Source organism: Nesoenas mayeri, assembly GCF_963082525.1.
Source record: "Nesoenas mayeri genome assembly, chromosome: 7".
Classification (NCBI taxonomy): Eukaryota; Metazoa; Chordata; class Aves; order Columbiformes; family Columbidae; genus Nesoenas; species Nesoenas mayeri.
Window position 1 is genome coordinate 29,043,261 of NC_137551.1, and position 60,948 is coordinate 29,104,208.

The 60,948-nt window shown below is 45.8% G+C and overlaps 1 protein-coding gene across 1 annotated transcript; it reads right to left on the minus strand.

Moving 5' to 3' along the window:
• Window positions 1-11,017: 11,017 nt before the first annotated feature.
• Window positions 11,018-42,891, minus strand: XPNPEP1 (X-prolyl aminopeptidase 1). Its single transcript, XM_080347881.1, has 21 exons — window positions 42,840-42,891; window positions 41,617-41,712; window positions 38,816-38,946; window positions 33,176-33,239; window positions 31,364-31,468; window positions 31,016-31,108; window positions 29,960-30,103; window positions 29,557-29,652; window positions 27,250-27,331; window positions 25,875-26,085; window positions 22,229-22,318; window positions 20,751-20,801; window positions 19,596-19,654; window positions 18,838-18,915; window positions 18,254-18,325; window positions 16,401-16,461; window positions 15,487-15,556; window positions 14,163-14,336; window positions 13,206-13,282; window positions 12,432-12,530; window positions 11,018-11,402 (listed from the first exon to the last, which is right to left on the minus strand). Exons 3-21 carry the CDS (start codon window positions 38,930-38,932, stop codon window positions 11,274-11,276), a joined length of 1,872 nt encoding a protein of 623 aa, XP_080204007.1. The 5' UTR covers window positions 38,933-38,946; window positions 41,617-41,712; window positions 42,840-42,891; the 3' UTR covers window positions 11,018-11,273.
• Between the last annotated feature and the right edge of the window lie 18,057 nt (window positions 42,892-60,948).

Sequence of the window (60,948 nt, forward strand, 5' to 3'; positions counted from 1 at the left end):
TCTCTCCAACTCACTGCCCACCACCACCTGTAGGTCTCCCTCCTTGCTGGGTTTTTGCCACCAGGTAGCTGAATGCCGGCCCAAAATCCATCCTGGATCCTTCATTGGTACCAGTATTTTTGCTTCAGACCATGTTCTCTACCCCTGGGCACACAACAGGCTTGCTCTGAGGTGGTGAACCCAGGGAAACCAAGAAACCAAACTCCAGTTCTGCAATGGGTTTATGTGCTTCCATCTAGACTTCGCATTTGCATGTTCTTGAATTAATCACTTTGAATTAATGCCTGCTGATGTCAATAAATGGACCGAATGAAAAACAATATCATCCTTATAGTGGTTATTTCTAGCCCTACAGCAGATTAAAACTAAATTTTGCTGATGTTTCAAAACTGACAAAATCATGTATCTGTGGTACAATTTTTAATGCTAGGCAGACTGTTATTAATGGTGGGGTGGCTTGCATTAAAAATTCTATGATTATGAAATGCACTTTTAAAGACTTGACCGTAGCAGCATAGAGCTCACTTACTTTGTTCTTTAAAGGTGATGGGAACCTGCTCCACTGCAGGGTCATTACCCTGTTAGTTCCAACTCTGCTGCTTTTCTGGTGCCAATCCATATCGTCTCTTGATTCAGCAGCTGGATCTTTTCCAGATTTTTACAAATCTTCCACTACTTTGGGAATCCATCCTCTTCTCCTGTTGTAGGACTAACTGTGTGCCAGATATTTCAACCTACAAAGACTATTGGACCTGTGATCAAATGAGCAATATGAGTCCTCTGTACACAGAGAACTGAATAAATGGAGCCAGAGTGTCTTCTAGAAAGCCTCCTCTGTACTGTTAGCTTAACCTTCTGCCTTTGTAGAAAAGCCTCCCACATATTGAGGTGCTTTGCCATTTATCCAGATGATGCCTGTGATCACACACGTCACAAGATAACTTCGTTATCTTCAGGCCCAGGAAAAGACAGGTGTCCCAGCTCTTCTCAAGGTGGTTCACACCACCCAGAAGGAGGACTACAGGTGAGTGAGCCCACCTTCCATCCCAGGCCAAGAGTGGCAGGACATAGCAGGCCACATTGATATCAGTAGGGTTGTTCCAGAACAAGGCTATTCCCTGGGGAACACCCACACTTTGGCAGTCTCAGTACCTCTTGATAGGGTGTTGGATTCACATAATCTCCATCTTTCAGCCCACATCACATTTAATGTACTGGACAGACATTACACCATCCTCTTTGAGACAGCACCAGAGTACAGTGTGCTCAGCCAATGGTTAAAGCAAGATTCCTCCGATTCTATAGTCAGCCCTCGTAGGATTCAAGGTTTATTTTTACTGAGAGTTGACAATTAAAAGCAACATTAATTTCTGGTTGTCAGCTTTTACTGCCAGTTAGCATTCCTGTTCTCCACCTCTGTCTCAGGGCCCACAGTGTCCCCTCTTTAATGCCCGCACCTCCCTGGTGCTCAGCTGGGATCACTCACAGAATCCAGAGTTGATAAGAATTTATAACCAGTGCTGCAAAGGCAAGAGGCAGCATGCAAAAAAGCTGTCTCTGTTGATATTTCACAATTAAAAATTGAGTCCTGCTAAGCCGCCTTGTAGCTATGCTGAGCCCTTCATATAAAATTTGCAGCTTCTGGTGGAAAGACCCTGTGAGAAAGGGAGCTGCATTTTTCTCCATCAGGCTGCTCACACTATCACAACTAACGATGACTTCAGTAGAGCTTTTTGCAGGAGATGTTACATTTCAGCCTGGCTTTATAAGGGGCTGCTTATCCCAAAATAGCAAGAGTCTTACCTACCGCTTCCTGCCCAGGAAGGAGCTCGTGTTGCTGACTGGCTGCTTGCTGTGGGGCAAACACATGATATTTGCCTTACAGTGTTATGGAAACAACCAACTTTGCTCCTGTGGTAATATTAAAAGCTCCTTTAAGCAGTGCACTCATGGAGAGGGGCTATTTTTTCCAGCAATGGCCCAGGCACCTGCCTCCTGTTGACTCCGCTCCGCAGCAGACACCGGGCAATGCCATCTGACTAGCAAGCAGCGAGGAGCACTTAACGCCACAAGACGTCTCTATCACATCCCGTGCATCACATGGCACACAGGTACCCTTACCCACGGCCTTCAGCGAAGGAAATGCAAAAGCATCAATGCCCAAGGTTATTTGCTTTGCCAAGTGGAAACCCTTGTTCTCATTCCCTTGTGGGAAACCCGAAGACGATAACAGCACCTGACATCTCCGCGCTGGGTGGCGAGCCCTGTTAAACTGTGTTGCCATAATCTAGACAAGAGGTTAGAAGAAACACGTGTTATCAGGGCTCGGCTGTGGGTAGCAGCGGTGGGATGCAGTTTGCTCTCTAGTCTGTACTGGCACACATTGCTGCCTGCCCACAATGTCACAGCTGGTCTCAGCACCAGTGAGGATGACTGAATGGCCACTGGCCAGAATTGTGGCTGCTTCCCCAGCTCAGCCCATGCTTACCATGGCACTTCTCATCCAGCTGTGTTCAAAGTCTGATTGATTCAGAGCTAGCCAGTGCCATCCATTTGGATTTCAAGCAGTTTTTAAATCTGAATAGTTGAGAACTGTAAATAATGTGATCACTTCAGAAGCGATAACACAGAATTGCTCCTGGGGGGAAGTGGGGAAGGTCCTAGGTGGGAAGCGTTGCACAAAGGGAAGAAGAGGTTTGCACATCAATCCTGCATCTTGTCACTTGAACATCGGTTGATTTATTCCACCCAGCTGTAACCATGTGCCTGAGATGCATGAGAAGCCTTGTCTGCTTATCAAGTCAATGGAGAAGACCATAACCCCAAAAAGATGCTTCAGCTCACAAGTATGCAGCATCATTTCTGGGGTTACCTCTCTCGTTCCAGTGAATACAGAAAGCAAACACAGGGTGTTAGCTCTGCTCAATAGGGTGAACACAGAGCTCAATGCATCTTAGCTGCTGCTCCTGTTTCTCAGGAATAGTGCAATCACTGCAGCAGGAATTTTTCAGTAAAATGTTTGACTTCAGGGGTTTTTTATGGTTTTGTGGGGGTTTTTTATCTGAAAAATTCAAGTTCTTCAAAATGCAATCTGCACAGAAGATTAGGTCCAAGTTTCATCAGGTTTATGTCAAAAAATATTTTAATACACTATCAAAAATTGTTAGACTGCCTTGTTCCAACAAGTTCTAAATGGAAAACCTCCAACTTCTACCTTTTTTTTCTTTGAAAATAAATCCAATCTTTTAAGTTTAATTAAAATTGCCAGTATTTACAAAACAGCTTCTAAAACAATGAAAACTAAATAGTTTGATGGATGTCTGGTTTTTGGCTCAATAATTTTTCCAAGCTTTTGGTTACCAAAACTTTTAATGGCCTCATCATCTCACCCCAGAACAGAATAACCCTACAAAATATTTTCAAAAAGCAGAAAAAGTAAAACTTCTCCATTGTCCCTTGTTTTGACCAACTTGAAATTGCAGTGATTGCTGCAGTGTTGAGCACCCACAGACACTCAGGCTCTTGAAAGGAGAAAGGGAATGTTAATTACATGGTTAGCTTTATTTAATTAAATAAAAATAACATTTGGGCAAATGAAATAGAATCCTTCCCAAATCCTACCCGGATCAAGCTGTGTTCAGAAATATGCAATCTGATTATCCTAATTTTAGCAAACTGTCAGGCATTGTGAGCCGGCAGGAAGACGGGCTATTAACAAGTCAGGTATTTATAGAGTTGATGTCAATAATTTGGAGTATTTAAGCACAGTGTACTTCAATCTATCCACAGCTCAGATTAACGAGCTGGCTGTGCCAAGGGTCACAGATGCATGTGGAGCTGGTCTGGGTCTATATAATATCATTAGATACACCCTTGTTCTTGTATTAAAAAAAAATCAGAAATAATGTATCCAACCTCTCATCGAGCCATGCTGGATGATCCCACCTCCAGCCAAGGCCAGATCCTGTACTTGCACTAAGGCTCAGCTCTGTGTGGTCTTAAAGAAGCTGCAGGTAGGGAAGAGGAAGATCTGCTTTTTCTGACTAATGGTATGGCATATATTTTGCTTGCAAAAGGCCTCTCAGATATGAAATTTCACAAATCTTATGAAAAGGCCTTTTCTGAGTGCCCAGAGAAGGTGCACAAGCTAATCCTGTAGCACTGACACGATAAAAGCACATCCTGAAGGAATGAATAATTGAAGCTTGGCCCTAAATATTAATAGCATACAAGGGGAAGAGGACACTTTCCTCAACTTTGCACTTACCGAGCTGCCTGTTTGGATTTGAGCAGAGATTTTCTCACAACCACTCTGAGCTTCTTAATCTCCCTCGTAGAAGCCTGTGGCGCTCCAAAATAGTGCTACCTTGGCCTGAAATTCCCCAGCTCGTTTTCTATTCAAACCTCAAGAGGAACGTGGTGGTGTTTATCAGAAGACATGCTCCAAATGCAAATGGAACGAAAGACGCTTGCCGAGTCCCCTGCCACCACAGAGGGGAGTGCAGCATCTGTGCTGGAGAGGATGCACAGAGGGACAGGGGACAGCAAGCAGGGCCTTGCTCCAGCTCCAGAGATGCCCAGCCAGGGCTGCTCCACATGATGCTGGGATGATGGGGATGGTATGAAAAACTCATGGTAGACTGTCTCCAGTTGGTTAATGCTCCATTTTGGGAGATGTTTACAACACGTTGGCCTCAGACTGGTTTTTAAGCAGGATCAGTCCAACGCAGCTCTGTGCACAGTAGTCGCAGGAACCAGGTTCTGTGCTCTCCTGGCTGCTGGCCCATACAAACTGCCCCGGAGCCTGTTGCAAGAGCTGAGCATGCAGACCAGAAGCCACCCACCTTCAGGCTCTGCATGCAGAAGTCTCCCATGCTGCCAGGAGCCAGAGCAAGCCACTGGCAGGTACATGAAAAAATGGATGGGATTGGATTTGTTTTTCTTTAAATGCCATTTGAGTGTGGAAATTGCTCTGCAGACGGTGCACCGTGGGATCAGGGGAGCATCGTGTGCCTGCACTCCCAGGGGAGCGGGCAATGGGCAGCCCTGAGGAACCAAACTCCCCTGCAGCCTCCACCAGCTCTCAGGACAGTAAAACATAAGCAATTTAAATTAACAAAAAGGAGTTTCTCCGTCTGTTGATATGAGTTAGGCTGCTCTCTGCTGGCTCTGTGTGTTTATGGTCAGGATCACCATCAGTGTTACATGCACTAACGTTCACCCCTGAATCAAGCTCTGGGCTGTGAGTGGGGAGATGTAGGGTCTCAACTTCACCAGGCTGACAGCTTGTTAGAGGAGTTCAGACCTCTGCCTTCACATTTTTCTGACCCCAGTTTCTAAACCCTGCTACCGCCTCTCTTACCCTCTGCCTGCAGCCTTTGCCTGAGCAGCCAGCAGAAGACAGACGATTCCACAGACTTGTCCATCAGCAGGGTTGTTCAGCATGAATCTCACTCAGACCCTTCCACCGGTGTCCCTGTTCCCCCGGCCAAGCCCACTGCAAAGGGCTGTAGCTGGAAAGCTGTTTGTTTCCCATCTGAAGTGCCAGGGTACTACACAGAGGCCACATCACCCTGCCATTTGCTGGGGGCAGAAGCGACCTGGCTGCCCTTCTCCTGGCCAAGCTCCCGAGCCGCTTCCCCTGCAGCCCTCTGCCCTGTAAGAAACACCATCGAGGGGTCCAGACCGTGTAGTGTTCAAATGAGAGGAGGGTAATGGTTCCTGCTGTGCTTAAGCTTCTTCTCCACCAAGCAGTGAGGTTTCATCTACCCTTTCTGCTCAGACTTTTCGTGTGAGCTGAGCTTGGCTTGTCCAAATTCAAAATAGATGTGAGAACATAACATGACATACCAGCCCTGGGGTTGAATTTCTTCCTTTTCTTCCAAAAAGCCAGGTCTCAAGGAATATGATGGCTAAAGCCCATCTCCGTTTGCTAATGAGTCCTCTCATGAGTTCCTCCTGGGGGAAGAAGGATGAGTGGGACCTGGGGTGCAGTGATCCGACAAGTTCAGCTTGTTCAGGCTGCTGAGAGGCAGGACGTACAACTGCTTAGGGTAAACAACTTGAGAGAAAAAGCAATTCAGGCAAATAGTTCTAAAATGGCCTTAACTAACTTCTGGCTATAAATCAGAAGGTTCCAAATCATCACAGCAGCCATGCTCTCTGACCACCTCACCTGATGGGGGCCACCCCATTCCTGCTGCTTAGGATAGAGCAAGACAGGCTCCTGAAGGATGGTGTGACACAGTGATGGGACAGCCAGTGAATAGGCAGGATAATCTGACACATGTGCTGAGACCCCACAGTGGCTGTCCAGGCTGTATGTGCCAGACCAACACACCTCACTATCAGCGTGGAGCTGCCTCACAGCCACCAAACCCCCTCGTCCTCATGGAGTGATGCAGAGAAACTATAAGAAACAGGAGTTTTCCTACAGGGTCAGATAGCATTGTGGTCCCATTTCTTTCCCGTGTTAATCTTCATCAGACAGATGTCACTCCACTGCCTTGCAGAAGAAAACTTGTCCATGGGCATCCATCACATCCCAAATTTAGAACAATTTTTAACAAGCTGGAAGAAGCAAAATAAACAGCACTTGATCTGCAAGCTCCTCGTTCTTGACAGCATCCCCAGAGGTGGTGGAAAGCCAAGGAGATAGCTCCTTGCTTTAATTGGTACATTAAAATTCTTCCAGGCCACTACACAACTGTTAATAGGCAACTTAATTAAGCACTAACCCAGTTCATATTTCTACCCTCCAGAGGCTCTTGTTTCATTTTTTTTTTCTTATTACATCCAAAGCCATAGGGAGTTTTGTCCTAATCATGTAAAACAAGCCAAGGGCAGTGACACCAGGCAACTTACTTAACTCCTTATCTCCAGACCCCTCAGCCAGATGCCCAGGCCTGCAGTTTCTTCCCCAAAAAGAAGTCAGAGGACTCTGGGAATGATGTGTGAGTTGCTACAAGTCAGCAAAAATAAATTACAGTAATACTTAGCATTAGCAGCCAACTCACCCCCACTGAGTGCAAAAAAGGAGACAGTGTTGGGCAAAGACAGGTCCTCTCCAGCCACCAGATGCCAACAAGCAGGTGTTTTTTAGTCAGTTTCCTGAATGACTGAGGAGCCTTATTCGCTCTCTCATGAGCATCTTCCAAAATGCAGGTGTCCTCCGTGCTGTCCGCAGCCACACACCACCCAGAGCAGACCCCTCAGGGCACCACGTGACAGGGGACAGAAGTAGCAAAGGAAAGAAGATCTCATCTCCTCATCCCCAGGAGGGCTTTACTATTTGGCTCCTCCAACTATTTGGCTCTCGCTGTCACTACTTGCTGAAGGAACCACAGGAATAAGCATCTGTGCCCCACAACACACCCCAGCCCCGCATCTTCATGGGGCAACTAATTCACTGTGTGCAGCCTGAACGTCGGACAGGTTCAATGGGTTTGCTGAGAAGATCCTCAGCAACAATGTTCTCAGGAGTTTTCTTTTTCTTTCTAAGGCTGGGCTGGGGTAAATCAAAACCTGCTCCAATAGCTGTCGTGGAAAGTGATGGGTTTAACAGTCATGTGAACAATAATGGGGTTTCCATTATGGGTGAGTTATGAGCCGTTTAAGTTAAAAAACAACTGGATTTTACTGCTGCCAGGCACACTTAAGGTAATACCCACAGACTGAGGAAGGAGGGGTGACTGTGGATAAGCCAAGCAGTCACCTGGCTTATGGAGGGAAGGAGCATTTGTTGCTGGTGATGAATGAATATGAATCCCTCTGCTCAAGGAGAAATGGTCTATTTGCCTCAAAAGCCTTGTACACCAACAGGCACATTGCCAATGCACATGTCATGATTCATGATTGAATGGTAAGGCCAACGTGAATTTTCCTCACTGAAAAATAAAGTCTGTCTCCTACTGTAACATTCTTATTTCAAGGGAAGCAAAGAATTTCATAGCCCCCAAACACAGGAATAGCATAGCTGGAGATTTCTAGCACGAAGATTGACAAACAGCTGGGCAGGGGACGGTGAGGGAAGTGCTCTGGTGACATGAATCAGGGTGGCCACATGGGCCTTGAGTATGGTTTGTATATGCTGAAGTCCTGTCTTATGGGTAGGAAAAGGCTCAGGTGGTGGGGAGGTACAGCTACCTGCCGAGCTCCTGGGTTGGATGAAGTGACAGGAGCGGGCAGGCTCACCCCAGCAGCCACCGCTCTAAGAGAGGCTGTATAAGGAGCCGAAAACTGCTTTGGAGCATCGCCTAAAAAACTGAGACACCTACTGGGTTAAAAATACGACAAAACTGAATGGCTTGAAAATAGACCATTAAACATGTTGTTAGGGGAAGAGCCCTTTGCTTTCCACAAAAAAAAAGCCCCTATGGAAAAAAAAAAATCAAATAAAATTACACTTTTCATTTGAACAGCATAATTTTATGGTCATTTCTTTGGATGGCACTCATATAAAACCCAAACCTGACAGGAATCTAGTTTCCATTCATTATTTTCCTTGCTCCTCTCTTCCTTAACCTTTTCCTTCTACCAGGAGAGGAGAAGGGAGAGACTACCCAGGGAAAGCAGGCACTGATGGAATGAATAAAATCTGGAAGAAGAAAACAAAGAGGGGGGCAAGCTTAATTTCCATTGGAAACCTGAAGCTCAGACAGGAAAGTGTATAGAATGTAGTTGTGCTTTCAAGGAGTGAACAGGGAGAGACAAATGCCTTAGAGCAAGCCAGCCCTCCCCAGGAAGCACCCCATCTCCCTCTGCTGAGGTGCCAAAATCCAAGGAAGGAGTAAAGATGTCCAAGCTGTGACCAAGATGCACTGACAAGTCTCCCTGCAACAAAAGTCCATAGGGTGGAGGTGGAGTGGGGGGTGAGCTGGGGAGTGAAGGGCAGGAAGCACCTGCTGAGGCTCCCTGAGCTGCTGCCTAGAGACCAAGGCAAGTCTGGACTGCCCCACCTCTGTCCCTGTGCACTCAAAGAGATTTTGGGATGGGAAAAAGATGTGCATTTCTGGGATCTGGGAAGGAATGGCCCCAGGTTAGCATCTGACTGTAGAGAGGAATCGAGGTGGAAAAAAGGTCAATAAGGCCATTCAAACAGAGCAAATTGGTTTTGGTAGTGTGTCCCCTCACCCCACTGAGGTACCTGAACCAACCCCAGTGGTTTTGGGTCAAGAGGACAAAAACTTACCTGGCTGTTGTGCTTCACCATTTGCTAGAAATCCTTCTCTTCTGCCTTCCTGTGGGAAATGCCCTCAAGCTTGAGGAGACATCTACCCAGGCTGGGTCTTCGCCAAGACACACAGGACACTGTTGTTGGGAACACCTGTGGTCAGCAGTGCAGCCCCTCATGAGTCTACACCAACCAGCAGAGCCATCTGCTTGAACTTCCACCATCATGCTGGAGAGCAGCTGCTCTTCAGCCCCACTGGTCTCCCACCTGGCCAGGTGAGGCCATGGCATTCAGCTGAGAACTCCCTGATCATTCAGCTTCACTGCACAAAGATCCGTTTTGCTGGTAAAGTCCAAATTTGTCACGGCACAAGCTGTTCAGAGACCCCTGGCTTGTCCTTTGATCCTGTGGCACAGTCAGTAGCTACAGAGGCAACATGCACCTGTAGAAGAAATTTTCTCCCCAATCCCATTTAGTTAACAGCACACACCTGTGAGACACTGTGGATGGTCGATGTGTGAGCTGGGTTTCCCACAGACACAGCTGAAATAAAAGCTTATACTGCCAGGTAGTGCTGGGAATCCACTTGGATATTTAAATATATAGACCTGTCTGCACAGGCTGTGGTGTAAAAATGACCTTTTCAAACACTTGCTGTGCTTTTGTTTCATCACTCTCTTGGATAACGTGGCCAGGCGGCCAGGCAACTTTGTTTGTCTTCCCAGTACGTTTCTGTTTGGCTATCTGACACTGCTTCTGATTTCCAGAACTCTTGAGGGAAATACTAATTTCATGCCATTTAAGAGAAATTAACATTTCTCTCTCAGAATTTCTTGAAGGGAAGGGGGAAGAAAATTACATATACAAACATTCCCATTTGCACAGATAATTTCTTTAAAATATTGGGAATTTGAGTTGCTGTTACCCAATTGCTCTTTTTAGATCTAATATTGAACTTGAGTTTGATAAAAACACTTCCAGTATAAATGTTAGGAATGACTGCTTCTTTTAGCAAAAATACGCCTACCCCATCACATATCATTATGGACAGTGCTTTGATGCACCTGCACACAGTGATTGTCAGAAACCCGCAGAGAAGTCCCCCTCGGTGGTAGGAAGCTCTCCTGCCTCTGTCGAACTTGTAGCTACTCATTTGACCACTAGATGCCTTTGTGCACTGCCCAGCACTCCAGAGCACAGTTCCTGGTCGTTAAGGGCAGGCTGATTTTCAACTGAAGTTGCAGAGGCCCTTCTTTTGTCCATTGTATACATTATTTCTTATTTTTTTAACTTAATAATCGCTTTGTGTCCAGGAAGAGCTGTAATTCCATGATACTGTCCACGCATCGTGCACTGCCAAGGGTTATACAAGTACTCAGTGAGTCATAACAATCGACAGAAGAACTGGCCTGGGTGTTCTGCACACATAAACTTCTGCTGAGTGTCACCACGTCCCTTCCACCATCTGTCATACAGCACAGGCAGCACTGCCTGCTCCTGTCAGACCTTCCCGTAACATCTGCCCAGCGCCTAGCACGAAAAAGCCCTACACATATTTCCTCACTGCCTGAGCTGGAAGCACACACAAAGGTGGAGTTATCTGGTTCTTGCCCTTCTTCTAGCCGTCAAACCCAACACATCATGGACTGCAAGAGAAGGCAGACAAAGCAAACAGCAGATTGGAGTCTTTTATTCAGTCATCAGTCCTGCTGTGTGGGTAGCATCTTAGCAACTGGAACCCAAGTATGCAAAAATACTGAGTTTTCACAGTGAAAAACCAGACAGTATAAAATATTCCAGTATTGTCTCTTAGAACCATTATTTCAAGAAGATCCCTGTTTCAAAAGCAACATGCTTATTTGTTTGCTTTCTATTCTCAACCCCTCCTCCCCCCCAAAACAAAATTCTTCGGACAGTAACCCTCCTTGCCCCCACATCACTCACACATGTTGCGGGGAGAGAAACACTACATGAAATCCCCTCTTGATTTCCAAAGGTTTATTGAAGAACCTTCTCCCAGTGGTGTCAAGGGCCGAGAAGACGTAGATGATGACGACACCGAGCAGTCCTGATGGTCAACACACCACAGACAACTGCGGCACTACTGAACTCTGGCGAGAGGCTCCGTCTCCCGGATGAGCCACCGAAGAGCTTCATGCCGGCCTTGCCTCTCCAGTTCTGCTCCAATTACTTCCCTGCACTTCTGATGGTAGTTGTTCACCCAGTCACACTAGAGAAAAGGAGAGGGTAGGACATTCAGTATAAACGCAGAAAAGTTGGTGCCCTTACAAGCTTTCTACAGCCAAAGGCGTGTAGGCCCTTGTGCTCCTTGGGATTGAGCTGCTAGTCTGGGATGGGATGTCCCAAAAAGACAGACCTCTACTGCATGAAAGTGACTTGTAAATTTGATGAGGGTAGGAACTGAAGCAATTTGCCACTGATTTTCAGAGGAACCAAGGTTTGGTTCAGCTGGCAAGTATTTAAAGCCTCTGCAAATCACTGCTTCCAACATGTCAGAATAGCTACTTTGACACAGTCTAGTAAATCACTTTGCAAACTTGTAACTGAACAACGCAGTCCTGAGACATAAGTTGCCCTATTGCTCTGAACAGCAGACCTCAGTACACTTCACAGTCCTTCTCAGAAAAAGAAAATGCAAATAGGATTATAATTCAGAAAAGAAGGATGGGGTGAGGCAAAATAAAGAGTATGGTAAAAACACAGGATGAAACATGCCATGGTGAAGGAGATCTAAACAGAAAGTCTAGAGTGTGAAGCTATTCAGGAAATAAATGCTGCCCAGCAGGTGTCACTGATGTCTGCTCGGAGTCCGTACGTAGTGCAGAATGTGGTGCGGCTGAATGGGATTGGTCACGAGAAGACACAGACAACAACGTGGGACAATCATCAGTGTAAGTCTCAGGGGAGACAGCATGGGAGTCCGGCAGAAGTGAATTAAGGCAGGAGTAGGAAAAGTGAGATGATAGCAGCAAATATCGTATCAAGGAAACTGCCAAAATAACATAATCAGAGGGGTCCTCACTGCATCATAGAATAATTTAGATTGGAAGGACCTCTGGAGAGCTCATCTAGTCCACCCTCCTATTCAAAGCTGGATCAAGCCTAAAATAAAGTCATATTGCTCCAAGTCTCTCTCTGGATCTAGGAAATGGAACAGAGGCCAGTGGTTCTTGTAAACAAAACAGAACAAGCTGGTTCTAGTGCAAAGAAAGCAATGCAAATCTACTGTTTCACTTACCTCTTTCTGTGTCAGCAAATTAACATCAATCATTTTTGTCTGAATTGGAACCAGGGTTAAGGGTTCAAAAGTCAGGCTCCCTCTGTTTTTGAAATTGTACTACGGCAGAAAGACAGAGTTGTAAATATGAGAAACAGCTCTAGCCATATCACACTCCTCAGTTCATGTCATCACTACAGAACAACCCATGTAACATTCAGATGAAAGTGCAAGAACTTACAATAACAGATTTGTTACAGCTCAAAGAATCTCAATATAAACCTTAGTTACTTATTTCAGTGGTCATTTTTTAAAAGCCATGTCCCAGGTCACAGTTGTACTGGACTCAGCTTGATGACTATACAGTTAGATATTTCAGTTTGGCATGTCTAAAAGCATAACCCCACCAGACTGGCAATTATAATGTCAAAATCTGTCTGTAGCTTTGTTTCTACTGCCACTGAGGACTCTATCAGAGGAGAAAATCCTGACTTGAGAAGATCAACCAACCCTACAGCAATGACTCTTCAGGGGCTGAATACATGCTTCTGGTCTTGACATCCAGACAGAAAACATTTTAAAACAACTCTCACATACACATTTCAACCTATGGAAACTATGCAGAAGCAAAACCCCCATTAGCAAGGGAGACCTAGAATCAGTCTTCACCAAAGTGAGGTTTTGGAGACCAGGAGCCTCAACTGTCTGCAGCATGGTCCCACCTCAAGTTCCAGTCCTTTAAGTTCTACAACCAGTGAGTCATGAAGAAAGGTGCATCTTGAACAGGTCATTCACCTTGGTTTCAGCAGGGATCACGAGGACGACATTTTCTATTCGGATGCCAAAGGACCCATCTTCATAATACCCAGGCTCTGCAGAAACAGACAGTAATTAACTAAGCCACATAGCTGCACTGTGCAAATACTTACTCCCTACGGCGAAACTTCCCCTGCATGGCTTTAGTCCACTGAAGTCACTAAGCAATCTTAACATCCAGCATCCACAGAGGCAAACAAGTTTCTGACTCTACTTAATCTGCACAGAAGCCCCAAGCAAGGTGACAGCAAAAGCTCTCAAAGAGAGGAGAAACAAGACAGACAGCCCTAGAGCTCAGAGAGTCTCTTTGCAAGTCAAGAGCGAGCATAGAGTTTGCGTATTCCAAACACCAGAAACTCTGAAAATATTCATGTCTTTATGAAAGGCAAGTGGGTAACCCCTTCCGCAAAACACTTACTTTAGAGAGTGCTCCTCTGACTCCCTGAGATGATTTTTCAACCCTGAAGGAATGCAAGTCTCTCAGCAAACCCCAGCAAGCTGTTAATTTGCTACTGGAAGAATAAGGCATGTAAAGATTTAACAGCTGCCTCAAATAACCCATAGCAAAGACAGGATTAGCTTCTGAAAGCCTGGTGTCCACCTTGCACTGCAGCCGGCTCTTCCACTGCAGAACGGGAGGCAGCGTGCCAGAACCGGGCTGGTCAGCAGCACAGCTCTGCTGAGGTTTGCGCTGTAGAGAGCAGGAAGCAGACCTGCAGCACCCAACTGCAGAGATGCTTTGTGAAGGCGAAAGAGCTAAAATTAGGGTCTTTACCTAGGGAGCTTAAATGACAATTAAAATAAGAAACTGAGGAGGCAGGACCAGAGCTGATGATCCAACCTTTCCTTTAAACTATTGTCAGATTTATTGCCTCTGCATCTTAAAGAGCTTTGTCCCTTCCCCAATAGCCAGAGAGAATCATCAGTGCCAAATACCATCAGAGACAATCATGCCAGCCTCCAAGGGCTCGTCTGCAAAGGTTTTGTAGCTAATGCCGCAAGGACCCTCATGTACATTTAGGAAAGAGCCAACTCCATGTCCTGTCCCATGCAGGTAATCCAAACCACAGTCCCACAAGGCAGAGCGGGCAAAGGAATCTAGAAGGTGACCTGCAGAAGAAACAGACACCGAGAGAGAATTTGATCAAGTCAGGTTCCCTCAGAGACACTGAAAATCACACTGAAGGCTACAACCTGGAAAACATGCAAAAAAACCCAACCAATGCAACAAAACCCAACTCCACCCGCTCAAAAAAAACCCACCCACCACCAAACCAAAGAAAGCAAGTCATTGGATTGTTAGAAGCTACAGGACAGATTTGGCAAGTCAAGCCCTTTCTCAACTAAAGAACTCCTCTCTCTCTCCTGTTACACAGCTCTTCAGAAGAAGGTCTGTAGCACAAACATTGCACTGCTCCTTGCTCCACTGGGCTTTTCAGGAAAGAATCTAGTGGTTAAACGTCCCACAGAGAATTCAGTACCTTTCTTAAAGCTAGCTACACTAAGTGAACTCAAAGTATAACATCTGCCAATTGTATATGATGAACTAATCAGCCAGACTTCCCTTGCCTAAATGTCCAGACATTTCAGATTGTTTCAACCAGAACACAGAGAATCTCTGTGAACACCAAGCCCATATGTCCAAGTTCAGACACCTTCCAATTTCAGTTGAAGTTTCTCATATCACTACACAGCTGCTTCTCCCTCACCTACCCAAGAACGTGCACTCCAGAAAATTCTAAAAAGAGGCATCTTTGTGAAAGGTATCTGATCAGGAAGAAAATAGCTCTGGAACAAATTCACCAGGTGTGAATGTATGCCACAGCTTTTCCTGCACAAAATCAAAACAGCTCCTTTGTGTGTCATCTTCCCATGCTGCTCACTGATAAAAGAGATTTCACATTAACTGGAAGAGAAATAACAAGTCCTTTTGAAGCTGGAAAGTGACCTCTCGCTTTGACAGGGCCATGAGTAAAGCATAAAGACAACCTCTGAGCACAGAAAGGTCACAGATGTATTAGAACCAGAGCACTTTGAACACCCTTCAGACTTCCTCCCTCAGAATTTTCAGCACTGATTGATCCCAAGAGAGAGGGCATCAGGAACCCAGAATCCAAAATGTTATGATGGAAACAGACACAGTTAGATCAACATCTGCCCAACACATCTGGACCTGTCAACCATAAAGTTGCTTTCAGACCGCTTAATGGTTCTTCAGAGGTTACTGCTGTGGTCAAAACACTCCAACTCACCAACCCACCTTTGGTTCCATTTGGGAAGATGGCTGCACTCACAGCTATATGTCCCTTCAGGACATAGGTGAAGCATTCCTGTCAAAAAAATGTGTGCCATAAATAGACAGGAAGAGGCAAAATTTTGTGTTCCCCAGGAATGGAAAGAAAGACTGCATCTTGTAGCAAATTGCAGAGGATCTGGAAAGACTTGCTCATGCTCTCCTATGGCTGGCAATGCCAAAGGAAACCATGAACAGAAAGAGTTTAAATTACTCTGAAGATCTTCCTCTGCCAATTATGGAGACCGTGTCACAAACTCAAGACTGCAGGCTTAGTGCAGGATTCACCTGACCTACATGACTGATTTTCTTCGTGACTGTAGTCTTACTTCCTGAGCATACCCTACAGCATATTTTCATCACTGAGCAAACCATAATTATGAAATTAGTTTTAATTAAAGAGGAAATTTAAAAGAAACAAAATTACATTGCTGAATTTCCAACATGGACCTTCTCAGATAAGTCTGAGACTCATTTTTGATATGGTACACTAGACACAAACCACTGCTGCAGCCTTGCATTAGACACTGAGCTTTGCACTAAATTAAACCCCCCTAAATCCCATGTTGGACAAGCCAGTAATGTTTCTTCTCAGCCCACTGATTTTATTACTTCTTAGAGGAAACATGTCACTTTGCAGATGAGAAGTGTGCATTTTAAGATAGAAAGGTGTCATTCTCTAAACCACTTAGTTTGTATTTCAGAAGTCTGAAGTCTGACAGCCTTCTTTTCAGCCTTTACCAAAATGCTGTCACATATTATTAAATAAACGACACTTGATAGAGTGCTTTGGCTATATAGCGATAGGGCACATAGTAATTTGTTTAAGCAGCTCTAATTATAAGGGTCAGATTGCAAACCACAGTGAGATGCCAACTCACCTTCTCATAGGCTGATGGTGTGCCAAAATGCATTGTCCTGGTCACATCTGTTGTACCATCTCTTCAGAGGCAAACAAAGATGCAGGAAACAAAGGGATGGGGTAAAAAGAAAGATCAAAGTGAGAATGCACAGAAAACCCAGTCACACTGCAGCAAAACAACCAAACTCCTAAACTGGCAAAGTCATCTGCTCTGTGTTTCACAAGACTGATGATGTAACAGTTCCTAGTCTCAAGCCTTCCTAAACACATGTCCCAGATGTAGCAATAATGATTTACAATTCAAAATGTTATTTTTCATTCATAAGCATCCCAAAGTTCTTTGTAAATTAGAATCTAAACCGCTCATAAAAATGATGCTAATTTGAGGTTTAGCAACTGGTACCTGCCCATTGAGAACAGAACAGAGAAGGCCAAATTTAGACTGTTTGTATGGAAGATGACTCATTAGCAGCTTAAAAATGCATAGTTACGCACAAATGACAGCTACCAGCTCAGGAAACGGAAGGGAGCACAGTGTCTCTTTCATCCTCAGGATGTCTTGTGCTAAGATTTCTAGAAGTTATCCAGCATTTGGATACGGGTTAGTCTGAGATGTCAGAAACTGGCTCTAAGCTCCTTCTACATATATAATTTTGAGCCTGCTGTCAAAAACACAGAGGCTCTTGAAATAATGAGTTCCCTTTGACACACTCACTCCTGTGCCCACACTTTTCCCCAGCACACACAGGCCATGGCCACAAAGAACTTGTGGTTTCACTTCTCAGCAGGGGCAAGCAGAGCGCCCCTGTCACAATGCTGTCTTAAGTGCCACTGCTGTCCAGCTTACATTGTATTCAAAGGGCTGCTTTTCATAGTGGCACTAAGGAAATCGTTAATTAGGCAATCAGAGGGGAAGAAAAAAAGATCTCCTTGTAAAAGTCTTATCAAAGGATGTCTGTATGGGGTTCTTTTCAAAGCTCTTCCTGACTGACATAACAAAAAGGCATAGCTCTAAAGACAGAGCTCAACTCAAAGAAGCAGCCAGGCCTGTCCTGCATCTTTCTGAACAAGCCACTCCTCATCTATTTACACTGGTTAAAACCATCACTTCTTTCATTTTCCATGGAGTCAAGAGTTCCACAGTAAACAGCTGCAGAGACTAAGGCCATTGAATGGCACCATCAAAACAGCAACGAGTGAGTCAACAGACAAGACACCTTCCCAAAAACACACCTGAGACCAAAGTAGCCACTGGGATGAGAAATCCTGCCTCTGAGTCTCTCTCTGAAAAGGCAGAGAACACCAGAGGGCAGGGCTGTCCTGCTCCTTTGCCCCACTTTGCTCTGACCTTAACATCAGTCAAATCTGCCCACAGGACAGATGCTGGCAGGGCAGGTGTCTCATTTGGCTGTGCAGGCTGCTGTGTAGGCAGACCAGGCTAAACCAGGGCAGTCAGGCCTGCTCCCTGTCCCCTGCAGCTGTAATGCGCCAGGTGAGCAGAGCCACAGCAGAAGCATGCACCACCAGCTAGAGCACAGCTACCCTCGCACTGGTAATCGGACTCAGACGGGAACTGCATTTTTAGATCTCGTCCCCCACCACATCCAAGGCTTGTCAGCAGCCTTGATCTGCTGTCCTGAGCCCAGCTCAGGGCCTCCTGTCACAGATCAGTCACCCATTGACTGACGCACCTGACAATATTAAGAATCCCACAAACTCCCTCCAGAGCAGATACAAGGAGCAGACTCTGTGAAACAGCACTGTGCTCAAAACTGCACGTTGCTGTGCCTGTCAGAGGACCTGTGAGCTGACCCTGCAGGTTGTCACTGGGAGCAGAAGACTAAGTGGTTCAGCACCATTCATTGCACTCACTTGTACTGTGCTCCTGAGTCCAGGAGGTAGATCTCGTTGACAGACAGCGTTCTGTTGGTCTCAGGAACTGGCCTGTTCAGTTAAACACAAAGGTTTTTGTTCCATAATTTTAAGGTCTCCAGCCCACGTCTGCCATCCAGAAACCATATTAAGTGCAAGCTTGGATGTGTCGGCTCTGGCAGTGATGGAAAACCCACACACACTGAGCCAGAGATCATACTGAGGAGTGTATTTGTCTACAGTAAATAGCACTATAGTACAGAGAATAGCTTTGTTGCTTCCAGCAAAACCCTCAACATCTGTTCCTGGACATATTTCGGAACAGTCTGCACTTCATACTCATCCTTCCCAGACTTCTGCCCCCAAAATAGCCCTTTTCTATGGCCCCCAGCAGGTCAGCATGCTGCCAGCAGGGAGAGATCTTTCTTTAGTAAGTGTGGACGCTCTAGTGAAATAAAGCAAGATGGCAATCAACAGTGACTGCATCTCCCTGGAGTACTCTGTTGTGACTCCACAAAGAAGCCAGACAGCTCATTCCAACTATGTGTGCAGAAAGATGAAAGGAGAAGCTATGTCTCTCTTACTTGTAGTGAATGATGGCTCCATTTGGACCTGTGCTTGATATGGTAGCAAAACTCAATTCAACAAAGTCTTTCTGTTGACTGAAAGAAAAGATTGTGATCACTACAGTGTGAGGGAGAGGAGCACACCAGGCACCTGGAGTGCCCCATCCTCAGTTTCACATCACCTCAGCCTCCCTCTTAGCCTTGAAAGACATCTGGGCAAGCACACTCAGGTAGAAGAATTGTACAGATCGAAGCCCAATCTTCCCAGCCATGTGGAAACCTGCTTTCCATATCTACCCTTTCCTTACAAGCAGATAATTCACCACCCAGACCACTCACGGAAGAGATGTCCTGAACAACTTCTTTATTACTTATTTACTCCAAGACGTTTTTAGAGGTCCTGTTGATGTACACGTGGGAGTATCTCTCAATACAAACGGTGCTCATTCTCCATCAGAAGAGGAGGAAATCTTACTCTTACATCAACTCCTCTGTGGTAAGAAAACAACTGTCTCATATTTAAGCATCCTAACCTGTGGCACTCCTCATTGCTATCTCAAAAGGAAAGCGGATAGGATCCAGTGGGCTGGGACTTGTATCTCCCAAGAGACCCAATTCTTCCCCAACTCTTTCAAGTGTTCAAAGAAATCCTGTGGTAACGGATTGTCCTCCGGTAAAATATATCTGTGAGTGAGCTGGATTTCTAAAGAATAAAATAAAAACAAAGGATAAAAACACCACCCAGAAAACACCCTTGCAGGGGATTGACTTTTTACCTGCGAAACTCCTCTGCTTTGTCTGCAGCAATTATTTCTGTTACTGTTCCCTTTGGAACCTGGTGGACAAAGATGTAGGTTGAATTAGTACCCCAAGCAAAGAAAATACTCTATGCTTAAGCACTGGGCCTTGTCTGTATATTATGAAACACTCCCAAAGTCACCTCTTTCCATGTTCCTGTCCCCATTCCTCAATAATGACAAACACAATCCCAGCAATATTGTGCATGGTATGTGAGAAGCAGGAAGCAGAGATGGTCACAGCACAATTGCTGAACCCTGACTAGGGAGCAGTTAGTGCAGCATTATCTTCACTGAGATATGTACAGAGGTAACATCTCACAAGGCAACATCTCTCCACAGACAGGTTACACTAAGCTCACACAGTTCTCTCCAACAGACCATGGTATTAGCAGAACTTCTACACTTTTAAATCGGAAATGGAAGCAGTTGCAGGAAAAACAAAGGAAGTTAAATTTTAATTTAGGCATTTGATAAACTGAAACCTGTGACACAACTTCCCCAGTTCTGGACAGCAGGCAAAGAGAAGCAAGAGCCACGTTTCATAACCCCCAAGGCAGACTGAGTGAGGTACTCAGACATGTAAAAAAGTACCTTCTGGAAGTCATCAAGCCACCTCCATAGGTAAAGTCAATGGACTCAGACATGCAATGGCACAGGAGCACAGCTTAATAAGTTGCCGTGGAACACCTGGCACTTGACGCCTTCACAGTGTATATGTATGTGGGCATGAATGCCTCTCTCTGTTCACAAATGCCAAATCTGTCCATACTGCCAGACAACATCGATTATCACGAGAATAATTCCAAAGTATTGCACCAAACTGGATATTATTTCATCATTTACATTAGCACCCCAGCACAAGACAGTACTAACAATACATTAGCCGTGTTCAGGTCGTTTCTCATCTGCTCTGGCTTTGGTCTGTGTAAAATTGGTGGGACAATGTTTTAAAATAAAAATCATTCAGCCTTGGGTGAAGGCATGATTGAAATCCCTCACAAAATACAGATAAAACCCCAAACGTTTCCCCACTTTCAGCAAAGGCCCTATAAAGTCTATCAAAGAGTTTATGTTATTGAAGAATTTTACATAGCAATAAAATCTCCACATTAAAAAAAAATAATACACTACCTCTTTCTCCAGCCAGTTAAAGAGCTCACAGAGGGCAACAGCATCTTTAATCTATGTTAAAATATGCAAAAGAAAAGGGAATTGAGAAGAACAAAGAATTATCAATCCTCAGTACAAACAGTTTTTGATGCAAAAGAATCATTTCATGCAATCATCTTGGTTGGAAGAGACCCTCAAAGATCATCAAATTCGACCTGCATGTTTTCAGTCAAGAGTTCGACTTGCAAATTTCAGAAACGCAAACTAAGAGATGATCTAAGAGGTCTTTCCAGGTTCTGCATCCTGTAATTAATACAAGCACTGGTAATTTATCAGGACAATGAAATAAACGTTAATAAAGGTTTAGGGCTGGGAAGTATCTTACTGTGAAGAATTACCAAGTATTCAGCAAATACCAGCTTTACCCCACACATGTCTTTCAAGTCTCTTTTGCTTGAACACACAAGATCTTGCATTTCAGATTGTGGAAGGTAACCACACGACACATCTGGTGACATGACAGGGGAACATGCCCTGTGGGCACAAGGGCACTAGACACACGCTGTCAAGCAGCTTCTGGCTTCTCTCCTGCCTGATGAACCCCATTTTTCTTCCTTTTTTCAACATGCTTGCAGCACACAGCGGGGCAAGAAGCAGGAGACAAATGTACATGAACAAGCCACAATTTTGTCTTCAGGTGGCAGGTGAGAAAGTGTCTCTGCTCAATACAAGTATTTTTACTTCCCCTTAATTAACAGGGAAAGAAAAGCATTGAAATAGAAAGTAGCAGTTCCCCAGAAGCTAGCAGAAAATATGGGACGAGTCCAGAATTGCCAGTCCTGCTTTTAGTGGCACATTTCTCCTGTTGTGAAAACTGCTGCCTGAAAATTAACAGGAAATAAACAAGAGAAAACTTAAGCCCCACCATGAACCTGTTTCACAGGCAGCTTCTTTGCTTGAAAACACCAGGCTCCCTGGGAAATCAGCCTCATTTCCAGAGTGTCAGGATGATGACACAAAACTAGAGTGCTCTGAGGACACTGGCTGCTTCTGAACATCTTGGCCTGTGTTTTGCACCATGTGTTAAATAATTGCTCTGTGTTCTTTAGGTTGTGTTTATTCAAGTGATATCAATTGGAAGACTCCACTGAGAAAGACAACAGAACTAGCAAGGGGCAATGAACATCCTTTTGAGGGCTCATACTCTAAACAACACTTCTCAAGTCTGCATGGTCTTCCAACAGAGCAAGGTTGGTTTCTCATACTATTACAAATGTTGTTCTTCACTCCAAGAGAATGCTAAACAAGCAAAAAATCCTGCTACAACAGCAGTAGATGTCTGACAAAACAAAAAAACAACACATTTTTATCCTGTCATGCAAATTCTTATTTGCTTTTTAATCTAAAACACTAAAACCGAAAGGAAAATGTAATTTCTTTCCCCATTCGTAAAGCAAACCTCTTGCCATGCACAAGAAGGATCTCAAGGCTTCACTTACATGTGCTCTTCTCATGCCTTCTGTTTCCGATGCATTCTTCACAGCTTTTGCAATACAGATGGGAGTATATGGGGTGAGGTACTGGTAAGCCTGCAGCAGAAGGACAGGGATTACTTGTGGATTAGTCAGACTACATAATCCTACAGGTTTAATAACTCAAGCCTGGCCACGATTTGTACTTCGGCAGTCTCTCTCAACCTTCAGCGCTGAGACACTGGTTGCCAGTAGTCAGCTAAGTGCGCTGGGGAATAAAGAGAAGAAACGGTCCCTAACTGAAGGAAGAACAGCCACAGGGAAATCCAGGGAACAAAAGAGTCAACAGCTTGTCATGAAGCAGGGTGAAGATTTGGATATCCTAAATATCACATATTTCAATGTCTGAGTCCAAATGGTTTTCCTGTTGCTAATGTACACTAAACGCCCAGAAACAGACAATGAGAAACACCAGTCCCAGGGACTAAGGTGGAACTTAGGCTGTGCAAACAGACCTAAAAAGTACCTTGACTTGTTACTTGACTGTCACCCTCAAGCAGCAGGGAGCAAAGGGTACTAGCCCAGGTACTGAGCACTGAAGCTGAACCTGGTGGGACCCTCAAGGCTGTGCCTCCTCCAGCACTGAGCATCACCGCTTCTGATGATCAGCAGCTCTGATAAACACATCAAGATCCCCAAAAATATGAAAGGCCTTTGCAAAGCTGAGCTTTATATGCTCTTCACTTCTGAAAGGAGCTTACATCACCTGTTAGAAGCAAAGTTTTCCTGTGCCTGGACAGGGTGGCCCTGCATTAATAACTAGTAACTGAACCCTTGCAACTATGCACTTCCGCAAGCATCAGATGGTCCTTAGATTAGCCAGAATGCTTGGCTGGTTCTGAGCACATCTTCAGAAATTCACCAACTGACGTGACTTGCCCGAGCATCGTCACACTTGGCATCAGAAGAAGGAACAAAACCAGTCTTTTGCTCTGCAGTCCTCTGCTCTACCTCATTATATATCAGGAGATGGGATGAGCACCTACACAGGCATAACCCAAGGAACGTGTTGCTTCCCTGTTCTCAGTGCACTAGCATACAAATAACCACTCGAATTCATAGGAAATGCCTGGTAGGCTCTCAGCAAAGGCAAATTTCACCCAAATCCTACAGTCTTACAGTTTCCAAATTCTTAAATATAGCAATACAATTACACTACATTATGCAGAAACTAAAGTACTGAAGAAGCCAGAAGAAAGTCAGGAAAGTCCTTTTATCAGTCAGGATAAAACTTCTCAACAGTCAGATTTATAGATAGGCTTGCCTTTTACAGATACTGGTAGGTTCTATTATTCTTCTGTGAAAAGCATATTTACATGCAGCTGTAGGCAAATCTATAAAGGGTTTGCAGATCTGTGTTTAATAATGGACTGGATTTTTGCCAGTGTCAATATTTGGCTTTGAGGGAGACAGACAGTAAATGGACTTCCAGCACTAGGGTTCTTCAAAGCACCCCAGGCCAGTTGCTCAGCTGGTGTAAAGTGGTATAGAGCTGGAGAAAAATGGCCAGTGTGAGGAACTGCAAAACCTTTGGCTCTTTCAGTGATTCTTAAGTGGTTTTTAATAACAACATTTCAGTCCATCCTCTCCTGCTTTCTATTGCACAGAGCTCCTTGAGGCAGGGACTCTCCTGTTGCATACAGAGCAGGTAGCACTGTAGTGACTCAGTATCAGCCAAAACTTCCAATGCTAAAGGGGTAAATAATGTAACTACAATTCATTACGTTCCTTAATCTAGACCAGACCTGCTGTACTACTCCATATGGATGCTCTGTATAATCACCTACAGCAATTTATATAAACTCGGCTTAGTTCACTGACTCCAACTAGAGCAAGGAGTATTTTACTCTGAAGTCAAAGGAGCCACCACAATTTACCCTGAATGCTCCATAGACTCTAGGCTTTCTGCTACCCTGAACAAAAAAGAGTGCAAAAAATGTATTCTGTATCAAGAGGCCATTTGGACATAGAAATGGACTGACAGTGTCAGGAGATTTAACCCTGAGCCTGGGGGGCACTCTCTAGCTTGCTCATGTACATGTCTTGTTGGTTTTTAAAACAAAATAAACCCACACAAGGTAAACTGCACATTTCCCTCAAGTCAGTGCAAAGGCACAGAGACCCACATCCTGTAGTAAAGCGATACGTTTAAACCGACAAAACTTTCCAGCCCTGTTCAGTTTTACCATCTGTCCTGATGCATCAAGTGCAATGAAGCTATTAAGGCGCATAAGTGAATGTCATCACTGCAGAAAAATAACACGTGGTTCCTGCTATTTTGGCCATGAGAGCTGGAGTGTTTAAGCAGAGATTTGTGCTGGTATCAAACTGTGGCAGCCTGGGGATACACAAAAACACCCGGCTCTTGGGATGTTGTCTTTCGGAACACACAAAAGCTGAGACCACTCTTGAAATTCCTGTATACAGAAAAAAGCCTTTAGGCCCCAGAAGTTAGCTCTGTGCTCAGGGGTACAGCTGTATCATATGCACACCTGCAGCACAACCATGCAGTACATGCAACGGGAGATATCTGCTTGCCCAGTGGAGGCAGAAACCTGATGGTGAGTGAATGCAGACTTACAGCCACTTTTTACGATTCACTTCTTCCTTCTGCAACTCCTTCATCTGAGCCCTGCGATTCTCAGGAAGGAAGCCTGGACAGTTTAGTAATCCAGCACAAGGACAAATTCTGTTCAGCAGGTCTGGCCTTCCACAGCAACACCTGGGAACACCCACTGGTCCTTGACTCCCAACCATATTTACTCACTGTATCTGGCAGGTGTTAGATATCTCTGTAAATTGGATGGTATTCCAGAGAACGTGATCTCTAGCTAACGAGAGATGCACAAAAGAGGTCTGTAGTTGCTGCTGTCTCCTTCCCCAAGTATCTCCTTTATGACTATTGGAATAGTAGGTGGACTTCAGGACTCACAGCCAGCCAAGTTCAAGTATGAGAGTAAGATATATCAAGTACAGCTGCACAGAAATTACTCTGATGCTACAGCTGTCCTTCAGCAGATGCACTCACTGCATGGGCAACCAGTGCCTGCAGGTTATCTGTGTCCTCACAAGGTTCCTTGCTGCAACAACTGTGTCACCCTGTCCCTCCTGTCTTTGGTACAAGATGTCACATATTGCCTGACATCCTTGAGCCACTGAAATATCATAAGGGGAACTATCTTCAGACACTCAGATCAAGCCCAATGGCCCCTCCCAAAAGTCCTGCTCAACTTCCCTGCTTCAGTCTCTACAACTTTCCAGCTCCTGCTGCTGGTTCACATAAGGCTGATGCTTCAGCCATGGGCAGAATGACCCAAGTTCACCCTGCTCCCTCTCTCCCTCCCCTCCCCTCTCTCGCTGTACTTGTCTTATCTTAAGCTGACAATTCTTTGGGTAAATCGGCTTAGCGAGTTGGAAGGGCAGTTCCAGCGAGAGCAACCCCAGGATTAACAACCCCTCAATACCTCAGCATTGCTGGATCCCTTCCACACAAGCTCCAGCCTGCATCATGCTTTGCAGAGGGGAAGCTGTTGCCACTTGCCCTCAGTAACACCGTTCCTGACCATGCTGAGCAGAGAGGAGAAAAGTATTTCCCCTTGCAAATGCCACTAACCTTGGGAATGGCCTCGGTCAGAGCATAGCTGGCTTTGTCACTGAGCCATACTTTTTCCTTGGGTGAGAGGTCTGCGCCAACAGCCTGCAGCTCTGACAGAATAGATCCATAGGGCATCACCTGGATTTTAAACTCAGGCTCCAGGTTGGAGTCGAGCTGTAAGTGCTCCCTGACAACTGGATCCATCATCCGGTCACCATCGATGAACAGCCTGAGAAACAGAGCAGATGGGTGAGACCACATCTGACAGTGGTTGGAGTAAAGGATGGAAGGAGAAAGCATTCTGGTGACATTACAGGGAGAAATGAGTTTGTTAATTATGCACTATACTTTGTCCTATATTGCTTTAACCACTGGCCTTCACACAGCTTAAATCCTGCTCTGAAATTAAGATGTATCACCCTGTTGAGAGGAAAGGAGCTGATAGCATTCTTGTTTGTATGACACAGTCAAAATGCCTGCATCCCATCACTGCACTTCAAGCAGGATAGAGTAACAGAAAGATGTGCCAGGGGAGGTTTAGGTTGGACATTAGGTAAAGGTTCTTCACCCAGAGAGTGCTGGAGCACTGGAACAGGCTCCCCAGGGAGGTGTCACGGCTCCAAGCCTGACAGTGTTCAAGAAGAGACTGGACAACACCCTCAGACACATGGTGTGAACTGTGGGGTTGTCATATCCAGAGACAGGAGTTGGACTAGATGATCGTTGTGGGTCCCTTCCAACTCAGGACATTCTATGATTCTATGAAATAATGGCCATTCTTTAATTTTTAAGAGTAACATCTGAAAATGGAAAAGCTACTATTGTTCTAAGTACCACATTGTTCTTTCACTGAATTGGAAAGTTCAGCTCAGCCTCCACATACAGCTTGTACTCACTCAGCCAGGTTCTGCCTCATGGATCTGCTAGAAGCTTGGAGATGGGGCTCATTACACAGGGCAGTCACAGGAAACAAGCCTTCTGTCATAAGCCAGACCTGAAACTTTTCTACACAGTCCCTGCATTTTTGAAGTGACTCATCAATGGCATTAGAGAAAAGTTTTCCAGTGTCCAGGCCAGCACTGGCTCTTACCCACATTTCACTCAGGGGTCCAAGGGCCCTCCATGTAATCTCAGGGTGACAGACAGAGGGGTCAGCCACCGCGCCCAAGGTCATGAAGCGAGTCAGCCAAAGTGCTGCGGAGCACAGCAGAGCTCTCGGCTGCCTCTCTAGCTCTGACCAGAGGAGGAGAGTAATTAATGTTGAAGACAAAAGTGCTCAGAAGGGACATTAAAGCACCCGAGTGTAGGCATTTTGAAAAGACAAATACTTTGCTAGAACAGCTCTCCCACAGAGAAATGCATCTTGGGGGACAGAAGACGGGAAAACAAGCACCTGATTGTGTTCATTCCTATGACGGCGTATGCAAAAAATACAGGATTGTACTCAACATCAGAGCCTCGGAGGTTGAAAAGCCCTGGAAAATAAGAATGCCAAGAATTACAGTCCTAGTTCATCTTCTGTAACAGAGAAAGCCAAAAATAATCTCAGCTAAACACAGTCAAGCAATGAATCATGGCGGGGACAGGCCGCGGGTCCAGCTCCCACCCAGCTGTCCCACGTCCTGCTGCTTTTGCAGCAATCCTAAGTTTTTGTCAGGAGATGGCACCAGAACTGCAGTTTAAACAATCTCATCGGGCAAGGGGCTTAACTTCTGCAGGGGAGCTGGCTGGGAAGAAAGTAGGTGCTGGGAAGAAAGCAGGTACAGGGAAGAAAGTCAAGGACACATATTCAAAAAAAACAGTGTTTGCCCTTTCTGGTCTGTGCAATGCAATAAAAGCTCATTTCTCAATAGCCAGAAGACTTCAAAGTTACATGTTATCACTTCATTTCAATCCTTGTTTTGATACTTGAGGGAAGAAGACACAATTGGCAAGACTAAAATACTCCAAAAAGGCCTCTCATTTGGGTGCCTCCAAAGCTCAGATTCAGACTGCATGGTCTAGGGCTTATTTCACGAAGATTTTACCCCACATAACTCCAGGCAAAGTCGAAAGGGGAAGCAGATGTTCAGCATCTCCAAACTCCTGATTTTAAGGTCAAATAAAAACCCCAGGGTACCCAATTAGCTGAAATGAGTTACTCAAGGCAATAAGGCCAGCCAGCAGGAGAGCTGGGGAAAAAAAACATGTCCTACATCACAACCCAGCACTGTATTCATCAAACTGTGCAAATTCTGCCACAAAAGTAAAAATAGAGTTTGAGTCTCCCCAGGGAAGGAGTAGGTCACTTGAAAGCAGGAAAGAACCACAAAGAACTCTTCACTGCATGGGTACAAACTTCTTCACTCAGCTGACTCCCAATGCAGTAAGGAGGCAACAGCCTCCTCTGTGGCTCTTTTTCTGGCCCCAGAAACTTATCTGGAGTTTAATACAGTGAATTCAATTAGATAAAATTAAACTTATTCCCCCTTCCCCCTTTAGGAACCAGGCACCCAGCAATAAGCTTCTCTCATTACCTCCTCTGGTCCACCTTAAAACCCTGGATTCATAACCGAGCTTGGCTTAGCTGGAGACGTTTAATCTGAAACCACCTCAGGGCACCAATTTATCATTAATTTAATTGGAGATGCGCCTGAAAAGGTGAGCCACACAATCTCTGCTCACGCAGGCCTCCCCAGGGAGGAGTCATATCACCACTCTCTGAAGTTCTTCTTTCATGAGACAAGCTCTTTGCTCAGTGTCCTAGATCCAGGAGAGCCCACAGATCTCAGCAAGCTGGCCTCTCCCAGCGCCAGAGATGCTGCGCTGGCAGTGCTGGAGCTGGGAACGCGCTGCCTGCATTTCTACATCTCCAGAGCAGACACAGGCACAAGCGGCACTCACACTCTGCCAGTGCTGTGTTTCCACTGCACCAGTCTGCACACTGGTGATTTCTGCACAAAGGATACACAGCACTAGTAACAACAGGCCTTGGGGAACCACTGCTGTTTCTGGCTGTTCTCCCTTCCTATGCACTGGGCTGGGAGCCAGGATGTGGTGACCTCGTCATCCTGGGGCCCCAAACATGGAGGGACCCTCTAGTGGGACCCTCGGTTGAAATGATCTGGAAATACAAGTTGAGACCTGATTTACATGTTTTAACCAAAGCATTTGCCAAACACTGGCGAGGTAGAGAGTGACTTGAAATGTCATGACAATTAGGAAGATTACTGTGAATGCCATGTACCCCACCCTTGCCTAATATATACAAAGCCACATGTTGCATTGCTTTGTTTATAGCCCAGCCTCCAGAGCAGAAAACAGTCTCCATCTTCCCACAGGGTGAGGCAACATTGGGATATTTTATAGCCAGAAAATCTCACAGGTCTTTTTTTTTTTTTTTTCCCTTCAAACTGCCTCAGGCTTTACATATAACTTTTCTTTCCCTTTGCCTGGGCTGTTTTTCAAAGGTGGTGATTTGCTGTGCTTCCTGGGCCAAAAATGTATTCAGGAGCTGTACTGTGTAAAAAGGCAGTGGGTAGAAATACAGATTCACTGTTGTGACCTGTTATCGCCACTGCACTTGATACAAGTTTACTGACCTCTAACAAACACACTGGCTGTTAAAAGTGCCTCCCTCCCTGGCAGGGTTCTTCCTTTCCAAGGCAGGAAGGACATTTATTTTGTAGGAAGAACTGAGAAGGGAGATGCAAAGACTTACATGCTACTTCATCCAAGGCTGTTACCACAAACCACAGGACTTTCCTCTCAGCCATTTTTGAACGAAGGGCTACAATTTTGTCTCTCCAGCTGACCCCTGCAAAACACAATATGAAAAGCTACAGTCACCAACTTTGCTGTGTTTGGCTTGTGCTCCTCACTCCTTTCTAATAACTGATATGAACTTTCTCAGACAAGCTGCCCTCCAGACATCCATGGCTCATGGTTATTTGAAGTTTTGAGGACAAACAGGCCATTAGCTGAGGTCCAATCACCCTCTTGACCTATTCACAGTGGATCATATTGCACTGCAGTAGTGCTTTTCTCACCACTTTGTAAGAGGAAAGCAAAGGGGGGTCCAGCAGTAGAAACAGTCCGTTTCTATTGGGAGTTAAGCTTCTCACCTGTGTAACTCAGGTCGAGTGTGATGAGAGGCTTGCAGGGGCGCTGAGGACAGTCTGTCCAGATTGTATCAATCAGGTTTTCTTTGACAGGCACAAGGTCATGGCCAGCACTTCTCAAGGCTTTGGACATCCTCTTCCACTGATCTGCCAAAGGAAAAAAGAGTCAAGAGTGATGGCTTTAAAGAACATGCACTGGTTGAACAACAGCCCTGTTCACAAGCAGTAAACTCAAGAATCTGAGTCTCCTCCTTTCCTTCCAGCCTCTCCTTCTTCCCATTCCTTTAAAAAAAACAAAGCAAAAGCTACTGCAATAGCAGTTCTACAAATGCAGCCACTACAGCCAGGAACAGGTACAGAACCTCACAGTCCTGAAGCCTCATGCTTGACCTAAAGAAGAACTGCTCCAGCTGGGAACAGAAGTCACTGGAGGATGCCACCCCAGTGCAGAACCATGCTAGATCTAAGCCAGATGAGACATGAGATGGGCTTCCATACAGCCACAAGACTGATCAGTAGCCCATCTGAATCAAGGAAATGTCTCCACTTGTCTCCCATGACTTTGGGATTGGACCCCATGTTCTGAAGCATAAGTAGATGGACACTCGTTTATCTGATATAAATGGTAACTCTCCAGGAATGTGCTTCCTACAGGAGAGGCTGCAGAGATGCCAAGACCATCAAACTGCAGTAGCAGCACGAGTTTTGCCTTGGTGTTCTGGCTGAGGCATTCAGCAACTTTGTTCTCAAGTGCCCATGAGAAGACACAGCACAGACAAAAGGAGGTGGATCGGGACTCTGCTTTTCATGTAAGGTCACTGCAAGCCCAGAGAGCAGCTCTCATCCCTTGTGTTTTGGAGTCAATGCGCTACTGTGAAGTTCCCACAATATAAGCCTAAAACCAAAATCCAACTTGTTTCTGCATAACAGTTTAACCCACCACCCCATCTGGGCTGAAACATGGTTAGCTACATACCACCACACAACAGCTTATCCAGAGAAGCAAGGAAGCAAAATCTAGTTGCCCAATCCATAGTCATAAAATAAAGTAAAACCAACCAGCTGGAATAATGAAAGGGTCCACTCCCACCTTCGAGCCTTCTGGGAGGACACTCACTAGCCAATCCTCTTGAGTTGGTGTGTCTTTCAGACCTAAATGGATTAAAAAACAATTCAAAGAAGTCATACTGCACGAAGTCCAGGCTAACACAGATACATCTACTAATGAATGCCTAAACCCATGGGCACAGGACACTAAAGCAGGAGCAGCAGTGCACTCAAGATGGGTCTAAGCCCCTGCATGATGGGGTGTCCCTACAGCCCAAGCTGTAACATTTGCAAAGTGATCAAATAGCCTGTGATTGTTCTCTGTTTATCAGTGCAGCAGTATCCCAGCGTCCTGCATACCCATTTTCATGAGTGTCCAGTTGTTATCCATTTGATGTGCAGCCTGCAGGAAGTAGCGTCCATCTGTCCACATGGCTGCATGCTGCTCAGTCACTATGGCAGTACCTAGGCAGGAAGGCAGAAAGACTTAGAGGAGGACAACCACCATGCAGAGACACAGACAGCAGTGGGAGTGTTTGAAATGTACCCCAATTTCACAAAATGCAGCTCTGCTCACTCTTCAACGGTTAGTCCAGTTTCAGGGGAGATATTCACTGCTTCCCCTGAACTATGACCTTCCAAATCCTATCAGAGACACTATGCACAAGGACGCGGCTTAAAGGATTGCCTCAGATGAATTCAACTTCAGCATATCTCAACTGGTCAGTGGAACAGGGCAAATGGGGCTTTCCAAACCTTCTGTAACAGAGCTTGTGGTCTCCACTTGGCTGTTGTTACAGTAACACATACTGTACATCCCTGGACTCCATCCCATCTGCTTATGGGCAGGGAGCCTGGGCTCTGGCCATGCACAAGAAACAGCAGTTACTAGGCTAGCAGACGTGGGTAGCACTCCCAGCTGTCAGTTGCACCCCTTTTCCAAATGTTACAGCTCTAGCAGAGATGGCTGAACAGGAAATAAGAACATAAACGTCTGCTGGTTCCAGTGTCTGTCCCATTCCACTGAACGCAGATGGAGGGATGCAAGAAGACAGTTGAGGGGCAGTAACATCTCAGCAAGGCACTCTGCCTGCCCTGCCCTTGGTGATTAGAAAAAAAAGCAACACCATGGCTCAAGCAGAAACTGAATTCAAGTCTTTTGAGTCTTGATCATACTCTCTGTCACCAGACACTTGAGCACAGATTAGCAGTGCAGAGCTTCCAAACATTAATTTATTGTCTTCTACCAAAATCCCCCAACACAAACCTAATTTTAAGCTGCTTCAGTCTAAAAAGATGAAGCAAGAAACACAAGGTGAGCCCTTGTGTGAAACGTCATGTATTCACTAAGCGCTACGCTGGGAACACAGGCGTTCCAAGTACATAACAAGGGACCAAAATAGAGAGGAAGGTTATGAAGAGGCCATGCAGAAGGCATGAAATTATTACAGGATTCACATTATCCATTAACAGCAGCCTGCAGCCCTGGATTTATCACCTTCCACATGAGGACCCAGAGTAGTTCATAGGAAATGACGAATGGACTCTCCAAACACATAGGCAGCATTATTTATTAAAACAATCTACAGAAAAGACCTCAATAGACTAAAGTGAATTTCCAACAATCACACAGCCGAGTAAGTTGCAGAGCTTAGGGTACAACTAGGGTAAAAACTAGGTCTCTTGAAACACAGACCTATCCTACAGCCAAGAAAACATCCTGTCTCGGCAAGATAAGCAAACTTTTCCACAGCATTCAGTTTCCAAATGCAGTGTTTCTGGCCCTGGCTCTGTTTAAACAGAACGGCTAGCTGAAGTCCATCTACTATTCACCCTGCCCAAATGGGCAATGTAAAAATCTGTTCGTACTGGCTGCACATCAAAAGAAATGGCTGTAAATTACAAGCACCACATTAAAGAGTTAACAGGATATTACTTTATGAGAGGTTCACTCAGGGGTCAAACGTTTTCTGAAAACTTGTTATTGCGCTGATATTACATAATTCCAGTGGGCAGCCAAGACATAATTCTGCAGATGCTGAAATGGGAAGAAAACAGTCCAAACAAGCTGGATTGGTTTCCTATTCCATCCTGCCTCCATGCTATGAATGAGGCTATTTCTTTACGGTGGAATTATGTACATTAGCAATAAACCAAGTTCTGGAGAGGTACCTGCAGAGCCATCAAATCCAGAGATGAACGCCCGTCTGCAATCACAGGGTGCAATGTACTCACTCTGGAAAACAAAAGAGGCAGCAATTATTTATAGCAGCGGGGGGTGTAAAAAATCAGCTGATGACAAATACTTTCATAAGCTTTTTCTCCTAAAGGACACCACAGAGAGAATGAGTTAAAAAATCCTGAGCTCTACTCCACTGGAACATTTAATCATCTGTGATTATATTGTATTTATGTTCAACTGGGTTTGTTGTTTTGCCTTCTTTTTTTTTTTTTTTAAGCTGCAGCACTTTTCTCCCACAAAAGTCTGTAAACACTGAAGGGCTTCAGAGTTTGCAGATGTTTATTTCACACTCAGTCTCCCCTTTGGGCAACAAACAAATGCTGCCTTTGAAGCTGCAATGTGAAAGGAAGAGAAACCAGAAGTATCCCTTGATCTTGGAGACCAGAGTAATCAGCGCATAATATCTGTAAAATTCACTATCTCCAGTGAAGTCCCCTCACTGGCATTTATAAGAACTCTTTTAAGACTTTCTTTTCCACAACAATGAATTGAAAGAAAATCATCAAGGTGGTAAAACTGTAAAAACTTTAACCCTTAGGACCTTTCATAATTAGATGCTGATCTTCTCACTTCTTCCTTGCCTACTCAAAACCCAAGTACACCGATACCGCCAGACTATGGTTTGGTGGGTGAGAGGGAATCAAGGACTACTAGTCCATCCGCACCCCAAAGTAATCACAACCTGTGTTTGTGGACACATCTGTTGGCAGCTTTACATCAGAGCCTGAGAATACACAGATACCTGACATGCACAGGAGCTGCCAAAATTAAAAGAACAACTGTACCTTGAAATGGCCCACATACCATTTGTATGGAATCCCATTCTGGTAAGTTCTGAGGTCAGAACTGCTGAGCAGGCCTGTTAACTAAGTAGCACAACTCAGCAAATCAGATTAATCCAGGCTGACAGCATCAATGTTTGAGCTGCAAAACCCCTGGATTTGCACCTTACAAACATTGTGAAAACAAAGTCTGCTCCTCTGCCCATAAAGTTTCCCTGCTACCAGCTGTGCTGTGGCAAAAGAAACACTTTGGGGACTGACCTGATAAAGCACAGCCTGATCCTCAGGTGGCTTTAGTTCCTACTGTGACAGATACTACATTTCCCTGTCTCTGGCCATGGCTATTTTTAAATCACCTGACTGTTAGAAAACACTCCCTTCAAATCTTACTCTTCACTGTTCTAAAGAAGGCAGACGGTTCAAAGCACAGGAGTGAGTGAGAAGCACGAAGTGCAGCACCTGGGACCAACGCTGTATTTCTGCTCCAAATCACCCCACGGTCAAAACCCCTCCAGAACAGCCATGTCTCTTCCCTCTTAGGAGATGTCCTAGGCAGCAGCTACCAACCATTCACCACTAAAGTTTTGGAACTGAGCTTTGGGACAGCAAAACCCATGGCTCAAAAGAAGATCTGGCTGAGTAGATTTTGCTCCTGATTGCCATGGAAGATCCCCAGGATACGCTTCCAAGAAATCCTCTGTTTTATCCAACCACTAATGAAAGTTGGCAGAAATGGGACAGGTATGGAGACCACAGGTGCCCTCATCTCTAAGCCAGCCCAGTTCCCTGTCCCCCTTCCTGCCTAGCCCCACAAGCCCCCAAGGGCTGTGACATACACCCAGCAGCTGTGGGGAGAAGAGGGGTCAGGACACTCACCCCGGGAAGGGAAAACTGTCCTCTGCACACCTCCAGCTGACAAGGGTGGATGTGCCCCAGCCCAACACAGCACCCCCATCACTACTAACCCCCGTTACAATAACAATGGAGGCATCAGCAGATAAAGAGGACAAAATCATTCTGGGAACAGAATCAAGTGCTCATTTCCCCATTTTCCTATGTTCCTAAGCTCAAAGATGGGACACCGTCTCCCAGGGTCTGGCACCTAAAGGGGATGCTGGAAATTTCCCATTGTGAATCATATCACTAAGTATATCTCAAACCAGACCAGTGATTTGTCTTCCCTTTCTCTTGACCAGTGCAGCAGAGACTAAAGGCTGGTTTACTTGTGCAAACAATCTCATGATCATAGCAAGAGTTAACATGGAGCTAGCTGCATTAACAGCACAGAGGAGTGAAATTAATTAAAACAATTTTAAAAAAATCTTAAAGGAAAAAAGTCTATTAGTTTTAGATCTGGTAAAAGCTGACCTAAACTAACAAGACCTTGACTGCCTGGGAAATACCTTATGCTGTTCCATTCACAGACAAATCCAGGGAATATTTTAAGAGTTTACAATGAAGCAGATGGGCTTTAAAAGGGAGCATGAAGGATCTGGAGGAGAATATGGTTCATTCATCTTTCAGTCCGAATTCTTGCACACCCACCTGTTTTGTTCCACACAGTAACCCCCACTGTGCAAAGATGAGCTCATGTTTTACACAAGCTAAAATTACAAGGGGAACACCTGCATACGCCACACAAAGTACAGGCCACAGCACAAGGTATTTCCCTGGGGCTTGACTTGCAGCTCCGATGGCCTTCAACCTGGCCCTCCTCAGGCCTGTCACATCTGCTTTCCACCACACCTGTCAGTCCTTGACACGCAGACAAAATGAGGGGCTGCATCACAGAAACCCTCAGCTAAGCCAGGAAGAACCTCAAAAAAATCAGTGGTGCTTATTACCAGAGCCTGCATGGTTGGGTCACTAACATGTTAAATATTATTCTATCTTAATGTCAACCAAGATCAGTAATGAAAACTGCAACTCACTCACCTTAGAGCTATGACACCAATGCCATTGAAGAACAAACAGCACTGTGCACTTGGAGGGAGGTCGATATTCCCTGCCAAAAACCTAACTGCATTGGTAAGATCTGGAACGGGTCAGTGCAACCTGTGCACAAGCCGTCTCTTGCTTTATTACTCCGCTGATTCCTCGGCTCAGAACAAGCGTGTGTCAGAGGAGCCAGACCTGAGCAGAAGACAGCACCTCTGCCAACCCAAACATTGGGCTCTGAGCTGGGCAGGTGCTTCCTTGATGTGGAAGAGCAGCCAGATCTGACCAAATTTGTTTTCACTGAGTCAAGGCCTGGGGGTGGAAACCAGCCCCTGTTAAGCTGTGACTGGCTTCAAATCCAAGCTCTAATCCAAACATCATTCCCTCCCATTAAGAAGAAAGCTTCTCCAATCTCTGAATATTCATTCCCATATGGGCAAACTCCAGATTTAATGCAAACTGAGTGACTCAACATTAAAATGGATCCTACATTTACCACTGCAACAAACCAAAAATTCAGGCAGGCATTTTTAACCGAACCAGAAAGACTTCAGTGCCTCATTCCCAAAAGCACAGTGTTTCACCCCTTCATGATCTTTTGACACCTAAAGCCATAAGACCCACTCAGCACTCATGAAAGGAGGCAGGGCTCTTTGTATGGACTTCAGCTCACTTTTGGCTGGGACTGCCCTCCTTTCTCACCAGCCTTTGGACCACCCATGTCCCCAAGGAAACAATCCATTTCTTCTGATTCTTTATCATCAGCATCAAAAGTTTCAAAAAATCAAAGCAGCCAACACTCAGGGCTGGCTGGAAGAGCCACAAATCCAAGGTATTAACAGCTTTGGTTAAACCAGAGTCAGAGACAGCTGTGTTTGAGAAGCTCTGCAAGTCTTTCAGCTTCTTGCACAACTAAACATGGAAAGCAAAGGATCCAAATGGTGGCGAGCCTCCTGGCAGTATTATAACCTAAGCCTTCTAGCTTTGGCAGGAAAACCAATATTAAAAGCATCAGAAAGCTCAGAGCTCAAACATTCCCAGTGTTACAAAGATAAATTAGTCAGTAAGTTGCAGCATTGGGGTGTATCAGTACCAGTCTAATCCAGGGGTTTCTTTGCAACCTAGAAGGGAATAAAGTTTCCCCCAATCTAAACCCTGTGTCAACATCACAGGAGGGAAAGCCTTCTTTGTTGAGTAGTTCTCTGATGTGGATCCCAGGGCAGCCTCAGGAACAGCTGGGAGAGGCAAGGACAGCAGTAAGCAGCTTGGGCTGCGGGGAGGAAATGGCTCAAGCCACCAAAAGCTCGAGTATCATTAAACCGCAGTCTTCTAAGTCACAGAGAGAGCTGCCTAAGAGCAAAATCTCACTGCAGGGCTGTAAAGTTCTTATTTGCATACAGGAAACAAACCCCTGCTTGGAATGTGGGGAAGCTGCAAATCTCAGCTCATCACAATCTACCTGGAATCAGCAAGCCTGTTCTGGGATCAACAGGTTTCCACCAAGGCCTAAAATTGCACCAATTCCCAAACATCACAGACAAAATCCTGGTCAGGAGGCGCCAGAATCAGAGGCCTTTAGTAATTGTTTCCATTCAGATAGATTCACTCTGCAGAGAAACCTGACCAACTCGCCTGGCAGGAAATAGCAACATGGGGTTCTCTGCTTAACTGCACTCTGTCAAGGAAAAGAAAGCAACAGAAAAACCCAGAAGTCCTGAGGGTCACATTCTTCAACTCACATGACAGCATTTAACATCTAGTGAAATGAAACCAGAGTTATATATGGACAGAGGCAGCCTGAGGCAGGAATGCAGCAGACAATAGCAGCTGCAGAAAACGCCTTCCCTCTACCTGCCCAAGTTTGGATCTCCCTAAGAGGAAACATGATGCTGCACATGTGGTCCCAGGGCACAGGCAAGTCTGGACCCAGCCCACTCCAAAGCTAAGTCAAGGGCAAAGGTTCCGATTCAGTTGCATTTTGCTCTCCTGCACCCTGGGGTAAAAGGGAGCTCTGGGTGTGAGCCAGGAAAGCTTCAGGTCTTTTGTTTCCTGAAAATGGCTGCAGAGGGAAAAACCCTTGGCAGCTCTTGGGTTTCCTAACAGAGCAAACAAAAGACTGAAACTACCATATGAGCAGGCAAGGGAGGTAAAAGGCAGTTCAGCGATTTAAAATTAATGTCACAGGCTACAAAAATCTTAATGATGGAAGCAGCATAGAACACAGTTACTGCCACAGGTTAGCAGCCCGGGCCCAGACTCCCCTGCTGTGTTCAGCACATAGAACAAGCTGATGCAGAGCAGTACTGAAAGAGAAGTGTCATCGTGGCCTGTTCCCTCCCTGCCTCCCCAAAGGCCCCTCTGCATGGGATCTGAAGGGCATTAGCATAAGGCAGCAAATTCCAGCAAGAACTGGATCTAGCAAAGGGAAAGCTCTGCAACTAGTCCTTCACCACCTCGCTTAAGAGTATGTCTTGATCAGGAGGTGCTAATGGGGAAACTAAAGTCCAGATAATGTCTTTTCCTCCCCTAGTAAACTCATTCTTCCCAACAGCCAGGATGGGGATGGGGACAGCAAGTGGGCAAGCTCCCTTTTCTGTAGCATGAGCTGCCTGGAGACAATCTGATGAGAAGCTGCTGGTGGAACATCCACACAGTTTTGTTAAAAGAATATAAACCCCTCGGTCTTCTGAACAAACTTCAGTAACTTTTTCCAACATGATATTTTTCAGGTTAACCAGGCTTTTAAGCTAGAACTATTAAAGAGAGTGAATGAAGGATGATTTTAATTATCCCTGGCTTTTATTTTTTGCAGGGAAGGAAAACACAATTATTCCCATAATCCATCCATACCTGGTGGGCATCTCCAGAGGGCACTATGTAGGCTTGGACAGGTTCCTGGACATACTTAGGACTCTTCATCACCTGCCGCAGTTGCTTCAGCAGCTCTGTTGTAATTTTTGGACTCATCTTCCCACCTGCAACTAAAATAAAGCACAAAACTTCAGAGCTTCTCCAGCCATCTCAGGCCACTTACATGCACAGGCTGGAGACTGTCACCACTGTAAACTCCCTTTGAGGACAAGTGTGCCAACATCATCCCCGTCAGCTCAGAATTTCTCCTGTCTTGTCACTTCACTCATGTTCCTTGAGAATGAGGAATCAGGTTGAGGCCAGAGAGTCAAAGCTGGTCTACCCTGTAAAGGACCTTCCCATCAGGTAGAGGATTGGCACACCCACTGATGATATACACAAGCTTCACACACTTGCCAACCCTTCCTGCATGTGGACAGCACCAGGAACCAGAGCACCTCAGACATGCCCTATGACCATCAGGAAAGGTCTTGGCATGTAATGTTGATGGTCTGAAGTACCCACAGATCAGAAGTAGCCCCACCAGCCATGTGCACAGAGATAAACCTTTAGTCTTCTCCCTCCGGGGGCACAGATACTGTGGCTGATATGCCACAGGAGCACAGACTGCTGGGAGAGCAAGCCATGCATGTTAGGAACTCAGAAATGGACCAGTAAAGAATGCAATTTTTAGAAGTTCACCATAGCCCAGGGTTTCACAGTGGATTGGTGAGGAGATTAACTCAGACAGAAGAAATCTCCTCCCAAGGACATACAGAGGGATGTGTTCACTGGCCATATTTACCTTTGGGATGCAGAGCAAGAACACAACTCTAACAGCAAGAACAGCCTGTTGAGCTCTCACAAGTGACTGCCACAGAGAACCAGGGAGGCTGAAAGGAATCTACTCTGAAGACCTTTGGCAAGTGCTCTGCAGATGTCGGCTGGTGGCAGGCAGGAAGGGGTGGAGGATAGGCTAGATGGAAGACAGCAGATCAGAGGGAAAAAACAAAGGCACAGGCCCTTGCTGTGGTTTTGCGCTGGATGTATCTTTGGCATTGCAGTGAACATGAGCCTCCCAATTTACTACCCAGAAACCACCAACAGCCAGGACCTGCTGTGAGTACCACGCACAGTGATACATCAGGCCATGCTGCTGTGCTGGCGCGAGTGAAGGCTGCAGTGGAAGGTACCAGCTGACTGTGGAGGATGTTCAAGCTAAGGGGGAGGCCTGGCCTGAAAGTCTATGAAAATCAAGTAACCTGAAAGTCTTCAGAGGTTCTCTTCACCTTTTCTTCACCCACGTCTCCAAAGGGTGCCCAAAGTGGGATAATCCCCTTCCCGGTTTCCTGCCCTTCTTTTTCACATTTTTAAGAACGTGCTGACATCTTACAGCTTTAACACTGTCACCTTCCAGGGCAAGGTGGGCAGGGACTCTGTGCTGCTTGAATGCTACGCTGTGCAGTATTTTGTCCTGACCAGTTCATTTCACAGCTCATTTCACAGCCATGTCCACAAACGGATCATAGATGGGAGAAGCAAATAGAATGCAAGTCTCAACCATTTTCTGCTTATCCAGGTGCTTATTCTATTTACACCTCAGTAACTATCAGGAGCCCCAAGAGACATCATGGTCTTATGCCAAAACACAGCAGGGCACAGTCCGTGCCCTGTGGTGGTTGCCATCTAAACGGGAAGCCAGAAATCTGCCTCCATTTCACAAGCAATAGGAAAGCACGATTTGACCAAGGTCACACAGCAGCACCATGATCTGATGCATTCAGGTGTAAAAATCTCAACCCAACAACCACCATTCACACATCTCATCGCAGGAAGTATAGAGCACATCAGACTTGTGTGTGACTGTTTGCTCACAGGTACTCTGTGTTTTAAAACCCAGACCACAAGAAGCAAATCAAGTTCAAAAGGCACCATATACTAAACCTTCAAATTGGTATCTGGACTCCAGTGCCTTCATTGGGATTAGATTACAGCTCAGATTTATTTCCAGGACAAATTCCGTAGTTTTATACAGTGTTTACAAGCTACAGTGAACTTTATTATACTGTGATTGTTTCTGCCTGTCCTCTGTAACGACCTGCTGTAACATTCTATAACACTGCTGCTGATTTATGTTCGGACAGAGGAAAAACACAAAGGAGAGGGAGCAACAACATAGCGACTAGCCAGCAGAAAGGAATCTCTTTCTACAAACTCATAAGGACACAGTTTCCTTTCTTGACCCGTGCTTTGTCTCCAGGAGTCTGAAAATCTCATTTAAAAAGGCAAGAAATGACAAGGCTTTGCCTTTTAATAAAGCTCCTTGCTGACAAGCCACGGTCCTCTTAGCAAGCAAGAGGTTCTCTCAAGGACAAAATAAATATAATTTTAAAAGTACTCTCCGTGTTGAAAGATTTGCTTGCAATATCAAAACCACAACTAAGCTAGATTAGCAACAAAACCCACATTAAGGACAACATCTATTTTATATGACCCCTACAGTATAAGAAATCACTTTGAAAAATTGTCCACAAACTTTCCAGAGAAAGAGAACATATCTTCTCCTAGATCTTGGGTAGTCACTTACTCTGGTCTCCCTATAATTCTTAACAGGTGACCCTTCCTACTGGGCTATAATTATAAGACTGTACAAAGTTAAAACAGCTTTTGTATCATTATTTAATCACTCCAGTCATTAAAACCAAACACAGCTGACATTAAGGTAGTGGATTTAGCAGTACAAGAAACAGTCCCATTTCCTGCCCTAACTTTTTCAAAGGTATCAGACTGACATGCATTACCTGCCTCTGCAGTTCCTCAAGTCTGGACGCCTCTTGCCTCTGCTCACACAAAATACCATGCAGCTCTTTGCTCGGCCTTCATAAGCTCCACTCTGCCTGAGAAAGCAAAGGGCGAAACTGAAACAGCTAACAAACTTCGTCCCCCATAAAATATTCTCATGTTCAGCAAAGAGCTGAAAATGCATTAACACTATGTTCCACTGGCAAGATTAGAGATGCACTAAGGGTGAACCATGGTGGAACAGGGAACGTCAAAGGTCAGGCCTTTACTTGACAAGACTTACAGTTATATCTTGCAAGCGTGTACTGTTCTATGCCAGTTTGTTTTCACAATCATTCTGTGAGAGGCCACTCCCCATTTTACAGATGGGGAAACTAAGGCAGAGCAGAAGTAACACTGCAGCATGACGGCAGTGAGAGTTGGATCCCAAAATCTGTCATTGTCTAGACGTGCATTATCTACACCTCATTCGCACCACAGCAGTGAGTTCTCCAAGAACCCAGGCCAGACCCTGCCTGGACAGCATCTCCATCAGACACACGGGGCAAAGACAGACCACAAAAATGCTGCTGGAGGAACTAGACATCTCCTCCTGCCACCCCCACACACAGAGCAATGGGCTGACACAAGCCCAGGCGCCAGCGATGGCCAGGGCTGGGGACATCAGGCCCCCTGTGTCAGGGTGTGCGTCAGAGCCACCGCGGGGCAGGGGGAGGCCAGGAGGTCAGGCTGCAGCTGGATCTGCCCGTGGCTGCTGTGTTAGGCCACACCGAGCGTTAATGTCCTGTTTGCTTCAGATACACTCATCCTTCTCCTCTTCGTTTTCTCTTTTAACAGCAAACACGTTCAAAATAGGCATGTAAGCCTGCACTGTCAGGAACCAGCGACACCATCTCAAACCCGGACCCCCCTGGCTGCACCCACCGCAGTGCTCTGAGGCGCGAACTCCGCTACTGCCCCCAGCACCCGCCTGCAACCCAAACTCACCGAGCCCCCCGGCGGGCCACCCCCTGAGCCAAAAGCCTCCCCCAAGGGGCTGACAGGGCCGCTCGGGCCTGGACACCCCGACTGGGCCCGGATCCCGGGGAGGCCCGGGGCACAAGGCCGGCAGGGCACGCCGGGCCCAGGCCGTGCCGCAGCCCCCGGGTCCGTTCCAGGTTCCCTGCCATCCCGGCTGGAGCTCCCACCGGGCCGGCCCCCACCCCACCCCGCCGCTCCTCACCTGCCGCCGGCCCGCCCGCCGTCCGGCGCCGCGACGTCAGCGCCCACGTGGGGTCGCCGCGGCCACCCGCCGCTGACGTCACGGCGGACGTCACGGGGGAGCCGGCGGCGCGAGGCAGGGGGATCCCGGAGCGGGACGGGGACCAGGACCGGGACTGGGACCGGGACTCCTGCCGGGCGGGCACCGGCACCCGGGGACAGCCAGACAGCCGGACAGCCGGACAGCCGCCGCCCGGCCTGCCCGTTCGTCTGAGCCCTCCGGGGCTCTGACCCGTCCTCCCGCCCCGGCGGCCCCCAGCTCGGCTTTCGGGCTCCGTCTCCCGGGGCAGGTGTGCCAGGAAGCCGGTGTGAAGCCCAGGGCAGGCCGGGCGTGTTGCAACCAACGGGAAGCGTCGGCGTTTGGCGGCTGCTGGGTCTTCCCCGAGGGGAAAAGAACGGAACGGAGCGAATCGCCTGGCACCACTTCCGGGCCTTGTCCCCAAAACCTGGGGCTGCGTTCGGCTCTTTGATCCGCTTTGCTTTTAAACTTCCAAAAACACTGTCAGGAGGAGGACTCGGACGTGCCTGGCTCCGCTCCCTGCTCAGCCCGTGCGGCTCAGCCGGCCCCGGGGCTGCTGAGCTCCGGAGCTGCCTGAGGGGTTTGGGAAGGAGCCGGTGCTGGGTGCTCACGGGTCCCCCAGCACTGAGCTGATGGGCTTTGGGTGCCCCACAGCTTTACCTCTGGTGCTGAGCACAGCTCTGGGAAAATGTCAGCATCCCATTACTTTTGCCCTGTGCCTCAGCAGAAGAGCTGCATTCTATTTTTCCAGGTAAATTACCATCAGTTTTCTGCTTGGAAGGGAGGAAGGTCATATTTGTAACAACAGTCAGTGCAACTGTTGTAAAATTTGGCCATTTACCATGTATGCTCCCCAATAAAAACACCTGCAGCTCTTCTCTGCCCCAGCAGTTTTTTACAGGAGGCCTACAAATCAGCCCTATTGACAAAAAGAGGAGGCTGTTACATAAATAAGATCACCACCAAGAGAGGCTACAACAAAAGCAAAAACAAACACTGCTTTGTAACTGCTTCCAGATTGGAGGGGTTTGCTTGCAGCAGTCAGTACCCTGGGGACTCTCTGGTCCCTGTGCTGTGACAATACTGCAGCCACGCTTTTCCATGGTCTTTGTCACTGCATCCTCCAACCTCTCACTCAGTCCACACCAACACTGTAGCTCACAAACCTTTACCCACAAACTGCCAAACATTTGCCGCTGCCTGTAGGGAGCCAACACAAGCCAGACTGTTACTAAATCACCTGGGTCTCCCTGACTATTCATGTATTTTTAGGAGAAGAATGGAGCAAAAACAGGATGAGAGAAATGTAGAGACTTTTGCAGGTCTCTAGTCCAACCCTCTGCTAAAAGCAGGACCAGCTTCAAAGCTAGAGCAGGTTTCTTTGAGGCTGTCCTGCTGGGTTTTGAGTGTCTCCAAGAAAGGAGAAGCACAGCCCCTCTAGGGAGCCCATGCTAGTGCTGACCACCCTGGAGCAAAAAATTTTATTCCTGATGTTCCAAGCAGAATTTCCTCATTGCAGCTTGCCCCTTGCCCTTTCCCTGTGCACATCTGGAAAGGGCCTGGCTCACTCTTCTCTCTGACCATTGTCCAGGCTGAGCAATTCCAGCTCCCCTGCAGGCCCAAACCCTGCAGCCAGCCCTGGCTAGCAGCCACTGCCCTCTGCAGCTCTCTCCACATTGTGAAGCTCTGCCTCACATATTTCTGGAGTAAAATCTAGGGCATAAAGCAGCACGGCAAAACTTGTAATCTGACAGGAAAGAGAGGAGAAGGAGAAGAAGAAGGAGAAGGGGAAGGAGAAAGAAGGAGAAGGAAGAAAGCCTGTCCTGCCGCCAGCACCCTGGCATTGGGAAGGGTTGTTGGATGGAGCTGGGGCTGCAGGCTGTCTCTGAGGAGGGACCAGAGAGGGGAGGGGGAGACTGGTGACCATGGCTGTTACAGCAGAAAGAGTTTTCTTTCCTTGTTAATCTTGGGTGAAGTTGATTGCTATTTCCTGATGATTGTCACCCCATCTTCCCAGCCCTGCCCACAAGGGACCTGTACTATCCCAGCAGTCTGGGCTGGAAAGGCCCATTTAGATCATCAGTGTCCCCCTAAGGGTAAAGTACAGATGTGTTTTGCATTCATGTTACTGACCACATTATGCTCACCCTGCAGAATATTTGCTTAGAAGATTCATTTCTTGGAAACTGGCCAGAATCCAGCAATGCTCATATTAAAGCACATTAGGACATTTTAAAAGCGCTACAACATTGGCATGACAATCATGGAGATCATTTACTGATGGTGAACTCTGCAGCTGAATCCAATCAGGGTTGTGAAATGGTCCTTTCAGCCTCCTCTGACTCATAATAATAATAATCTGGGCTTAGATTTTGCGTTTGACTGTGGCTCTTAATAGAGGGTTGTAGAGAGATGCACCTGCCGGAGCTCTGTGCCAGCCCAGAGGAGGGGGATGGATGAGCCTGAAATATTTCATATGTTGATCACATGCCTTTCCAGCTCACCATGTACCTTGTGTGCATTGTACCCAAGGGAACAGGAGTTTCCAACATCCCTTGGCCTGGTCCATGTGCTCCACAGTCCTTTCTACAGGGCAGAGCTAAGGGTGTCTGGCCTCTTCCCTTCCTGCCCTGCAGAGCTTTCGGTTTGGCTGAATTTAGGACAGTTAACGCAAGGTAGTCTTAACACCTGTGCCAGTGAAATTGCTTGTCTGATTATTTTTTGCCACTGAATCATTATTAAATCTGTTTGGGTTACTGTGGGAGCAGCAGCAATCAAATACAGGGAAGAAAGAAAATACATGTCCTGTGGGGGAGTGTGACTTGGGGAGTGTCCACAGCATGAAATTACCCAGCCGCTTACAGAACCCAGCGTACTCAGGGAAGGATAAGCAGGGGAAAGCTCAGCATCTCTACCCTCATTAATTCCTCTAGGTCTGAGACACCATGCTGGGTGTCCACAGCCAGGTCAAGGAGAGCAGCTGCAGCGTGGGAGCAGGTCTGTCCTGCCTCCTCCAGCTACCCCATAACCCAGGGAAAGAGAGAGGAGCAAACCAGGAGGACTACGTTTGATTTACTTCCTCTACTTTGGCCCCTGTTCAGGGGAGAAATAACAAGCGCCACTGTGGACAGACTATCAATGTGATATTGATGTGTTTTGGTAATTGAAAATGAAATAAATTAAGCAACCACTGAAAACACCTTACTACATTGTTTGGTGGCCAGAATGTGTCCCCATTCTGTCTTCCTGATCAAGATCTTGATTTAATAAGGGTTAAAAAAAGGAGTCTGCATTCTCATCTCCCAAAAATGTGCTAAAGGAGGCAGAAAATAGAAGGGAAAATATTGATGTCTGCAAGACCTTCTTAGTTGCTATTGAGTGCCTGGTATTGCAGAGCCATGTTCTGAAGGCTTCTGTACCCAGAGGTGACTTCTAACTGGTTTTGACTCATTGAGCACCAAAATTTAGACTAATTTCTTTCCCTTCCTTGTAGAACTAATAAAGACAAACAGGTGGGTGTTCTGCACAGGAACCTAATTCCAGAAGAGGAATGGTCTTCTGTAAGAAAAGATATATTCAGGACAGAAAGCATTTTGCAGACATCTCCTGATTACATTTATGACAAGCCTTCTGCAGTAAACAGCCATTTCACAGGTAGAAACTTGACTGTGCCATGTGGGCTGGTGTCCCACCTGGCTGCAGAGACCTATGTCCAAACAGCTCCAGCATCCCAGTGCCATCAGTGGCCTCACCCAGTAGGGCCAGTGTTAAGCCCATGGATGAGCCCTTTGGGGGTCTGGGGTGCATGGGGGACTGATACTGAGACGTGGCCCATGTGGAGGCTGGTGGATGCCCAAGCTGAACAAGCCAGCAGAGGATTGATGCTAAAGGCTTTGCCCGGATGAGCTCGAGAGGCAGCACTATTTATTTTGTTTGAATAATACATGACTAATAAGTTAAATAAGAGAAAGTGAAATGAGCTTTCCGGTTAAGCCAAAATGTTTGATGCTTGTTTCCTGGGCATTTGGGGTCTCTGGGAGGCTTTGAAGTGGCCGTAATGAACTTGCCAATGTAGATAATGTAAAATACTTTAATAATTAATTTATCAGGCAGTGCTGTCTATGATATACCATCTGAAATGCTTAGACCAGAAACTGTCCTTTCTAAGCAGCTATTTGATCTCAACTAATATGGTGCAAGTTCTCTTGCAAAGATGCTTTATATAAAAGCACTTATAAAAGCACTTCAATATACCTTGTTTTTAATTAAATTGTCCTAATTGGGCTATCTTTTATGTTCTTATGGCACTGTGTTTGCATCAGATTACAAAAGAGAGGAACAAGGGAGGAAGACCTGACAACTAGCAACCAAAATTGCCTGAGACCAACCTCACCAAGTGACAGTGCCATCAAGTCCTTTGTAATCTTGATCTCTATGAAGTGATCAAGGCCAGGAAATAAACCATAAAAGAACTCTTGTTATCTTATCAACCCTACTATACCCATGATACCTTTATTACGGTTGTAACTTTCCTTTTGTTCACCTCCTCCTATTGGGCACCTGTGAAATTTAGACTCCTGTTTTGCAATCTAATCTCCCGAGATGCTCCCTGTCCTCAGGGCAAGCCCACAGCCTTCCCATGGCAGGAGCTGTTTGTTCACCTTGGTGAGACCACGGCATTGGAGGCCAACCCAGCAGCCAGTCTGCAACCAGGACACCTCTTTTTTTCTTCCAAAGTGCCAGTTGCAGTGCAAGGTGCTGTGGGAGACAGAAATGGAGTGTTGTAGCAGGGGGCTGAGCATCTGCACAGCTCTCATAGAGGGCAAGGAATGCTACAGCTCAGCTCATGCTATAAGCCTGGCTTTTGGATCACAGCATGCTGCCATGCCAGCCAGGTGAAAGGATGTTCTCAGTTCTGCTTTGCCACTGCAAGGACTGTGGTTGCCAACACCTTTGGGGTTTCCCATTGCAGTGGTCTCACAGCTACCACTTGAAAGCCAGGGAACACATTAGAAGACCCCTAGGGGGTTAGAGGCAGGGAGCAGCAGCACATGCCCTGGAGCAGGGGAAAAACACACTTTTAGGAGGTTGCACGCATGGCCAAACAGCCCTTTCCATACACGTGACAACACTGGGATTGCCCGGACAACAATCGACCCAGTTGTATTTGTGTTCCATGGGGGCTGTCCTGCAAACTGTCATGTGCCAGCTGTTTTACTCACAAAAGCCCTGCAGTGAGTACGGTCACGGTCATGTCTCCGTGCTGGCTCTGCAAGGTCACATCCTCCAGCCCGGAGGCACATAGTGTCCACGTGGGAGAGACCAAGTACATTAAGTACAGTTTTCTTCCTATTTCCACCCCAGAAAATTACCTAACAACAATTAACACTAGTGTTTTGGTAGTTTATAAGAGCAGCTGTAACATACCAAGGCAAGGAAGGGCCTGGGAATGGTTCAGCAGAAAATTGCTTTTATTTTAAGCTCTCAGCTCTGAGTTAAATGAGGTTTCAAACACGTGGCACAAGTCCTTTTGGATCACATTTAAAATAAATTTTGTATGTTTGGAAACAGTGAAACTAGAAACCGCAACAACAAATGGTGTGTTTGGGGGAAAAGATAGCAGGGAGAGAAGGAACAAGCATATCTAAAGATCTTATCTTAGTTTTTCTTGGGAGGACATCTTATCCAGCCAGCACTAGAAGTTGATCATGGTTGGGTGGTTCCCAGCAGCTGCATTTGGAAAGGAAAGGGAGGCAGCAGCAGGCCAGGTAGATATCTGAGTACTTCCACGTCTGCTCTTTTCAGTTAAATACCAGATGTTAGGACTTCACTTGTAAACCTTTAATGACAAGGATGAAAATTAAATGTTTGCTGAGTTCTGCTTGGCTCTGTTTCCGCACCAAACAACGCAAACACATCCTGGCTCACCTGCAGTCGCCTGTTTGCAAGTGAAACGTGAGCCTCGCAGTGATTTCCAAGACTCCTTAATTTTCTCTTTTCTGCTCAAGCAGGAAAAAGTATGGGGAAAGCTAGATCTAATGCGTGCAAAAGAGACCATGGTGGTCACTGGTGCCCTGTGAAGTGCTTCAGGAGATCATTTGTTGAGTTTGCATAAAACTCCATGTTGCTAAGGAAGTACATCCTGATGAATTGGATATATTTGAGGATATATTCCATACTTAAATATTAAAATAATGCTTTTTGCACAACAAAGGCTTTTCTTCAGGTATTTGATGCTATTCTTCTTCAAAGTTTTCACTAGCACAAACATTAACAGGGTGCAATGACCTGCTTGTGTTTTGGTCTGACACGTGGGAAGCATTTTTATTACACAAGGTTTCCTTATCTGCTCTGGCAATAAAACTAAAGGAACCAGATGTCTCCGCCTTCTGCAAAAGCTGCGAGGTCTCGCTCTTCTCCATGTCTGCTCAGGGGGCAGGCAGGAGTCCTTCTGCAAGCTCCTGCCAGGGCTTGGGTCAGTGACACATCTCCTCCAGGCAACACTAACCTGAGTCTCTGGCATCTGGATTGCCAGTGAGGGAGCAGACATGGATTTTATTTCTAATTAACATTTGCAGTATAGTAGAGATTTATTTGCAAATACATATATATATATATATATGTATATAAGGGACACATTTTACAAGCTTCAAATCCCACCTGAAGTCACCACCTTTGTGAGTGAGGCCCCCTCACCTGCCAAAATATCCCTTGGGCCTGAATATGTTGAAATAATTTGACATTCCGTGCTGTGCAATATATTAACTGAATTGCAGTACAAGAAACAGATGTTTATTCCAGTGGGTGCAGGAGTCCAGACACAAAGTATTGAGTTACTGTCTGTCTCAGATAACAGGACAAAGCGGAAAAGTTGGGATTAAACATTCTATATGTGTCTTATTTAGAAACTGTAAACCTTAAAAATGTAGCCCTAGATCCTGTAGCAGCCTTACGGGAGCGAACCCTGCACCGGCCACACGTGATCCCAAGCTGCGACGAGCACTCAGCACACAAACCTGGGCACTGGCAGGTGCCCTGTGTGTTACACCCAACTCTGGGGCTGTTTGAGCACTTTAGTTTGGTGCCTGGCCACGTTTTCAACTCCTGTGCCCAATGGTGGGTGATCCCTAGCTCACGTCCATGAGAACCTGGGGACCATCTGGGACCCCATCTGTAATGTTTCAGGTCTTTGGGCACTGCTGTCCTGAGATCTAGCTGCAGAACCAAGCCCTGGGCTTTTCAAGTGAGCTGTTTTTTCCTAAAACAAAGGTTAATTATGTTTGATTAGTTGTATTTATCCACAGAACCAAAACTCTAAGAGTCAGAAAAAATGGGCTGATTTTGTTTTTTCAAAAAGAAACATGAAATGAGAGGAGCTCCAGAGAAGTTCGCAGGCTGGTGTGTCACTGTCAGGTCAGTTTTTTGGCTCTTAATAACTCAGTACAGGGAACATTTACTCAAAGCTCTGTGCAGGAGAAAGCACAAGTCTGAAAAAGCAAATGAAGCAATGAAAAGGGTTCCTGTAGAAGGTGTCTATCCAGGGATGTGACTTTTCTGCCATGCTCTAGTTCTGTTGTTGTCAGCAGGAAATCACTGCCCATGCAGGTCCTGTTTGGAGTCATCTCAAAACGACTTGGGGCTCTGGGCAGCGCTTTGTGCTCGGGGTCCCAGAAGCATCACAGCCTCTGGCCCCGCAGGGTGGCAGTCACTGGGGAGCAGTGGGACACTGGACCTCCAGCCAAATACCCCTGGTTTAAACCCACTGCTCCTGCCACCTGAAACCACTGTCTGTCAGCTGGCAGCAGTTGTGGAAAATGAAAAGCACCATTTTTATTTTTTAATATCTGTCTAAACAAACAGACCTTGGCTTAGGCAGAGTCCTGCCTCCTGTCACATCTCAGCAAGTGCAGTATCACCGCAAGGGCTTCCTGGCTGCAGGAGCTCAGCTTCACTCATACAGGAGGAAAGATCTGCTGCTTCTTTCCTGTTCCTGTTTGCATCCCTCACCATGCTTGAAATTTGCTGTATCCTGAGTTATTCTTAAACAAGCCTTCCCATTGTTCAAGTCACGGGTTATGAATTCTGTCCCTTTGATGAAATATGACCTGTGCTATGGGAAAGTGAGAATGATGTTAAGTCTGCACGAGACACTCATGGCTGTGACATACAGGAAAGGGATAAGTGCTCTGCGCTGTCCTCATGAATGAAGGCACAGGAAGAAGGTGTGATAGGGCAGCGAGTGAGCTGCTGGGAAACTTCCATGGTTCCTGATGCTGCACTGGCTCATCTTACATCCTCACCCTGCATTTCCATTGACTGAAAATGTTCCCTCATAAAGGGCTTCTCTGGGACTGCAAGACTTCTCTCTGCTAGGAGGGGTTTTTTAATAGCTAGCCCCAGTGGTTCCTGCCTAATTTGTAACATTCATGTCATGACAATCTGTGCTGAGCAGGGCTGGATGAGATGGGGACAATCATCAGTTCCTTGCATGTCCTTCCATGCTAGCACTGCTCTTTTATTCTCATGAGTAATGCCAGCTGAGTATTAACACCAGTGGGAGAAAAACTTGTGCTGACCAAGAACCAAAGTGCCTCTCTGATGGCTACAGTGTCCTCCCCAGGACGCGGTTACCAGCCACGCCGGGTGCATTTTGCTGGAGCAGGGGGAAAATCAAAATGCCACAGCCATGCACTGAGCATCACCAGGCACAGCCTGCAGCCTTTGGGGCTTGCCCCAGGTTTTCCCTGTGGTCACTCAGCCTTTTGTTCACCCAGCCCAACTCTCAGCACCAGCAGACCCACGCTGCCCATGGCCCAGCTCCTTCCCTGCCTCGGCACCCCGCTCCTGGGGGCTGCTATCATGTGCAAAAAGGAAGAAGGCGGCAAAACAAGCACAACCAGGATTCACATAATATTGCTGCAGCTCTGCCAGGAAACAGATTGTAAAAGTTCCTGTATTTAAAGCTGGGAGATGAGTTTTATTGTTAGTAGTTGCTATAGCAACCCGAGGTGCCGGAGAGTAATACATGCTTGGCACGTTGCAACAGACTCTGACAAGTTCAAGGCTGTTGCCTTGCTGCTAAATCTTGTTGCCAAGGCAATGCAACATAAGGCAAGAGCCTCGAGAAATGAATACTGCTGACAGCTCGTGCCAGCAGGCTCCGTCTGATTAAAAGGGAACTTTTGAAAGTAATGTTAACTTAAACAGCAAAGAAGAAGGGAAAGGGGAGCACGGAGATGGAGGAAAGGATCCAGAGGAGGAGCAGTGGGTTAATGTCAAGCAACAGGTAAACTAAAGCATTTGATTAAAAAGCAATGTGGCTGAATAGGATGTCTTAGACTGTAATGCAAGAAACTCACCACATTTTTGGAGGGAGTTAAAAAAAAAATACCTAAAAAATAAAATAAATTTCTCATTTTTACCTTTTTTTTTTTTTTTTTTTAACTTGGACAGTGCTGCTGTAACTTGAATGGGGACTTTTGATTTTTCCCAATGGTGTTGACAGCAAAAATCATTTTCTCAGTAAATTTGTTCTGTGAGGCTTGTGTTGTTGTTGCTGTAGTAAAAGCCATGAAGTAGCTCAGTTAACTTTAATTTTTATGTTCATTTCCAGCCTTTTTAAACATTCTTCATGGCATAATGTTAGCTGGAAAAGAGAGGAGGCTGCAAGTTGATTATTCTCTCCTGACTATGATTCACTGATAATGTTGACAGTGTGCTCTGAGTTGAAGGAAAAGTGCTACCCCAAGGACCACAGAGTCAAAACAGATGATCAGTGATGAGGAAGTTGGATAATTAAGTTAATTTTAACTACCAATACAATATTTTGACATGTGCTATGGGATCCTAGGGTACTAAAATGCAAGTACTACTGAAGTGCCTCAAATAGATATACAACGATCTCAGATGAAATTGTTGACTTGTCTATTGATTTGTGAGTAAAAGCATAATATTTCTTAAACGATTACCATAGCAATATTCTGATCTGCTCCTACTCACATGCCAGGGACTTTACATTTTCGTGAACTATCGATAGCTAGAAATGACCTCATGTTTTCCTATTTGATGACTATTTCAGCATCTGCATCTTGCAATACAGCAGCAGCGTACAGCAGTATACCTGAGACCACCAAATGCCCCATGGGGAATTTTGTTCTCCTGGCACCCGCTGTGGATTATAGAAAACTTATCAGGTCTGCAAGCACTTTGCACTATTTAAAAATGGGAAACCAAGACACGGGAAGTGATTTGCCACTTGTACTGGAATTTTTTTGTGTGCAATCATGGGCAGAGCCATCCCATTGACCTTCATAAAAGTAAGACTTTTGATTAACTGTGAAATATTTTGGTACTAATTTGAAGTTCTTAAGCCATGGGTGAGGAAGCAGACAGGTGACTGGTCATATGCTTGTAATCATCATTTGTTTTTCAGCAGCTAAATTATATTCCAAGAAGCCAGCAGCATGTTACTTGCAACCTTACTACAGTTACTGGCATTTTTCCACAGTTGCCATAGCTAACTGTGAGATATTATATGATAAGAAAGAAGATAAAACCTGCTTCGAGCAATTATGAGGGGAACATGACATTGCCCAAGAGGATGGTTTTATGTGAAGATCATCCATTGGATAAAGAAATGTGAGAGTCCTAGAACTGGACATTAGCATATTTTTTTTTTAATAAGAAAGGAAAAGGAAACTCTGTTTTTAGCCTTAGTTGAATTTCTCTGCTGGTGATTCCACACATGGTGTTACTTCCTAATATATCCGGGAGAAGATTTCAAAGCTGTCCAGAATATGCTTCCTTTTTCTGAAGAGATGCACATGTAGAAGTCTGGCTAGTAAAAAGACAAAACCATATGGGCAGGTCACGCAGCAACATCAACACTTAGTTGATCAGCAGGATCACAAAGCACTTCCAAGACCTGGCTCTCCTATCTGCAGATCCCATATGCCCTTGATGCCTGAGACAGTAGGATCCTTCTTGGAAGGTTTCTAGACCATCTTTACCACCCCAAGCGTGTTGTGTGATGCCTTCTCCAGGACAGATGGGATGCATGGAGGAAACTCAGACCCCTCCAGAGGAAGCCACTGCTGAATCACACTGCAGCTAAATGCACCTTGGCACATGCTCCAAAACACGGGTGCACAACCCTAGGGCATCCCCCTTTGTTTTCTTCTGCCTCCTACCCCTCTCCCTGCTCAGCACCTATTTAGTTGCAGGAGAGCCACCCCCAGAGAGCAGGGAAGCAATGTGGAGCTGGAACAGTGTGTCATCTAGATAGCTACTGATAGCAGAGCAGACAGAGCTATTTCCAGAATGATTAATAGTATTAGCACATGCTGAAGCTTAAGGCTGAATATAAGCTTTAGAGGAATGGATTTTGATGTAAAAAGTGAATAAATGAGACAACTGTCAGAACAATGAGTGGTGAACCAAGTAAAGATCCTTAGCATAGGAGATGTAAAACTCTGCCTGCTGGCCTGTTTTCACTGAAGCTGCTGGTAAAATTCCCATTACCCTTCAGGCTGGAGAAATAGCCCAGCAATGGCATGTGGCACAGAGGTAACCAAACTAGCAGGCAGCAAGGCTACTCCCATAATTAATTAGCTGCATGGCATTTGATCAGGGGCACAGGGCTGGTGACACGCCAGGAGCCAAGGCACTGCTCCCTCCCCACCCCAAACTGTGCACCGCTGCTCCTGGAGCCTCTTTGGGAGATCATGTACTGCCCTTTCCTGTACATACCTTGAATGCTTGCAATGGTACCAGTCTGAGGGCTCGTCCTGTTGCTGAATAAAAGCATATTTTAAAAGGGCTGTCTTGACTTATACCATCTTCTGATAATCCCCACTCTGGAGGTCTCAAATGCTATAATTGAAAACCTGCTGCTCAGATTCTGAAAGTCAGGTTTAACCTCCCGTAGGCAGCTCCCAGAAGGACAGTATTTTGCATAATCAGTTCCTTTGCAGGGAATATGGTTAGCATTTTGCTGCTTTTCTTCTCCTGACACTTTTCTCACAGGAAAGCAGGCAAACAAAACCTAGTCATAGCTATGCAATATCCTCTTACCTAGTTCCTAGTTTTAACCTCAATCATCAAGGTTTTCCTAAGAGTATCCTATTATATGGGCAGTTTTTAATTTCATTTTTAAAAATCTGTTCCTCTCTTTCTTACACAAGACATCTTGACAATAGATGCCTTGATTGGATACACCAAAATCTGGTGGGTTTTGTTACTTTAGATCTATGTCTGTGAATAAGTCACATGCTCAGTGTGTTTCTCTGGAGCAGCTAATTCAGCTTGGACTGAGCCACATGATCCCCTTTTCCAGTCCTGCCTTATGGCCTCTGAGGAATGTTGCATTGGCTGCGAGGAATTACTAGGTCTTGGCAAGACATGCTAATATCCTCGCAAAGACTTGTTAGGGACCAAGACTTCAGCCTCCAACTATTTCCTCTGATAAAGCAGAGTATTCACAGTGGTTCTTGAAGCACAAGTTTGACTTTGTTTGAGCTCCCCCCAAACCAGAAGGACTGTGCAAGTAAAGCTGGCTGGTGTTGCCTGCCTCCTAGCAGGCTTCGAAACAGAAGCACAAAGTGTTGGATCCAATTAGATAAATCAGAGGCTCACAGCATTTCAGTCAAGAGTTGGGAAAATGAATATGCAGGTGGAAGACAAGTTATGAATTATGATAACACCTGCAGCATTGTATGTCAGGACATCTGAAAAGCTGGACTCTCATATGTGGGGATGCAAATTTCATGTTTTCTTCCAAAGATGCATCCACATTAATATACAAAGTTCATAGCAGCAGCAGCAGAACTATGGTCACATTTTATTGTAGCTGTTGGTTTGGGGTTTTTTTAACACTCTTGTTATCTTTCCACTAGCATCTGAAATGCTACTGATAATCCTTGAAAGCACCAGAGCGTGAGTATCATATCTGCAGCTGGATCACTCTACTAGGAAGCTAGTTACACAGCATGGAAAGTATTTTTGCTATCTCATTTTGGATCATTGATAACAACATCACAAGTGAAGGGACCTCATTGTTCGTCCATGAGATGGGGAGTAACCACTCCCGCAACCCCAGCACATCCCTGTCCCAAGCGTTCGCTTGCAGGGCAGAGAGAGACGGGGTCTGAGTTATACGCTTTGTAAACCAGCTTTCTCCAAGCATGGGGGGCACAGCACTGGTGCAAATTACAGAGGGTGGATCGCAAAACAGGTGCCTCCATGCCAGCTTCCCAAAGCACTTGTTTCACTGAGCTGAGCACAGCCAGAGGACACTGTATGTGAACCCGGAGCTGGTCCCAAGCAGGACCCAGCCCCAGCAGCTGGAGCACTGGATCCCAGTAAGGGCATGGGTCAGGTGCTCAGAAACTCCCGGCTGACTCACGGCCCCGTTTCTTGTCTGTATGCTGGCCTCTTTACACCTCTGCTGTTGGAAAAGGAAGTGAAACAGCCAGTTCTCATGTATACATTTAACAGCTTTGAAAAGCCCCCCAGTTGTAGAAAAATGGAGCAGAGCTATGAGGTCTGGAGCTGGTTTCCTACCCAAAAGCCAGGCAGGATGCTGGATCTGTAGCTGCAGTTTGGTTTGACAGAGGGCCAACTCCAACACCACTGTTCTCATCTGCTTTCATGTCGGCTGAATATTTGTGTGCCACTTTCCCATCCATTACCACCTAACTCTATACCAAAGACTGAAGTCCCTCCAACTCTCTGAGGAGTGGTGGCACAAATTGCAGTCTTGTTCAGTGTCTTTTGCTGTCACCTGATTCATTTTTTTGACACTGGGATCCAAATCAGGACCCTAGCTCACCAGCTATGCAAGGATGTGTCCCATTCCAGCCTTCCTTGGGCTGTGCATATCCTTAGCTACACATGTTTAAATAACTCACTACAGCCATGTTTAAGCCTCCCAGTAGAAGGACAGAGACCCAGCTCGCTCAACCAAACACAACGAGATGTGTTCAAGTCAGCTAATGGGTAATCCTGTGTGTATGTACCACAAATCCACAACATAACTCACTGTCCTGCTTGGCAGAAGAGTGTTATTGCCTCTTAGGAAACAGGCATTCCTGATCAAAGACTGTCCTTGTAGAATAAATAATCAAACCTAACTAATGCTTGTGTATGTGTGTATATATATAGCTCGTTTGGATTTATATGACATGTTGCATATGCTAATGTCAGTCCCTCTGAGTGGGAAGAAAGTGATGGGGAAGTTGTAGTTACATGGAAATAATGGGAATTTTCCAGCGAACCTCAGCATGGCAGAGAGACTGTTCTCAGAGGTCGTAAAAGACTCCTGCAGCCTGCTAATTATACACTACCCGAATCTTATTATAAACAAGTAATAAGTATAGGCACGTTTGTTGGTTTTGCTAATGACATTAATGTCTCTTTTGATGATTTGCAGAGCTACAGGGGGCCAGGGACTCAATTTGTACTGATATATTTCCCACTCTGGTGCAGCCTCGGGAACTCTTGTTGATATTTGAAATCTTTTCACCATCTATCTTTAGACAATTCAAGGTCTGTTCTCTGCACAGTAGTTCGAGCTGCTTCTTCCGCTGTGTAACACTTAGACACATTCAGAATTCTACTTAGATGGCAGATCTATATATTGTTTTCTAGTCTATAAGTGATGATATTTAGAATTACACATTACTGTTCTTAAAGGGAATCTGTGCTTTTACTCGTCTGCAGTTTCCTTATGTTCCTTATCAAAATGGCTGCGACACTGAAGTCTGCTGTGTAGATTCATCTATCTTTCCCTGCAGAGTCCCAGAGTCTCCAGATACCCTGCTTAAAACCACTGACTTTGCAATTTATAGTAAGTCATGAACAGGGAAAGAGGCAGGCTTGGAGCTGGTTAAAACATTCTGAAGAATTACCGGGATTTGCCGGACAAAGGCAAACGAAGGTTTTTCTCTCGCACACCATCCACATACCTCTGTGACTGATTTGTTTTGAGTTTCCAGCGTCTGTTTGCACAGACCCGATCATCGGTCCCGCTGCCCTTCTCCGCTTCCTGTCTGAGAACAAACCCAGACAGTCAGCAGAGGCAATCGCACGTCCCCTAGTACGAAAACCACCAAACACAATTTGTCCAGCCAGGGAAATCAGTGCTTTAAGTCTGTGAGTAATCCGCTGACTTCATAGGAATATCTCTGGATGGATGTATTCAAACGTGGAAGGACACTGTGCTGAGCACAGGCTTGCACGCTGCGGGCGGGTGCCAGGGAGCTCCGTGCAGGCACCGCTGCGCTTTGGGGAGCCTGGTCACGCCGGGGCAGCCAACTCCTGCCCCCCGGCTTTCCGTCCTCCCCTTCCTAGCATTACGTATCCCTGGGAATACACTCAGAAACTACAGATGAGGTCATTCCCAAGAGTCTGCTTAGGTATTTGGGGCCCTTGACACTGAGAGGAGCTCAAATCTTATACTCTATGTATGTTTGTTAAAGGGAAAGTGGAACTCTTTTTAGAGTACATGAGCCATTTGTTAATCTTGAATTGGTAAATTATTAACTCCTTTACAATTTGTTTATACTTATCATTAGAGGTTGCTCTAACATATGTTCTTCGATCTTATTTGCTTCCAAAGAGGCTTAGGGAGTAATCGTTACCTATGCAGAATCTAAAATCAAACATTATTCATGAATTAATATTGTTTATACATACTAACAAATTTGAGGCTGATTTAATCTCTGTGCTGTCCTTTCAAGTGATTCATCAAACATGAAAAGCAACAGTTTGGCCAAAAGGCCCTGAATTTGACTTGATGCTCTAAATTTCAAAACTTCTGTCCAGGAAGTTGCACCACGTGCTCCTCTGCAGGTGCAGAGTTAGAACAACAAGCACAGCGTGCAAAGATACATCACCACTGAGGGCAGAGGGGTGACCCTAGCTTTGTCCTATGTCCAGTTTGTCTTGGGATAATGAAGGAGAAAGTGGGTGCTAACTCTGTAATCCAGGAGAGGTACAGAAAGCCTTTTTGAGACCTACTGAATCAACACATCCCCCAGCCCATGACCTGCACTCCCATACATCCACATTCCTCTCCCCAGGCAGTTGTACTGAGCTTCCCACCAGGTGTGGGACAGCACACCTGTGTGTCACCTCTGGTGACAGCACACCCCGTCAGAAGTGACAGTGCAGCTTCAAGTCATAGATAATGTGCTGACAAAGAATTCCCAACTTGTTCAGCCAACAAAAACCTTTTGCCCGTGTGTAGATGGAGCTGAACTTCCAAACGTGGGTTTCTTGATGCAAAAGGATGTGCTGTGCTCCAAATGCATCATCAGAATCACAGATTAGAGATGTCTTTTTAAAAATGTGCTCTGAACATGAGTTTTTGCTTCCAAAAATAACTTGTATTTTGCTCATATTAGAAGAGCAGGATGTTCTTTCCTGTCCTGAAGGGATAAGGAGGAAATGAGAACTGTGGGGTTTTTATATGGTATGAACTACTCTTCTTCTGGACTAGTCCTGTGAATCTTGATTTTTTTTTTCCACATCCTTAGCATTTTGTTCCCCACGGACCTCATTTTGCTTTCATTCATGCCAATGTTACTCCAGCAAAACTCTCTTTGATTTCAAAGGAATTCCTCCGTATTTACAACCCCTCCCATGCTAAGGCAGTAGGCATTAGAAGGGAGGCAATCTACTGAAGACAGCGAATGCTGAATGTCTCAAAACTCTTTTAAAATGAGTTAAAGTCAGTTGAGAGATGCGAGTGGGGGCAGAAAGCATCTTTTCCTGTCCTCTGCATTTGAAGGAAAGAGACGGCTGTTTGGAGGAAATGTGAACGTAATGGACTGTACGTTTGTGTCCCATTGTACTGAGGTCTGACAGGAAACACTTGGGGTTCGATTCAGGAAAAAGTAAATATTATTCCTTTATAATACTCCCATAACCCCGGTTATCCTGCAGTATTTGACTACATCCCCGTCTTTAATATATATGTTCTCACAGCTCTCTCCAGAATACCAGAAGGAAATCTGGTCACTGGGGAGTGGGGGAGGCATGGGAAGAGTTTGTGAAGCAATTTCCAGCCAAAGTCCCTCCTAAGTGACAGCAAAAGTCCAGCGGCTCTCTCGCTTTTAAACCAAAGGGACTCTGGAGCAGCTGCCACTACTGACTGCCACCATGGCCATTCCTTGCAGGAAGAGGGCTGCAAATACCAAACTTCGGGTGATTTCTGAGCAGTATCTTCCAAGCCTGTGAGAGCACTCTCTCACCGTAAGGTATAGATGGCTGCAGCAAGGTGTCCCACCAGGTGTGTGAGGCTGCAAAACCCCAGCAGGCACCAGGGAATCCCTTGGCTGGAGGTTCACCCTGCAGCAGCCTGGAAAAGGCTCCAGCCCTCAGCATTTAGAAACTTTGTTCCTTGAAGAGCCAGCTGAAGCTGCAGTGGTCTGTAGGATCAGTGCTTGTCCCTGGAAATGCCTTTCATCCCTCCCGAGGGAGCCTGCCTCCCGGAGTGACCGGGTTCAGGGAGCTGTTACAGCCCTTTGTCTGCAGGGAACATGCAGTACCACCAGCGTTTGGCATTTTGCTGTATAGCTCTCGAAGCTGCAAAGATTGCAGAAGGAACCAAAAACCCCCATACGTAACCCAGAAGAGGCGGATTGAGGACATAATGCCCTTGATTGAAAAAGGAGGCACCCAGGAAACCTTGTGATATATATATTTTTTTAAACTAGAGCTAAAGTAATTTGGCATGCACATCCCCTGAGCTGCTTCCTAAACCACAGCTGCATGAGGAATTATCTAGCTCTTAGCTGAAGTAACTCCTTAAAAAAAACGCAACATGTAGGTCATTAAAGTGCTAATAAAAAATGTTGATGAATCTCTGAGCAGTGCTCTGATTATCTCTCTGTGGGGAATGAAGAACTCATTAACATGAGCTCCATGCCACTCCCTCCTCCTTTCTCAGAGTTTGGCATAAAGTAAGGAAACGAATGTTTGTGGTTTGGCCAAGTTTCTAATGAGTAGCTCAGCTAGGTCCACTGATTAGACACATGGTTTTACAGAGGGT

Bases quoted from the DNA above. Each gene is read 5' to 3' on its own strand.
- XPNPEP1 (XM_080347881.1), bottom strand. From the start codon at position 38,932: ATGAGTCCAAAAATTACAACAGAGCTGCTGAAGCAACTGCGGCAGGTG. The intron at 31,469-33,175 runs GTACCTCTCCAG...CTTCCTGCCTAG, and splicing joins TGGATTTGATGGCTCTGCAG to GTACTGCCATAGTGACTGAG. The intron at 29,653-29,959 runs GTGAGAAGCTTA...TGTGTTTTGCAG, and splicing joins ACTCGACCTGAGTTACACAG to GGGTCAGCTGGAGAGACAAA.